Source organism: Mirounga leonina, unplaced genomic scaffold, assembly GCF_011800145.1.
Source record: "Mirounga leonina isolate KUSES-001 unplaced genomic scaffold, KU_Mleo_1.0 Mir_174, whole genome shotgun sequence".
Lineage (NCBI taxonomy): Eukaryota > Metazoa > Chordata > Mammalia > Carnivora > Phocidae > Mirounga > Mirounga leonina.
Genome location: NW_023270451.1, coordinates 13,730,418 through 13,802,506, shown reverse-complemented (window position 1 = coordinate 13,802,506; position 72,089 = coordinate 13,730,418).

The following is a 72,089-nucleotide window of genomic DNA, read 5'->3' as shown; positions in this document are numbered from 1 at the left end:
CTCTCCCACTGCCCCTCCTACCGCTGGTGAGCTCTGAATAAATAAATTAATTAATTAAATTAAAAAAAAAGAATTTTTCTGAAGCTTGGCTTTGAGGGAAATGACCTTCAGGGAAAGTGACTCATAATCAAGTTTACGGCCACTGGTTAAAATTAAATCACATGGCACTGGGTAGATTTTTATAGAAGACCGTAAATAACTATGATCAATTGATTTCCAAGCTTTTTTAAGTATGACAAACTTGAATCGATTCTTGAATTAAATCATTTGGTTATCTCTGTAGGGGAAAGTTTCAACTTAGCCTAGACAGTAATTTGCATTTGTATGAAATCTCCAATTTCTTAGGTATACCTAAGCACACCAGATACTGGTCCCTTCAATTCCCCCTCCACATTCTCACGAACACATTGCTCCAGGGTGGAAATGTTCTTCTTGGAGCTTATACTTAGCTTTTCTCTATTTTTTTAAAGATTTTATTTATTTATTTGACAGAGAGCGACACAACGAGAGAGGGAACACAAGCAGGGGGAGTGGGAGCGGGAGAAGCAGGCTTCCCGTGGGGCAGGGAGCCTGACACAGGGCTTGATCCCAGGACCCTGGGACCATGACCTGAGCTGAAGGCAGACGCTTAACAACTGAGCCACCCAGGTGCCCCAGCTTTCCTCTATTTTATCTAATACTGCAAAAAAATTCTTAGGTATCACTGCTCTGACCTGACAATATCCCCCCGCAAAATTACACAAACTCTATTCTACTATGAGTAAAATTGATATAATCCCAAAGTAATTGAACGTACTTTTAGTTCCCTGTAGTCTTTTTGCTTTGAGTAATACTGACTGCATCTAGCTCCTATATTCAAATTAAAATTGTATTTAATAACTATTATTAAGTGCTTTATCTGTGCTAGGCTACTGAATTAGGGACTAAATATACAGGATTAACAAATTAGACTCAGCCCTGTGTCTATGAGACTTAAGACTAATGACAAAGACACAAAATTAAAAAGCAAAAAAATATATAAATACCATATAATTAAAAACTGTGATAAATGACAAGAGAATCAGAGTGTTGTGCAAGCAAATAACAGAGAGGAAAAGGTGCTACTTAAGACTGGATTGTCAAAAAAAGTCCTCTTTGAGACAATGATTATTTAAACTAAGACTTCGGGGATAAAAATAATCTATACTATCAGATGTGTTTGGTGGGGTAGTTGGGGAGAAGAGGTGGGTGGAGAATCTTTCAGATAGACTTAATGCACAAGCAAAGACCCCAAATAAGGAGTGGGGGGAAGCTTGGTGTTTTTAAGAAATCAAAAGGAGGTGAGCGTGGCTAGAACCTGGCCATCAAAGTGAGATGTGTAGGATACTTGAAAATTATTGGTAGAGTCAGAAGACAACAAGTATCATGAGAGCCCACTAGAAGACTTTAAGTAGGACAGTGACATAACTCCTAATGCTGTTTTCATTTAGAGTGATCAGTTGCACTGAAATAATTCAATATGGCGTCCCTTCTAGGTGGAAGAAAAATATGAAAAATGAAGGGGGCTGGTGGACTGGTGTCTTGGGGACACACAGACCATCCAGACACTCGGTGATTCACTCGAAGGACTCACAGAACTTGTATTCACTACAACACAGCAAGCATACGTGGCAGATTGCAGTGAGGGAAAAGGGAAGAGGCAGAGTCGGGAGATGTTAATGTATATAGGTTTTCTACACTCTCCCTCTGGAAAGAGGCCTTTCCAAGGGAGCCCTACCTTCAGCAGTGAAAAGCACGTGTCTTTTCACTGAGCCATATGTCTGCCTAGGAAACCCGTTTGAGATTCAGGCTGCAGGGTTTTTATTGGAAGATGGTCACATAGGCACAGTGATAAACCCTAACTAATGAAATTCCATACTCCCAGAAGCAAAGCAGGTGTTGAGTGCCCTAGTCAGGTAAAACCAACCTTATCAGTGTATCAGGCATTTCAAAGGGAGAATTTCCAGATGCCAGCCAAGGGCCAAACCCACAAGGAGAGCTCCCAGATAAGTGCCTCAGGCCTGATATGATAAGTCTTTCCTGCACAGCCACAGCCGCTGAGTTAGGAATGGGTCCAAAGCATCAGGGAGAAGGACGTTTCAGAAGTGCACAAGTCAATTCCCGCCACTGCAAGAGCCTTTTGCTGCAAGAGTACAGTAAGAATTTGAGCCCATCTCAAATTCTACCTCCTCTACCTAATCATCATCCATTCTCTGCCTCCACTCCATCACTGAACTTTCTCTTCCCTGAAACCCTATAGCTACTATTTGCTTCATTCTTCATTCATACTTTACACATCATCATGTGTTATACTTCCGAACTGTTATAATTCGTTTTGCATCCTCGATTGTAAACCTTTACATGGAAAACATGAGTTTTGATGGTGGCTTTGCAGTTCCCTCACCCTCTGTAAGAGCAAAGGCCATAGAAGTAATTGCAGGATGAATGAGGAAAAGAAATGAGAAAAGTGTAGAAGGAATGAGCAGAAATTTGCATTCCTTTCGCATTTTTACTTAGGTCTGTTTGTTTAGAATGACATCAATGCTTAAATCTTCAGAAGGAACAAAAAACCAGACTGATAGAAATCATCATTGTGGTCTGTATTACCCAAGATCACGGTGTATGCATAGCATCTGTAGACATTACCATTTTCATTTTCACTATGTCTTTTATTGCTTCATTCAAAAATATATAGCTATTTCAACAACAAAAGAGTTAAATTTACTTCTAAAGGAAAAATAAATAACCATGTGGAGAAACACATTTAATTGTGTATTTGGTTTTGTTATTATTTTATCTCCTAGTAGCAATGTGAGCATATTTATTATTGTTTTAAACTTCACCAGCCACCCTAATGGTTTCCTATGTTTGTTTATTTTGGGTTGTGGTTATGATTCCTACATAAATGTTTACAGATCTCTTCGAGTTTCAAATACTTTTGGAAAGGCTATAGCCTCTAAAGGTAAGAATTTATAGCCCCATGGGCCTATTCACAAAATAGAGAAGCATGTTTAACATGAGAAGTGATGGAAATAGATTTTGTTGCAATAGAATTAATCTGTATCTATCCTGTTTTTGCTGAATGGGTAAATACCAAGCTGGGGGGGGGGGGGGAATGTCTCTTTGTAGCATACCAGACCTTGGAATTACCACTAAGTCTGTAACAATAGCAGTGGGTGGACACATGACAATTAGGAAGTGGATTTCAACCACTAACCCATTCACAAATGCTACACAAAATGCTTTCAGACACAAACCATGTTGGTTTCCACCATGGAAGACTGAATACACAGCTTCAAAGTTAGGCAGCACTTTCCTATTTTATGATGAGCAAAGAGAATTTGAAAACTGAATGACTGTATAATTTGGTCATTTTAGATACCTATATAAATAACTTAAGTACAATGTCTCCTTTTCCTTTAACTGCTGACCACTTTTCTATTTAATTTTATAAAACTAATTTCAAATGCTCTCCTTCCCTGCATCTAGGTTGCTTTCTGTATCTACAGGGCAGATGAAGATATCAATTGTTAAGAACTTGGTAAAATTGGGAAAACTTAGGTTCAAAGCCCTACTCCTCTACTTACTAACTGTACAAATTTGGTAATCTCCCTAAATCTCAGTTTCATCCTTAAGATGGTATAATTGTACCCTTCCCAACAAGTTTTGTGAGAATTAAAAATAACACATATATATAATGCGTAGCACAGTACTTGATATGAGTAAACCCTAGCTAAGCATTTTAGAAAGGAATATTATTTGGAGTAGTTGTACCAGTACAATTGAACTGGCGATGTCTGTGACAAACCGCAATTTAGTTATCTTATTTCAGAAGTAAGAATTTGCCATTTGGGGCTGATATGAGGGCTGAAGAACCAGTTTACTGTCTTGACCTTGCCCTCCTTCAGCTCTAACCAATGTGTCAGCTTTGTAGGTTGATAGAAGAAGGTGGAGAAGGGCAGTATGAATCCCAACTATCCCTTTAATCAGGGAAGCAAGTGATTTCTTGAGGCCCTCTGTAGATCAATGAACACTCCTAAAATCAAGAAAGGCTGAGAATGAATTTTTGTGTTTGCAAGCTCTGTAGTAAACATAGCATGTGGAAAAGGGATTGAGAGTGGCTTCTAGCTACCTAGGCAGTGTCTCTTCAGTTCCAAGTACCATTTTACGAACTTTTCTTACAGTAACGTATTGAATCCCCTCAATAACCCAATGTGATCTCAGTGTGTTAGACGCTTTCATTTTCTAGATGAAGGAACTGCAGCATAGAGAGGTTAAATGAGATGTCCAAAGTCACATGGCTTGTATGTGGTGGGGTTCAAATCCAGTTAGTGTGACTTCAGAGTCTGTATCCTTAATTCCCATGCTCTCCTGACTCTCAGTGAAGACAATGGTGACACTGTTTGCCCAGCAGTGACAACAGCAGGAGGATCACAGCCTCCACAGAGGGTAGCAGGGACCCACACTTAAGCAATGCTAACAGAATAGTTAGTGATTGCTGTGACAAGTAGATTTTAAGAGCAGAGATTCACAGCTTTTTAAATTTCTGGGAACTTAATGCTCACTTTCTGCTGTGGTTCCAGGATGGCTGCTGGAAATACATCTTTAGAATATGACTTGGCCTACAAAATATGTTCTTTGTTTAGGGAGGAAAAAAAAAAAAGAAGAACAAGGATGATGTAAGTCTCAAAGAAGATGTCATAAAGAATTTTGCAATTTATGAGATGAAAATGTTAGATAACTATATAGCACTTAAAACTCTTGAAAAACAAACAAACAAACAAAAGCAACATCCCTCTTCCAGTAATCAACAGATCAGGGAGGCAGAGAATTAGTAGGACACAGTTGTCCTGAACAGAATCATCAACCAAGTGGATCTAATTGACATTTATAGAATACTTCAACACAGCAGAATACTTCTCAAGCTCACATGGAAGATTCACCAAACTAAATCACATACCAGGCCATCAAATACATCTCAAACAACTTGAAATAAGCAATATGACAAACAAGGAATTATACTAGAAATCATTAACAGAAATATAGCTAGAAAAATGTAACATTTAAAGATTAAACAGTATGATTCTAAATAACAGATGGGTCAAAGAAGAGAAATTAACAAATATTTTGAACTAAATGTAAATGAAAACACAACTTATTAAAATGTGTGGAATATCGTGAAATAGTGCTTAGGTGGACACTTATGGATTGAAGGCTACAACTAATAAAATTTAACAATAAAAAAGCAAACAACCCAGTTGAAAAGAGGGTAAAAGATCGGAACAGAGTCTTACTAAAGAAGATAGGCAGATTGCAAAGAAACTTATGAAAAGATACTCAACATCATTTGTCATTAGGGAATTGCAAATTAAAATGAGATACCACTACACATGCATTAGAATGGCTAAAATCTCAAACGCTGACAACACTAAATGCTGATGAAGATGTGGAACCCCAGTAACTCTCATTCATTGCTGGTGGGAATGCAAAATGGTACAGCCACTTTAGAGGAGAATTTGGCCATTTTTTACAAAGCAAAAAATAGTCTTATTATGAGGCAGCCCTTGTGCTCCTAGGTATTTATCCAATTGAGTTGAAAACTTACATTCATGTAAAAACCTGCACAGGGATGTTTACAGCAGTTTTATTGGTAATTATCCCAAACTGGAAGGAACCTACATGCCATTAACAGGTGAAGAGAGAGACTGTGGTACATTGCACAATGGAATATTATTCCAAACAAAAAGAAATGCACTATCGAACCATGAAAAGACATGCAGGAAACTTAAGTACATATTCCTAAGAGAAATAAGCCAGTTTGAAGAGGCCACATACTGTATGATTCCAAGTGTTTGACATTCTACAAAAGACAAAACTACAGACACAGTGAAAGGATCAGCGGTTACAGGTGTTTATGGGAGAGAAAGATAAAAAGGTAAAGCAGAGGAGAGGTTTAGGATTATCAAACTGTGGGGCACTACAATGTAGATACATAGCAGAATGCATTTTCAAATCCAAAGACCTTTGTAAGATAGAGAATAAACCTTAGCATAAGCAAATTAACAACAACAACAACAACAAAATCACTTAGGAAGTCAGGAGATGGCAGAAAAGAATGAAGGCTATGGCAAAAACAAGCAAAAGCAACAAAAAACCTAACTGTATTACAAATGTATACAATGACTTTGCTGAAAGGGGGAATGGGGATAAAAACATAAAATAATATAAAACTAGATGCAGTTTCCTCTGTCAAACTTGGGGCAGACTTGTGGTATAGAGAGCTTTAAAGTAGCCCAAGTACAATGTGGCCATAACTTCTGAAGGAGTGGGGTGAAGTGTTCTTCCCATCAGTCCCCAGACTGAAAATCACTGAACTTTGTCATCTTAAGTCAGTGTGTTTTGGCCTAAAATATGTGAAACTAAGTCAAACTAAATAAACTCTTGTATATTTTTTCATCTAGAAAATGGTGATAACAAGTCCCTGCCTCAAAGGGCCCTATGTGACACGAAGTACCATGTATACAACAAGCCTTGTAGGGGGTTAACAGAATCCTCATGGGTGTTCTGATCATTTTTTGTGTGTGTGAGACAGCTCTTTTTGTTTTTCTCAACCCAAGACTAATTTTTTTCAGTTCTGTTAGGCAAGAGCAGAGTTTCAGGATCTAATGTTTCCAAAGCCTATGGTTCTTTCTTCTCCCTTGGGTCCCATCTCCACTTCCCAACATTAGCCCAAGTGATAGAAGAGAATCCTATCCATTGGTTGGAGGGTAGAATGACATAGCCAAACTTGCATAGTTGTGGGGGTGGGGGTGGGGGGTTGCGGTACAACTAGCTGCAGTTCTCAGGCAGCTGCTCATTGTGCCTGTCTTGGGGAGTCCTGATATAAATAGCAAACATGTACTGAATCAGGCTACGTCCTCTTAGGAAGATCCCACCATCTCCAGCACCACGTGTATGTTTCTATGAAAGTCTCACCAAATTAAAGAAATGATTTTTTTAACCATCAGATAATTACTGGTAAGTAACCAGAATTCTAGAAAGAAGTCTTTTTGCAACTAGGCAAAAAATAATAAAATAAAATAAAAAGATGAGTATGAAGGGCCATTTTTACATTGGTATCTTAATCTTCCTTTCATTAGAAATAGATTGCAAAATATATTGATTGGCTTATACATTTTTTTTTATAACTTACTAAAAGTAATACAGGCTGTTTCACATCATTCTTTTATAAACTGAACTACATTAGAATCACAGCTTTTTCCATTATGAATTAAAATGATTCAAATTATAGGTAGAAGTCCCATAAGGTCATGAGTTCCTATGCCTTCCTAAGATTAATAGATAGCCCCCTTTTTTCTTCAGATTAAAATAAAAATATTGCATGAAAATATTTAGAGGTCCTAGACGTTTAAAAATGGTATTTCTTCTTGATTTTCCAATATTTCTACAATGGATGCTATTATGTCTAAATCAAAACCTGTCACACCCAGAAATGATTCGGTTCATTTAGTCCCTAGAGTTTGAGAAATTCTTAGTGTCATCACGTAAAAACTCCCTGCTTATGGATCCAAATTGTTCTAGGGTTGATTGCTTTTCATCTGGTAACTTCAGGTCAGTTGCTGCCCCACGAATACCTTAGGATACTGACAAAACATGAGCAAGGTTTTGAAAAATGAATATTCTGAATTAAAATTCTTGAAATCAGGGCGCCCAGGCGGCTCAGTCGTTAAGCGTCTGCATTCGGCTCAGGTCATGATCCTGGGGTCCTGGGATCGAGCCCCGCGTTGGGCTCCCCAATCGGTGGGAAGTCTGCTTCTCCCTCCACCTATGCCCCTCCCCCTTCATGTACTCTCTCCCTCTCTCTCTCTCTCTCTGTCAAATAAAATCTAAAATAATAATAAAAATAAAAAATAAATAAAATTGTTGAAATCAAATATAAAACAGGATGAGAAGTTTTTCTCCTCAGGCATCATCAAAGATATTGTAGATGAAGATTTTTCAACTAAAAGAGCAACATACCATCACTTAAAAACGAAAATATACATATAAAAGATCCAGTTTCCTGGGGCTCCTGGGTGGCTCAGTCGGTTAAGCATCCGACTCTTAATTTCAGCTTGGGTCATGATCTCAGGGTCATGCCATCAAGCCCTGTGTCAGGCTCCGTGCTGAGGGTGGAGCCTGCTTGGGATTCTCTCTCTCCCTCTCCCTCTGTGCCTCCTGCTTGCACTCTCTCTAAAATTAATAAAATTAAATTAAAAAATCCAGCGTCCTGAAACCTTTCCTTTACACTGCATCTAGGCAAGTTACAGAAATGTCAAAAAGCTCTTTAGATGGTTGTTTTTAAAGGGTCACCTCTTCTGTCCTATTTTGCAGTTCTCTAGAATATTATTTCTGAAAGCATGCATTACAAGGAAGGCTGTTTTCTTTAGCCCCTTTTAATCCTAAGGCCCCGGTTAAGGCCAGTTTTTTGGTAACCTGGCAAAATGTATTTTAACTCAAATTCTTCTATTCCAAGCCAACTGGAATATGTAAAGCTAAAAATATAAATCTTTCATTCAGAATTGGCATAATAACCACTCTTGGCATAGCAAAGTTTTAATTAAATATGTTTACAGAATTACCCTCCCATATACCTTTATGTTAATTGCCTTCCATTGAGATTTAAAACTAAATATGGAGGAACTGACCTGGTCTATGTTTATCAAGATATATTTTTAGAAAATATCTTGTTTCTCTATGCCTGTGTGGATTTTAGATCTGTTTTCTGTCCAAAAGAAGTTCCATGAACACTTTTACGTATGAAACCATTTTTCCACAGACCACACCAGTCTGGAAGGTATCAACATGGCTCCAATAGAAGTAATAAACTATAGTTTCCTATTTCTTATACATTCAGTGTTAGAGGAATTATAGTTCCCAAAGAAGTTTCACTTAAGATTTTTTTTCTGATAATATGTAAATAATGTCACATCTATTATCAAATGGCCATTATCGTTTTCTTCTTCCTCTAATTCAGTGGTCTTTGGAAAGATTTCCTCTGGAGGCCTATGATCCCTGAAAATCTAGTTTATTCATCCACTTAAGTATGTATTCTACAAATATTTGTTTTATCTCTTCTTGTGTCAGAAACCATCTGTACCTTGTGTGTATAGCACTGAATAAAACAGAAATCCCTGCCCTCATGCCTCACACATTCTAGTAGGAAGAAATTAATGATTAGCAAAGTAAGTTTTATATATTAGATACACACACGCACACACAATCAGTGAGTATAGAGAAAAGCAGAACAGAAAAGAGGAATGAGAGGGAATGGATATGGCAGGGAACTGCATCATTTTCATTTCTTTGAATGTCCAAGATGGTAATATTTCTTTTTCAGCCACTAGATTATAAATTCCGTAACTTGGAAACCTTTTTTCTGTTTCATTAACTATAGTGTTCTCAGCATAAGTACAATTGTGTTGGGCATATCTTAAATATATAATAGGCATGCAGGTTGAATGAGCAAACTAATGCTAAGGACGTTAACTACAAAAGTTGACATTTGTCTTCTACAGGTTCTACCTCTAAGTATTCCTGCTGTATTCATCATCACAGATTTCATTATATAGCACAGCCACCAATATTTGGAATGGATCGTCAAAATACCAAAGTAGAATTACATTTTCTGGAATTACTTATTCAAAATGGTAGAAAAAATTATTGAGGATACTAGAGGGGTAGCCATGAGTTATCCCCAAAACCAAAACGAATAGATTTCTTCAATTAGGGTATTATCAACTAGAACTATTGAATTTTAATCAAAGTGCAACTTAGAACCATATCAAAAAATGTTCCATTTGACCGACTGTTAGGAAACAATTCTGTGTGGGTCTCCTGTATTTCCGTACATTTTACGAGCAGAAGCACTGATAGCTTGTGATCTGGCCTATCTTTTCAAGGATGTTTGTACTATCAACAACCTTGAAAGAGAGAGAGTATGCCTCTCTCTTGAGCAGAGAGTTTGTGTGTTTTGTATTTTCAAGCATAATAGAGATAATATTCCTCCATCCAGGGCCAAGTTCAGGCAGGATTAGAGTATTATAAAAGATTGTTTTCCTTATCTTGGGATTACTCAGCTGTGACGCCAAACTCCGGCATGGGAAGCATCCACCTGAGACCATCTGTGTCGCCCATGTAGGAAATGACAACAAGGGGAACTAAAACAAATAAGAAGCTCATGCTGCCTGCTGTACTCTGAGTAATAAGTATCTTTGTCTCTGATCCAGGAGTCTTGTATCTTCTGCCAGCATCTATTAAATTATGACTGGCCAACTGAAAAGCTTTTCAAGTGGTGTAAATGCTCAGACACTTCACAGTTCTTGACACCAATATTCATTTTTAAAAGAATTTAAGCAAACTGTTTTCTTTATATCTAGTAGTGGTAGAACAAGTTTCAAATGATTAACTCGGGTTGTCGGTAAATGATATTTCAATTTATTCCAAGGTCCAGACAAATTACTTTTAGAAAGAAATTTAAGACACTTTCTTTTCATTAATTGCAACAAAGTTTAGTCCCTGTAACAGATATCCTATGGAAAGCCATGTAGCTCACACAAATACAGTTGTTGATCCTTTAACAACATGGGGGTTAAGAGCATTGATCCCCATGCAGTCAAAAACTCAAACTTTTGTAACTTTTGTCTTCCCCAAAACTTAACTGTTAATAGCCTACTATTGACCAGAAATCTTACTGATCTAAGCAGTCTATAACGCATATTATGTATATGTATTATATACTGTATTTAACAATAAAGCTAGAAAAAATAAAATGTTAAAAAAATTTTAAGGGAAGAGGGGCACCTGGGTGGCTCAGTTGGTTAAGCATCTGCCTTCGGCTCAGGTCATGATCCCAGCTACAAGACATGGTAGAACTGATACCCAGATGCCAGAGGCGATTCCCAGTGCTTTATCTCTATTTCCTACAATATTAGTGTAAGGTAGATCATAGTAGTTATTATGTCTCTGGAGTCAGAATAAACTGTAAGTGCTTATTTAGCAAAGCACTTAAATGAAAATCATGGCAATCCCGACATCATTATCATTCCTATAAAGAGCTTAGTACAGTGCCAGTCCATAGATTCAGTGTTCAATTCATATAATACACTTATCTACATAATTTCCATATCTCTAGTACCAACTCTCCAGAATAAATTCAGCATCAGATTATAAATTATTATTGCTATCCTCATTTTAAAATGAAGAAAATAGCACTCAATTAAGTTGAGTAATTTGGCTAAGTCAAACACCTGTTAAATATCAGGACCAAGAATTGAACCCAGGATTGTGATTCCATTACACCAGAGACAATCCAGCTAGGCATACAGAGCCTAGATTTGGATTGAATAATAACTGCATTATTAGGTAGAAATTCATGCAGGGACAAGTGGTAAGATTTTCAACAGGTGATCAGGAAAACTTGACATAGTACCAGCCAGCTTTGGAGATCCAGACAGGTGGTGAACAGTATCACTGGACCCAACAGCAGCAGGTCACAAGATTTCAGTGATGTCACAGAATTTTGAAGGCACATTTCTAAGGTTCCAAGGAATACTTATATGGATAGGATGAGGTTCACATTTCAGAGGACCAGTGTGCTGAGTAAAGTGCAGTAAAGATGATCAAGGAAGGACTCATGATACAACTCGCATGAAGCCAAGGGAAGGGAGTTTTAAGGCAGGGATTTGATCATAGGAAAAAGGTAGGCTCTAGATATTCAGGCTGATTGACAAATTAAGATTATCCGCAAAGTGACTGATACTGAGAAGCCTCACTACCAAAGTGGAATTATTTCTACCTCACAAGATACAGAAGAAAAGTTAAGATAGAAAAATTGTGAGTGAGTTAAAAAGTCTGTCCATGGTATAATTTAAATATGAGGATTAGGAGTCAGATAAAACACTATGGTTATGGTTATATTTAGTCACCATAATTTTCAAAACCATCTATTGGCAGATTTTGTTTGGGGAGGGTAACATATTCATGGAATATGATTCTGAGATTTATAACCATATATTTTATGTTATCCATTGTTTCAGATTTCTCCTACTTAAGTAAAAGTATGAGAATGAAAATTTTATCTGTACTTTTATTGAAGACAAAGTTGAAAGCAATGCACTATTTATTATAAGTTTTCTACCTTATTGAGCTGTTCAGAAAAATTATGAAAAATTACTTTGAATTTTTATCTTAACATTAATGATTTCATGCTCCCATTTGCTAATACATAAGTCCTCCCAAAAATCTCTTCCAAGAAATATGCTAAAAATAAGGCATTCTAAAATATAATGATGCCCTATCCAATCTTAGCCCTCCTGGCCAAAAGACAGATGAGAAGCTCCAATTCTGCCAAAGATTAATTAAGAAGCATATTCCAAGTCTCATGTCTAGATATTTTTCACTCAGATATTATTCATAATGTCATAGCCAAATAATTAACAAGTTGCCAACCCTCCACACCTCATTCCAGATGAGATAGAAAAAATCATCTAAAATACTCTAATTTCAAAAGAAATCACTAATCCAAAGTGATTAGACTTATCAGTTTTCTGTTTTTTCAAATGTTACTAAATCTCATTACATACATCCTTTTTTTAATGCAACATAAAAGATAGTGTTTCCCATGAATACTTTCATGTTTTTCTTTCATGAAGATGTTCAGTTGTCTTTGATATGGATAGGAATCACCTAAACTTATATCCTAGCTTTTTCACTTACAGGTAATAGGTAATTTTTTGCAAGGACTGTAATTTCTCTGTATCCATTTCCAAATATTTAAGTGAAAATTATACTCAGGATTATAAATATATAAGTTAATCCATGTAAAGTGCTAAACATATAAAAACTCTTAATTTTTATGTATAAATATTGTTACTATCAAGTAGCTCAGCTTTTTTAAGATAATGTTACTCTTCTTCCCAGCTTGATTGGCTAACATATGACCCAAAATTTAACAGTGCCTGCTGATTAATTATATTTTAAGTACCTGTCATTTTTTCCATCTTCAGAAAATTGCCTTCATAAGACATTTAAAAGATGGGTCAAAAGAAAATTATTTATGGTGAGTTTCCTAAAGAGTATGTATCCATCCATTTCTTTAAGACAATGTTTTACAATATTTGTAGATTTCAAATATTTCATATGATTTTATAGGTAATACAAAAAAGGGAAACTATGATTAAATATTTTAGGAAACACTGACTTAACTGAACTTTATAATCTTCATAGAAAACTTTTTTCCACACTCACCACGAGCTACATTAATACAAAGGTCTCCAAAATGTTACTTCATCAGAGACCTCTGCTCTGAATTCTAGATATTCAAAATCTGTGATTAAGCCTGAATTTATAAACTGCCTCTCACCAACTCCTCCAGAAAAGTTGCTCAGTTTAGGAGTTATCCTTGATGATTCTTACTTCCTCTTCCCCCGCATCCAATTCATTAGCATTCCCATTGATATCACTATGCTGAACAAGTGTACATCTTTTCATTTCCACTGTTTCTATTTTATTTCAAGCAACTTCTATGTTTCCCTCTGATTATGTTAATATTCTATTAATTGATTTTCCTTTACCTACTTTAATCGTCCTCTTATTCATTTGCCACACTATAGAAAGAGGAGTCTTGTCAGAAAAAAAATATTCAGTCATGTCATTTTTAAAAATCAATTGCTTTTTATTTCCCTAAGAATGAGAAGGGACATTCCTCATGTAACCTAATTATATTTCAATTTGAAATCTTATTAACTCTCTGTTTAAAAGAACCTTTGCTCTTTTGCTTTCTTCCACTTTCCTCTTCCATCTTTTATTCATTGGTTAAATGTCACTTTCAATTTTTTCTCCTTACTTCCTTTTGTGAGGAGTAGACTTGAGGAGCAAGGACATATTTCATGAAATGTCATCATCATCTATGTGTACACAACTGAGACAGATTTTCCAAAGATGACCTCAACAATGTCTCCAGTCCCACATGCTTTTCTTGACACTCCACCCGCTCAGAGATGGTGTCTCTAACCCCACTTCTTCTATCAGGGTGGGGTTGTGACTTCTTTGACCAATAAAGTGTGGTAGGATTGATACTATATGACTTCTAAGGCTAGGTCATTAAAGACCACGCACCCTCCACTTGGTTCTCTTGGAACACCCATTCACTTGAGGGCACTTTTCGAACATTCCCTCGTAGAACCCAGCCATGAGGCCAGGACAAGCTTTAGCTACCTAGAGAGGCCATCTGTCAGAGGTCTGATGAACAGATCCAGTTGGTCCAGGCTTTAAGTCATCTCACCCTTGATTCCAAACTTTTGAGTGAAGACATCTTGGAAATAAATCATCCAGGCCCAGATGTTTACATCTCTAGCCATTTAAATCTTCTCAGTTGAGTTCTTAGACATAGCGTAGCCCTCCTGGATTCCTAACTCACAGATCTGTGAGTAAATAAATGTTTCTCCAAAATCTTGCTTGAGCTTTATTTGGATTATTTTGAAGTCACAGATAAATTTGAGATTTAACACCTTTACAATAAGACATCTCATTCAAGAGTATTTTATCTCTCTCCATTTGTTTAATTCTTTTTTAAGATTTTATTTATTTATTTGAGAGAGAGAATGAGATAGAGAGAGAGCATGAGAGGGGGGAGGGTCAGAAGGAGAAGCAGACTCCCCGCTGAGCAGGGAGCCCGAGGCGGGACTCGATCCCGGGACTCCAGGATCATGACCTGAGCTGAAGGCAGTCACTTAACCAACTGAGCCACCCAGGCGCCCCTCCATTTGTTTAATTCTTGTGTTAATTCTTTTAACAGTTTTCTAAATTGTTTACAGGTAATTTCCTAGATAGTCTATAGAGGTTTTTTGGGGGGGGCAGGGGGTAGGGAGAAGAGGGTACTGTTTTGATGTTTTGAAGACTATCTTCTCACTCTAAGCTTACTTTCTTGTTTTACATCTCCACATTTGGGAAGGGTTTGTTACATAGCAATTATAGCCAGGACAAATACCCTTTTTTGTTTCATTTTATTTCATTATTCATGATTCTTACTCTCTGAGTCATGATCCCTGTTTCTGTTACCTTCTCTTCTTCCACTGGCAGCCACATTAGTGCTACTACGTGACCTGGGATCAGTACATACCTAATGAGGAGTATTAACAGTTGTTGTTTCTTTAAAGCTCATTTTTTTAAAGATTTTATTTATTTATTTGTCAAAGAGAGAGAGCGAGCGAGCACAAGCAGGGGGCGTGGCAGGCAGAGGGAGAAGCAGGCTCCCACTGAGCAGAGAGCCGGATGTGGGTGGGACTCGATCCCAGGACCCTGCGATCATGACCTGAGCCAAAGGCAGATGCTCAACCAACTGAGCCACCCAGGTGTCCCAAAAGTTGTTTTTTATATCTCTTTATTTCATTGAAATAAATCTTGTATTAAGACTCCCCCCGCCATTTTCACTCTGCATTGTTTCACAATCCATCTGGGTTGTATATGCACATCAAATTCACTGCTCCTACCTGCTTAGCACTACTCCACCACAGTGTGCATCTGTCCCACTTTTTATTATCTAGTTGTCATGAGCTGAATTCCTTGGTTACTTCTAACTCCCCTCTTCATTGTAAAAAACAAAAACAGGAGCCCCTGGGTGGCTCAGTCAGTTAAGTGTCTGCCTTCAGCTGAGGTCACGATCCTGGGGTCCTGCCCTGCATCGGGCTCCCTGCTCAGTGGGGAGTCTGCTTCTCCCTCTCCCCCTGCCGCTCCCTCTGCTTGTGATCTTTTGTGCTCTCTCTGTCAAATAAAATATTTTAAAACAATAATAAAAAAAAATTAAAAATAAATAAAAACCAAAAACAGTCTAGTATGCAGTATGGATTAGTATATCAGTAACAAGTCCTATACAACACAGAGGGAAATTATCTGTTCAGAAGTATATTCATAATAAACCGGCATCATTAATTTCCCTACAGACATCACCTATCTACAGCATCTGTAGCAGGCTGAACCACTACCCCCAGTGCATGGGGGCCCAATGTTCCATTTCATACACATTGTTCTTTAACAACAAAAAAGCCTGAAATTGGATATATTCACATTACCTTTAAAATTAATATTTTTCACTTAGTTCTTCTGCTTCAGTTTTATATTTTACTTTCTGTATTTGGGTTTTTATTCCATCTAAAATTTACCTTTGTACATAATGTAGGTACTCTCACTACTTTTCTTCACAAAAATGAGCCAAGTTTTCCTGGTGCCACCTACTAAATAATTCATCTTTTCTCCCTGAAGCTTGGTGCCTCCTTAATCTTCTGCCCAGTGTCTCTGTGCCCAGGACTCTGTTGGCGTATCTTTTGCTCCTCTGTCAGAAATGCAGTGTTTCTGTGAGGACGGCTCTGTGACCCAGTTTAATATCTAGTCGTGCGAAGCCTCCACTCAGTTTTTCTCTTTCAAAAACTGAGCTGATCATTGATTTCTATTGTCTTATACAAATTTTTAGAATAGTTTTCTCATGTCTCTCTAAAACCTTGCCTGAGTTTTATTAGAATTATTTTGAATATTTTGAACTCAAGCATAAATTTGAGAATGAACACCTTTACAGTAAGAGATCTCATTCAGGAATAAGTTATCTCTCCCTTGTTGAAGTCTGGTATTATGACCTACCTTTTAACCGTCTTCTAAATTGTTTACAGGTAATTCCTAGGGAGTCTGTAGAGGTTTTTTGTTGGAGGGGGGTATTTTGTTTTGTTGTTTTGAATGGTATCAATCTAAGCTTACTTTCTTGTTGATTATTGATGGTGGAGTGGAACACCATTTACTATTATGTGAGATGTTGCTGATTTCCTTTAGTGGAGCCATGAGGTAATTTGTTAATCATATTACCTTGTGATCCAACTCACTGCCTGGTCTATTGTTTCTATTTATAGTAGTAGAATGTCAAAACACACCACCAAGCCAATAACAAAATATTCCAAGGTTTATTATTCACTTGGGTATCAACAAATCACTAATAGGGGGGACCCGTGGCAAGAGAACTCTGACTTCAGGGCAGGGACCAAAACCTAATCCTGGGCGCCTGTATAATTTCTAAATGATTCCATGAATAGCATGGTAGAGCAGGGCAGGATGCCTTGCATGAGAACTTATCCAGTGGATTTAGTATAAGTGAGTGTGGCTGATGCCCTGGCAGGTGTTAGTGTTTTAGCCAAACGTCATTCTGCTTAGAGAGACATTAATTACATGCAACTCTATTTTCCCACATCACACAATCTGCAAATAATGCTAGTTCCATCTCCTAACCCCTTCCCCCACCTTTTTTTTTTCTTTTTTGTTTAATGGTCCTGTAAAACCACATGCTATGATAGAGGGGCAAAAGAGCAGACTCTGAACCTTGACTTGCCTATGCTTAACTTCCAGCACTATTATTTTGTAACTGTGTGACTCTGTTTTCTGTACCTTGGTTTTCTTATCCATAAATTGAGTATCACAGCAGTAACTAGTTCCCAGGGTTATTGGGAAGATTAAGTGAATTAGTAAACATAAAACACTTAGAAGAGTCCTGGGAGATGCCAGTGCCAGGCTATCCTTTTTAAAGCACTTACATCAGCTTTTAATTTTATGTCCTTAAGTGTGATCAGCGACATCAACCTCTTCCGCTAGACTATCAGCTTCAGGAGGACAGCCACTGTATTTGGACTTACCATCACATTCCTAACATTTAGCACATATTCTAGAACAGAGGAGGTATTATATGTTGAATAAGTAAATGAGTCAACGAAATGGGAATGGATAAAATGTTTACTATCATTTTTCTCAAAATATTTAATAAACTAATATGATTTTTAAATTCTAAGATAATATCCAATGTTTCCCCCAAGTTTACATGACCACGGACCTTTCATTTTGTCCTGTTTTAGTGGATGGTCAGTAGGGACCAATGACCATTGCACATACTAGGGAAAAACTACTCTTCATATTTGGCATTTTATTCTTAAGTCAGGCTATTAGAGAACCCCATACCCACATTTTAGTATATTGTCACCCACAGAACTGTTTATTCCATATTACATCTCAGTATAATCCCCTGAGTTTATACTGAAGGGCTTTAGAAGGACCAGTTCTAATCAAGCACTTCAATGTATTTACTATAAAAAGTGGCTGAACTTGTACGTTGTTCATAGTACACAGTTCTCTTGGTGAGATCCAGTGGAGGAATTCCTAGTATTGGCAAGAGAAATATCTTTACTTTTCTAAACAACTGTTTTACTTTCGTGAAACCACAAATTTTCCTCACTAATTGTGTTTGCTTGATCATAGCAACCACTAGAAAGCTTAAAATTAAATTTATATATGCCCACTAATAGGAGTTAGAGTTTCTATTCTAACTCCTGGTTTCATCGTAATTTCCTATTTTATTTTTCTCATATATTTTAATTATTCTAAAATAGTTGATTTTGTTACTTAAAAGAAATTACTCCTTTGTTCTATATAAGACAAGGGAAAGTATAATAAACAAAGAAGCCAATTTACAGTAATGAAACCATTTCCAAAAATATGTACTGCTAAAATAACACAGAGAAAGAGAACAAAAAGAGGAGGAAGATAAAAGAAACAGTACTTACTACATATCTGCTATTATTCTGGAATGGTAAACTGATCTTTCCTTTGCAAACGATACCTCTGTCCCTTCCCTCAGTCACTCCTGGGATCAAAGACTTCCATGCTCTGGCCAGTGACTGATTGAGCCTGTGATATGATGCAAGCCAAGCCAACTGGACACAACCAGGACTTTAGGTAAAATTCTTGGAAAAATGGCATTTTTTTTTTCTAATGAGGTTCTTTTGAGTAGAAGATACGAACCAGGAATTGCTAATGGTAATCTTGCCACAGTGTAGAAATTGTCTATTTGAATCAAAAACTTAGATAAAATCGGAGAAGAGATGTGGAACTAAAATTGTCATGGAATTATCTAAGCCTGTGAATCTAACTATGCCTGATATATCCCGGGGCTTGTCACTAGCAACATTTCAAATAAAAAAATGATTGCCTCTGAAAGTGGAGGTAACCTAGCCTGAGTTATTCTACAGAAAAAAAAAGAGCCTGGGACAAGTATTTGAGGGCAGGTAGCATATTTTGAGAAGTGTTCTCAGAATCAGAATAGGGAACTGGGAGTGGAGAACTGGGAAAGAGGGAGAATCAACAAAAGACTGCTGTCTAAAGTTAGTCATCATGGTGGTCAATGTGGGTTCAATCCTCCCAGAACCTACTGAGAAACACTGAAGTATATGCCCAGCATTGTCTGCCCAAGGAATAAAAGGGCACATTTATCCACCAGCTCTCATCCCCATTGGTCAAGAGATTTCTCTAGAATAGGTTAACTTCCTTACATTTCCAAGTTTCACAAGCGGGATGCAAAATGTTTTTTCCCAGTGAGATCCATGCCAAAAGTTAGAAACAGGAGGTGGGTTGCATTTGAGGTGCTGTCACCTTGCACCTGCACAAAGTGTTTGCTAAAACATAGCTGAGGTAAAAGATGGGCTGAGAGCACAGGAAGCAAGGTAAAAGAGAAATCATGTTAAAGGTCAAACTCAAATGTCAAATTGGATGCAGGGAAATGAGGGTCTTTCTTCCTTAGTGAAGAAGGTGCCTTTTATTTTTTCTTTTATAGATGCAAAGCAGCTTTTTGAAATGTATTCTACTGTCTGGGACTCAAAATATGAATTACAAAGTCTTCAATGTCTTAAAATTAGTATTTTGTAAGCTTATTCCTGTGGTCTTTCTTAAAGTCTTATTTCCACCACAGTTGAAACAAGCCTGTCTAGAAGCATAAAGAAGGAAAACTCTTTCTTCCTAAAAGCAGAAGTCCAAACTGGATGACAGAGAAATAACCAGGACCATGATAGGCTTAGAATAGCTGTGTTTTCTGCTTTGAGGATTTTTTGTTTGGTTTGGTTTTGGTTTTGTTTTTGGCAAAATCATAGAGATGGAAGCAAAGCTTGAAGTAATATGAAGACCTGTGAGATGATGCCCACCCTCAGGTTCCTCCTCCAAGCAATGCCTGCCAAACCTCTCAGCCAGAAAGAGGTAGCCACTGCTCCCACTGTTAGACATTATCCACTGGAATCATAACTTTTGGGCAAGAGCTGATTTGTTCTCCATCTTCTTTCTGGCTATTCAAAATATGTTGAGAAAAAGACCTAAGCCATTAGCAGAGGATAAGGGGGATGCACAGAGCACCAAAAGATTTTCCGTAAGATGTGGGAATTCTCAGGCCAAAGTGTTTATGAATGAGCTTTGATTTCTCAGTGATCTTTGCCTTTGGAAGTTGGCCACAAGGCAAGAAAGTTGGCATTTTCTAATCTTTGGAGGGAGGTATTTTTCCTGAGAAACTAAAGAAGGCCTTCAGACCGGCACAGCTCTACCCATTCCTCAGCCTCTGGACTGACAAACCCATACCCTGAGCACTTGAGCAATAAAGATAGCATTTTCCAGAAAGAGGCCCTTCAGATGTGACCATGCAGTATAAACAATGGGAGAACTTTCTAGAAAGGAGAACAAGATCATCTGGGCATGGAACTCATTCCACTCCCAGAGAAGGGCTGGTACTTACTGCTCTGCAGGATATGTTATGAGATTTGGACAAGTGATCGCTGGGGGCTCTCTCTCAGCTTCTTTTTACCAAAATGGGAGTGTTGATTGCAGGCTTTTCTATTTTATCCTATTTTAAGTATGTTGGCAGTCATTAAAAAGGACATTTGAATTTAAGTTGCTAAATCATGAGTAACTACATCACATGTCCTTAGTTAGCTCAGCCAAAAAATTGTTTTGATTTCAGCTAGTTTAGGTTGTTTGCTGATGATTGCAGTCAAAAGGGTATTGGCTTGTGTACTGTACAACTAACTAATACTAAAGGAATGGTTAAATAAATATAGTACATCTATTTGATGCAATAGCATAATGCTATACCAAAAATAAAAAAGAATTTAAAAAATCCACAGAACAAAACAAAAAACCCAGAAAAAAAACCCGTTACTGATGTGGGATAATGCTTATGGTAGAAGCCATAAAAAAGAAAAAAAAAAAAAAAAAAAAAAGGACAATAACTATAAAATGTGCTGCTCAAGTAATATAAATGAAAAAATATGTGCAATATATCAAAATGAGTAGAAGGAAATATGCAAAAATGCTAACTGCAGGGATTACCAGAGCATTTTCTTTTTTTATACTATGGTGTTGTGCAGATTTCATACAGTATTTTTTAACTGTTTTTAAGTAAAGTTGTATTAAAATCGAAATTATTTGAATAAGATCTCTTCATTTGTCCTATGATAAAACTAAAATTGAATATATCAATGTTGCCCAGTTCAAAAAATTCAAAATTTAAATATGTTAAATATTTATAAAAATACAATATGTATTACATAAAATACAAAATATATAATATATATAAACATATATACACACACACATATATATAATAGTTAATTTTCTTTGCCTCAAGATAAATTTAAGGCCTAGGTGAACCCCTGAAAAAGTGGTATTATCCATATCTGAAGTCTTCTACCAAAATATAGTTGGAAATATTACTTTATGGCAAACAGATTATCAGTTGATGTGATCTTAAGGATAAAGGCGTAGAATTAGTTATCTGATCTGCTTAGACTTGAGGCATAGATGACCCTTTTGACAGTGGCAAAGTAACAATGGGATAGTCTGTAGCATGTATTGACAATTACTTAAATTGTCATCTATAAACACCTGTAATCAAATGCCCAGAGAATCAAGGCTTTGGGTGGCTGAGAAAATTGCTGCCATAGAATATTTAGAGAAAACAGGAATTGAGTTTGGTTGGCTGCTTGCTTCTAACTGTGCCTGAGAACTTAGAAACTGAAAATTATAAACTCACACCTTTAAATTTCCAGTTAAAGATACGAGTGAAGAACTATAAAGATTTCAAGAAAGAGGAAAGAAAAACGCCTTATCTCTTAGAGCCTCAAAGTAGAAATTTCTTAAAACCAAACCCAAGTCTCATTCTGTGGGTAGCAAAATTACTATGTATTTTGAATTCTCAATATTACACTGTCTTTTATTGAGAAGCAGGGGGGCCCTAAAATTTGATATGATAACATGAGTACAGATTTAAGTGAAGCTGGGATTACCTGGCTTCCTAGATATAGCCCTGCAAACTCCAAACTGTCTGTCACACCAGAGCTTCAGGAGGGCTGGTTAGTCATGTCTCCCTGATCACTTAAATTCCCTTTTTGGATCTTACTTCCTTAGCTCCTCCTGCAACTGCGTAATTGATAAATTCCTCATTCTACGATATGCACAGTGGTTCTACTTCTCTGCCTGAACCCTGGTTGATTAATAGATTCATTTAAAACAGTTGATAACTATTGCTGATTTGATGGTTCTTTTCCTCTCTTGGTTTCCAGGTCTCCACTTTCTCTTACTATCTTGTTATTTGAGTCTTCCATGCTGTTCACTTTTTCTTGACCCTTTAATAATAAATATCCATGAACTTAATCTTGGTCCTCTTCTCAATCTACAGTCCTTTGGTGATCCTAAGGAGCCTTACAACTTAACATACTTAAATTTTTTCTTCCATGCCAATATCCAATCTATCGGAGAATGTTCCTGTCTTTGCTTTCACAAAACATCCAGAATTCACCAGAATTCAACCGTGTATACCCACCTCACTTATCTGAGCTATCATTATCATAAATGTCCTTCTTTGCTCAATTAACACTGTAGAGGCTTCTCAAAAAAGAAGTCAGGCACATTGTTCCAGGTCATATGTTGCATCATTTTATTCTATTCTTCAAATTCCTGCAATACCATCACCCCTTTTTATTTAGAATAACAACCAACATTCTCACAAGTGTTTATGAGGCCCTATGAGATCTGGCCCTCTGTTACCATTCTGGTGCCACCTGTTATTCCTTCCCCTAGCTCACTCCACTCCAGCCACACTGACACTACTGATGATTCTTAAATATTCCAAATATGCTCCTACACTCAGGCCTTCATATCACCTGCTCAGTGAAGCCCACCATGACCACACTGATTAAAATTGCCATTTGTGCCCCCATCAGAATTCCTCAAGGCTGCGGTATCTTTTTTCTGTATATTTATTAGCTTCAAACATACCAAATAATTTTATTATGTGTATTTTTTCATACTGATCTTCCCCACCCCAAGTACCTATAGAATATAAACTCCAGGGACGCCTGGGTGGCTCAGTCGTTAAGCGTCTGCCTTCGGCTCAGGTCATGATCCCAGGGTCCTGGGACCGAGTCCCACATCGGGTTCCTTGCTCAGCAGGGAGCCTGCTTCTCCCTCTGCCTGCCTCTCTCCCTGCTTGTGCTCTGTCTCTCTCTGACAAATAAATAAATAAAATCTTAAAAAAAAAAAATTTAGGAATATAAACTCCATCGGGGCCGGATTTGGTCTTTTTGTGGTTGTTTTCTCAGTGATTTAATCCAAGTGCCTTGAATAATGTCTAGCAAATAGTAACATTCATTAAATGATTTATTATTAATAAATTATATAAATAAATTAATAAATGAATGGTGAAATTCATCTTTATCAAGGGTCTGGTACCTAGCCTGACAAATAGATTTTCTATATATTTTTTTCTCTCTCTTTTAGAAATTTTGGCAAAGATAACATTGTTAAAATGTCAATGTTGTAACATTAAACAAAAATACTATTTTTTTTCCTAAAACCTAGCCCTTACAAAGAGCAATGGTAACCAAGTTTTACTCTCGTATACTTTCTAAAGAAGGACAAAAATTTACCATAGCAATGAATGAAGAGAAAATTAACCAAAATATCAAGCATAATCTACCTTGATCTGTATTATAGTTAAGTCAAAATGAGAGAGGATCTTTAAAATGATTTTGGAAACTCTAAAAATATTTGTTTAGTACTTCCTCCTTGATAAATGCCAGCTAGACTTAAATTTAAACAAACCAGGAGCAAAAGAAAAAGAAAAAAAAAGAGGTAAGATTAGCTGAAATTGAACTGCCTGCCAGCAGCCAGCCAGGGTAGGAAAAAAAAAAAACAACTAACTGCAAAAACCACATCTCAGAAAACACTTCCAAATGTGATTGAGGGTGCAGTCTGGTGGTTTGTATAGCAATGTAGAACAGAAAGTCCATCAGAAAATCAGAAAAAGAGACGTGACCATGAGCCAGTGACCAGTGAGAGTATAGCCCAAGGACAACCAGCCTGACTCTAATGTTTTCAAGACATTTGAGGAGATCGGTCTTTCATGGAGCAAAGCTTTAGTGATGTACGGAGTCTCTTTAGTTTTAGAGGTTTTTCTTCCTTATAAGGATGCCATTCATCTCTTCTTTCACATTAGCAGCAGACTATCTCTAATATTCTATCTGCTTTAATATTCTATCTAAAAGCAGATAGAATATTAGAGAGGCCTACCTGTGTTAAGATGCTAATTTTTCCTCCAGGAGTAACATCTTATGTTGGGGGTGTACTGTGCAAAAACACTCCTAATAAGGATTCTAAACTAAGTATAATCCTTATCAGTTCAAACTTTATTCTAATCTTTTCTATTTCATGTTGTAATTCAAAATCATTACATCCATTTATCTGCAAATAATATTTACAGCATCATTAATGTCATTATCCATCTGGGTAGTTTAGAATATATCTATTCTTAGAATTCACAGAGACTAAGAATTTGTTTTAGAGAGAAGAGTTTGATAAACAGCAATTTTTTTTTAAAGATTTTATTTATTTATTTGACAGAGAGAGACACAAGAGAGGGAACACAAGCAGGGGGAGTGGGAGAGGGAGAAGCAGGCTTCCCGCCGAGCAGGGAGCCTGATGCGGGGCTCGATCCCAGGACCCCGGGATCATGACCTGAGCCGAAGGCAGATGCTTAACGACTGAGCCACCCAGGCGCCCTGATAAACAGCAGTTTGAAAGGAATATGTGTGTATGCTTGTGTATATATCTCAGAGATAAGGATGAATGGCCCCAAATCTTGCCAACAAAAGCATGCACCAAAGTAGCAACATGATCAAAGTAGTACACATAACCACTGACTTGGCTTTGTGACATTTTCCAAGTCTAATTACAAAACAAAAAAATTGAATAAAATAATAAAGAAATATTTATTCCCTAATATACATGGAACTACTAATCTAATCATGTAAAAAATGTTCTCTCCTTAAAACCATAAGCTGTTTGACACCGGGGACCCTACAAAAAGTGTTCTGTAATGACAAGTATAGGTCTCATGTAAAGATGAATAAAGACCTAAACGGCAAATGTTATTATTGTGTATTTGGTTATTATTGTACATTAGCCTACCTACAGAATTTTTTTTTTGTTCTGAAATCATACACACCCCAAATATTTCCTTATGTCTAAGAAATCATTGTTTAAGGAACTGGAAGATAGATAAATTTAGATGCACACATATCTTTATCTATATACATTCAATGAGCCCTATCCCTAATTGATTAATAATCAAATAACAAAAATATCCCAATAACAAGTGACCAGATAAAGGCTGTGATACTCAAATATATATATATGAAACCAAATGATCCATTTCTCAAGGAGAAAATGTTTAACCATGCTAGAGTTACCTCTATTTTGTCCAAAATAATGCTCTTTTGGCAGAACATATTCCTACACACACATACACAAAATGAGTTGATAAGGATATTTGTCTTCATTCTTTTTTAGAAATAATTTTTCCACATTTATAAAATATGAGTTTCCAAACGCTAAGTTAAATATCAGGCAAAGAGACCAGCTAATCACAATATACATCTAAATAAACTGAGGCAAATCAAATATAAGTGATTTGTCGGAGTTAATCTATAGCAGGACTATAATTATAACTCCGTCCTTAAAGCAGTGTCTGTGCCTTGGCCCATTGTACATTCCCGTGAGCCTTGCAGATTCAGGAATGGAGAAGATAATTGTTTATTTAGTTAGAAATGTGAGTGTGATTTTGAAGAAAAGGAATTCAAAATTTCAGAATTTTTTTTTTTCTTCTCCAAATATCTTAAATCCTTTGTAAGTCCTCAGTTGTTAGTTTGTGGTTAAATAAAACATAATTATCTGATAAATCTTTGTAGTGTGGTCTGATTTTTCCTGTAGCAAATCCAACAACCCAAATCAAACTAACACATTTTCTGGCTTCCTCCTGCTGAAAGAAATCATAAGAAAGTGAGCCAAACTTTCTGTCCTGGGGCAGATTTTTTAAGAGCTCAAGTTCTGGTTTGTTAGATAAGGAAGAGAATAAAACTCTCTTGGCATCTTTACAGGTTTAAAGCTGCAAGACAGGGTGCCTGGGTGGCTCAGTTGGTTAAGCGACTGCCTTCGGCTCAGGTCATGATCCTGGAGTCCCGGGATCGAGTCCCGCATCGGGCTCCCTGCTCGGCAGGGAGTCTGCTTCTCCCTCTGACCCTCCCCCCTCTCATGTGCTCTCTCTCATTCTCTCTCTCTCAAATAAATAAATAAAATCTTTAAAAAATAAAAAATAAAAATAAAGCTGCAAGACAAGATATTCAATTTCTTAAAGCAGGTAACATGGGACTACTTATCTGTCCTCCCATCTATTTTATCTCACAGCTATCAATTTGATAACAGGTCCATTGCAGGTGCCTAGTTGCTAGGGCAGTGGCTTTTAGGCAGTAAAGATACCTGATGCCTGGCAGGTAGGAGTCGAAATACCCACTAGGTCCCAGGTCTGTAACTTAATCCTACAAAGTGATATTTTACTTCCATGCCATGGTGCCAAGGAGAGTCTTGAAAAAGACAATGTACAGTGAAAGTCATCAACATCTTAAACATTTAAATAGGAACTGGACTGACAAGTGGGGAGTCTCCTACTCAAGAAACACGCCAGGTTCCTTAAAAATGGAAAATCAAAGCTGGAGATTCACTTTGAAAATATGAATGCAGTGGGGAAAACAGTTGGACCGTGACCAATACTCTTCTAAAAGTCCAAACGCTTAAGAACAATATAAGTTATAGATAAGTACTCCCTGTTTTCAAGACGGGTCAGAATTTCCAGCTGAGAGGTTAGCAATCTCCTTCTCCAGCAGTCACTCAAAATGCAGACATCAGTCGGACAGGCATAGTGAAGTGCCAGTTTATGGAGTTGGGGAATAGAGTTAAGTGACCTAGGTGGTTACTTTCAGTCTTCAGATTCTAAAAGTAAAAGCACCCCAAAGTCAGCTCAAAGGAAACTTAGTTATAAATAAATAACAGCATTTGGAAATGGAAGACTGCCTCCTCCCCAAGCCCATACTGATTTTATTATTTTCTTTGGTTTCTGATAGTTTTTAATTGCTTATCCTAATGTTTATAAATTTTCAGAGACTGGGCGGCCTAATCTGGGTTAAAAGAAAAAATTAAGATTTTGTGGGTTCTTTGTTCATCCATAGATTAGCCTCATGGCCTTGGGCAAGGTGCTACATTTCTTTAACACTGAATGACGGAATTAATAACTGGAGGTGTTAAAAACTAAGAGTCAATGATGAAAATTACTTGTTCTGAATACCTCAAATTCCTTGAACCTGTGTTTGTCGACAGACCTCCCCTTCCTTCTGAGTTCAAATAAGAATCTTTCAGTATATAAGATAAGTCAACAAAATTCACTGCCTAAAATTGTAAAGGAATGTTTAGGTTGAAGTTAAAATTCTCACTGAGAAATATAAAAACTATTTAAGACCCCTTCCCTCCTAATTTATACCAAAACTCATAGTAACTTCTGATTTTATAACTGAACAGTAATTAAATATGAGTTTGTGGAGACTGCTGTTTTCTTGCATTTGTTCCTTTTTTTTTTTTTTTCTTTAAGAGTCAAAACCACTGTTAATAGTTTCATTGAAATAATTCTCTGGGTATATTTGCTAAAAAAATATTTTTGTTGTTTAGTTTTTACACCAAGGGTCAAGTGATCATAATCTCAAAAATTCAGAGGGATTAATACAATCATAGGACTTATTTCCTATTATCAAGAACCTGCATATAAACCTCTGAAAACTGAAATGATGTATGGCGGGCATGGAAATGGGCAGGCGGAGAGAGGTGGGAATGTGATCCCTACAGCACTGATCTAGAACAACTTTGTCAAAACAATCTGTGGTTCAACTTTTCCATCTTTATTTCATGCTCTCCACTTACATCTTTTGTATAATATCATCTATGTATTACGCATATTCTCCCTAATTATAATAAACATAATTTACTTTTTCTCATTCTCAGGAATTGAAAAAAAAAGAAAGAAAATCTCTACTTGTAGTTATTAGAAATTTAAAACCATAGAACTATAGATATAGTTCTTTTTGTAAAGAAAAACAAAATTCCCTAATCATCAAGCATCTCACTGATTTTCACTAGTCACTATTTAAAAAAAAAAAACATTAAAGATAGCTCATACCATTTGGTGTATTTCCGACATAAAAACTTTTTTTTAAATTGTTTTGTTTAGTATATGCCTGAAGAATAAGAAGTACAGTAGGATTAAGGAAAAACTCCTTTCCTTGAAAGTGTATTTAGGTTTAAAATATCAGAGTTTGAAAGTTGACCTTTGTGAGCTCTTCTGTCTTCCTATCTGGCCCTGGTGTGCAAACTAACCTTGCCTTCTCTAAAGCAGGTGCACAAATTGTCCTTCTGTACATCCAGCAGGAAGGGTACTAGTTTTCCCATATCCCCATGTCATTTGTGCCATTCTTCCATTCATCTATTGGTAGAACTGTACTTGCATCCTCCATACAACCTTTCTGCTTTAATAAGGAAGTCCTTTGGTAATTTAAGAGTCTGTTTTACATTATATGTAAAAAAAAAAAAGATAGTAGGAAGGGAAAAATGAAGGGGGGGATCGGAGGGGAGATGAACCATGAGAGACTATGGACTCTGAGAAACAAAATGAGGGGTCTAGAGGGGAGAGGGATGGGGGGATGGGTTAGCCCAGTGATGGATATTAAAGAGGGCACGTTCTGCATGGACCACTGGGTGTTATATGCAAACAATGAATCATGGAACACTACATCAAAAACTAATGATGTAATGTATGGTGATTATCATAACATAACAAAATTAAATTAAAAAAAAAAGAGAGTTCTGTTTTTCCTATCATGTCCAATGCTTATCCCAGAACATAGATCCCACCCTTTGCTGACCTATACTTGAAATACTGCTTCACTTAAGAGTTAACAGCAATGAAGTCTACTCTTCCAGAATATGAATGTTGCATATGGCAGTAATTTGCTTTGTGTGGCCATGTGGTGGGGAGAAAATTCACTCCTCCACTGCCATGTCATTTTGCCTACTATGTATTAGACTCTTCCATAATTTTCCATCTAGTAAGTATGCACCTGAAATGATAGATGGTAAGAACAGAATCAAGGATCTGTGTAGTCTTGATCAAATTGCTTAAATCTCTGGTCCTGTCTTGACATTTTTTTAAATATTTATTTATTTATTTATTTATTTTAGAGAGAGAGAAAGAGAGCAAGAAAGAGCATGTGAGCAGGGAGAGGGACAAAGGGAGAGGGAGAATCCTCAAGCAGACTCACCATTGAGTGTGGAGCCTGATGCAGGGCTTAATCCCAGGACCCTGAGATCATGACCTGAGCTGAAACCAAGAGCTGGAGGCTTAACCTGAACCACCAGGTCCCCACCCCCCCGTCTTCCAAATTTTTTTTTTTTTAAAGATTTTATTTATTTATTTGAGACAGAGAGAATGAGAGACAGAGAGCATGAGAGGGAGGAGGGTCAGAGGGAGAAGCAGACTCCCTGCCGAGCAGGGAGCCCGATGCGGGACTCGATCCCGGGACTCCAGGATCATGACCTGAGCCGAAGGCAGTCGCTTAACCAACTGAGCCACCCAGGCGCCCCCCGTCTTCTAATTTTTAAGATGAGCAGTTTGTATTAGGTAATTCCTAAGGTCTCTTTCAGTTATATAATGTCATGGGTTTCATAGCATTTTGGTGGCATTTGTATCAGTGTTGATCATGGGGGTGTTTTCTCCTCTTCTTCTTCCTCCTTTATTTCCAACTTTTTTCCTCTTCTTGTTCCTTTAATGCTCATAACCATGTATAATGTTTATGCACATTTGTACTACTTAGCAGCACTGACAGTTACATGTATTATTATCTTTGCATTCAAAACTGCTCATGGATAACAAGTCTTTATAACAAGAATGTATTATGTCCCCAATGTTACTTCAACAATCCTTACTATAGTTGACCATGATCTATATGTTGTTTCCACTTTCCTTTAATAAAGACTCAAACTTTTCAAAGAGGCCCTGGCTCACATCCTCCAACCACAGAAAGCTTAAGACTGCAGCTGCAGTGCTCTGAACTTGGCCTTTGAGGCCATGCTTCCCACCAGCCAACAATGGTCCCAAAGCAGGACTGTCCCTCAAAGACACAGACTCCCCTGAGGACTTTGGCTGAAGGGCTCCCAGATGGCCTCACTGAACCTTCCTTACACTACATTGTTGGTTTCCACCCAACATCTCTCTCCTTCTCTTTCACTCAGAGTTAGACCAACAGTGTGGTCTTAAAACTATCCCAGACATGCCCTACTCCCTCTCCATTTTCTCCCACACAGGGGCTCCTCTAATAATATCCTTGCACATTTAATCCCATTTTGACATCTACTTTTCAACAGTGCCAGACCAGAGATGCACAAATATGCCAATATTTACAAGCTAAAATAAAGAATTCAAAGAACCATAATCTTCAGATGTGTTGAAATCAAATAAAAAGATGAAGTGATTAACAAATAGCAAAAAAGGGCTTATCATGTTCACAGTTCCAAATGTCCTCATTGTCTTTCTTCACAAAGGAGGCATTCAACATTTCATTCAATCCTACTCCAAGTCCCAAGCTGTCCTTGGCACAATCAATGCACCATCTCATCTAATGCTCCTATCTGCATCGTTTTTACAGATAAGGAACACTGAAACTCAGAAAGACTGATGCTGAACATAAGACAGAATGGTCATGTGGAATGTGGATCTAAGTTGGAAATCTATTCTTAGTCCTTCCTTCCATACTCCATTTGATATGGTGCTAGATTGCAAGATCAAGGCAATGTAATAGCTGCCAAATTTTTCTTATTGTTCTTGTTTTTACGTAGATTGCCCTAATTCATAGCTGCTTATCAAAAACACATCACACTAATTGTAATGAGTGCATTCATGTCTAACCAGTTGATTATAGTATGCCACAGGGACTCACCCTAACCTCCATGACTGAGTATTTTTGTTTAGATATGAAAAAGACATGTTTGTCAGATCTGCAGAAGGCAATAGAGGGTTGCTAATATGGAGGATTACACATTTTGAATGCAAACTGTACTTGACAGAATGAACTGAACTGCAAACAGTAAGATAAAGTGTTACAGACAAAACCATGTGGCCCTGATTTTCAGTTCAAAAGATAATTTTCTAAGTACAGGATATAACTGCTCAAAGATGAGACCATTTTTCTTTTGAACGTAATATAAGGCTGGAATTGTGGAATGACAGGAGTTCATGTAAAGGTTCAAGATTTTATATGACCACAAACTTGATATGAGCCAAGAGTGTTACTCTGTTGCTAAAAAAGAACATCTAATTTTGCACTCTACTAGTTTACATACTGCATTGTCAAAGAACATTAAACACATGGATCTGGAAGACAGTCCCTGGGTCTGGCCATCAACTTTAGGGGGAGTCTCCATGAACTCCAACATTATGGAAATCATGCAGAAACAATGTCCTGGATTAGGGTTTACTTATCTATGCGTTTAATAAATGTTGAAGTGTATACTATGAAACAGACATGTGCTTGATAAATGGGATGAAAAAGGGATTCTTGCACTCAAGGAATTCCAAGCCAAAAGCTGATGATCTGAATAACCTAAAGGAAAATTTAAAGGAAAAATGCAAGTTGCCTTAAAATACCTGAAGATATTTTGATAGGCAAGGTTTACTTGTTCAGGCCTGATTCCACTTAGGTCATTGTCAGAAACAAGAAGTTGGCCTGCAAAGCTATGTGGGAAATAGTTATGTTCCTGGTACTGAAGATAATCATCCTTCTTAGTCAAGGATTCCCAGCCCCCTGATGAAGAACAGTGATGTGACAAAGCTACCTGCAATCTTGGGCCTGAAACACAACAACCATTGCCCCAGGGAATGAGTAGTACCTACTGTCCCCTAGGATCCAGCAGGAAAGGACTAGTTGTTATTATATCCCAGTCCCTGAACACACCTGGGAAGGAATGAAGACTTGTCAAAGTCATCCTCCTAGAATTTGACATTCAACCCTGCTGGATGCTTATGCTGCCCCAGAGTTGGACAGGCAGTGTAGAACTCATACACTTCTTAACCCATCTATATTGCTTCTTTCCTAAGAATTCTGCTTCAACAGGTCTGCTGGGCTATTTGACTTTCTTTGACTAATACACACATTAGAATACATTGTATAGTATGTTAGGTACACAAATGTTTGAGTACAATAACTAGGAACTACACTCTAACCAGTGGGCGGAAGGTGCATCCAACAAAATTTCAATGGAGTAAGAAAGAATGTTATAAAATTAGAGATAATAGAACATGAAATGGAAGTTTTCGTTTTTTGGTTTTGGGGGGCTTTTTCTGAGGTTAGAATATTTCAGTCATCAGAGTCTTCAAAGAGAGCTGAGGATGGCATCAATTAAGTATATTATTGAGTTTATTTTCTCGTCAGGTGATTCCTGTGTTGAGCGGAAAATGTTTTGGTTTTTTTTTTTTTTGGTTTTTCAGTTTTGGGGTTTGCTTTTTTTTGTTTTTTGTTTTTTCATTTTTGTTTTGTTTTGTTTTTTGGGGTTTGGGGTCAGTCTCTAAACCCCCTTTTAATTTGAAAATTCTGTTGTTTTCTGGCTTTGAATGGGCAATACAAACCTGCACCCAAGCAGTTGTCTCATGGGACTGATTAAATGCAGGTAGTTGGTCTATATTCTCAATGGCAGTATTCTTACTATATTTGCACATTTCCATTACCCTCTCCACCCCTTATTTCTTAATGTTACAAGAGTAATTTCGTGCTTCAATTATACTCCCTTTACTACTTCTACATTATTTTTAAAAGGATGTTTTAAATGTTTATTTTGTTTGTTTGTTGTTTTTTTGTTTTCTTTTTTTGGTTTATTTTTTATTTACCTGAATTTTGTCTTTTTTAATTTTATTTTTATTTATTTATTTATCTTTTTAAATTTTAGAATACATATCAAGTTTAGTAAAGGGCTAAATTTTATACAAATGTGTGAGGGAGTTTCCTTGAAAGTATGACTGAAACCTATCACTTTTTGTTCACAGTATACTTACTAATACCATAAAATGAGAAGACTGTCTATTGTGGAAATGTTGTAAAAGGTGTTATTTGAGGTCTTGAAAAATTCCCCCCCCCAAAAAAAGGATCTTATTTTTATACTCCCTTGAAAGATAATATATGCTGGCAGCCTTGAACATTATAACTAACCTTGGCATTCACAACATATAGCTTACTCTGATGCCAGAATTTCACTCTACATAAAGGCTCTACTTAATCAGCTTCATTAGTTATTTCCTTTCTCATAACGCACCAAATAATGTAGTTAAATCACTAAAGCCAAAACCCAAATGTTCAAACTATCTTGAGCAGGGATTGTAAAAATACTGTGCCCAAATGATGAAGAGTTATAAATGGCTAATTCCTAAAGAGAGAAAGTTATTGTTCCTATGAGACAAATAACTAATCAAATTTATGTGAAAAATGAGGAGAATTAAAACATACCATCATATCTGATCCCAGAGATTTTCCATTTATTTGACCTTTCCATGTTGGAGGTGTCTCCACTTTGATTTGCATCTCATGAAGGTTTTAAGGAAGTTATGTAACATGCAAGATAATTTTTACATCTATTTTTCCTCAGTTGTTTTACAAGTAATTCAACTTCTTGAAGCTCTAGAATGGAAATTTAACTTTTTTTCTTCAAATAAGCCAATATAAACATTTTTGGATATTTACTCCTCTATTATTATTATTATTATTTAAGATTTTATTTATTTATTTGACCCAGAGAGAGACAGCAAAAGAGGGAACACAAGCAGGGGGAGTGGGAGAGGGAGAAGCAGGCTTCCCGCCGAGCAGGGAGCCCGATGCGGGGCTCAATCCCAGGACCCTGGGATCATGACCTGAGCCGAAGGCAGACGCTTAATGACTGAGCCACCCAGGTGCCCCACCTCTATTATTTTTAATTTGTAACAGGGATATTTGTATGTGCCAAGCGCTATTCTTAAAATACTGCAGAGAACTGGAAATGCTATATTTGGAATCACAATTTAATTTTACATAACATCTAAACATATGATGCAAATAGAAGTGCTCTAAACAAGCACTTTGAGAAATTTGAAACAGAATGAGCTTATGTAGAGAGAACAAGAGAGGAGAAGAGAAAGGAAAACAAAGAAAAATATAAGGAACAGTAAAAAAAGGAAGGGAAGAGAGAACTATAGATTAAAGAATGAAAGACAGGCTGGCTAAATTATGTTATATCAGTCTATTTTGAGTTCCTTTATGTATTATAAAACATCAGTTTGAGTCTCTTATAATGTTATCTCATTTCTTTGATAAAAAAAGAATTCAATATACTTATAGATACTTCTTTTTATCTAGTAAGATCAAAACCAATTATCAAAAATTTGTGTGTGTGTTCATTGAAGTAACATGCAGTCTCTCACTCATAAACCACTGTTACGGATAGCTTACAATGTCCAGTTTTAGTTGAAGTTGTTCACAAAGTAATATGGATAAACTATCCTAGACTTTTTTATATTAATCTTATCTTTTACATGTGTCTTATGCACACTTCTTTGCCTGCAGATAATTGACAGATTTTTCCAAAGCATTTAAATTGGTTTTTATAAAAGCAACAGTTTTCTTTCCCAGGTATGTAATATTTGACTAGTTATAATAACTTGTTATAAAAAGTATAAATGGCCTAATCAAGTTTTTAAAAAAGCACAATACTTTCAATAATACAATAATAGGCAGTCTAACTGTTCAGAAAAAAGGTAAGTGATACGCTCTAGAGTACAGCTAACTAACCCTGAATATACATAAAAGATACCCATCAGTATGAACCATACTGGTTAATCTTAGAAGTCAGTTAAATGAAGGTGTAATAAGAGAGAGCTCTTCTGTATTTAGGCAATGATAAAATGTTGAAGACCTAAAATGTTGACAGCAGCCTTTCCATTTAAGAAAATATTTATATGTGGATGTAAGCTTTTCCTGGTAAGTAGGTAGGCAAGTACCTACCTACCTACCTACCTACCTACAGACAGACAGACAGACAGACATAGATAACTATTAGTTATCATATATATTTCACCAAAGAAATGCTAGTTCAATTAGTTTTGAATCAATAGATCAAAGAGATTTTTTTAAAAAGACTAATTTTCTGTCTACATTCAGATCTGTCATTCCTGTGTCTGCTAAAAATTGATGCTTTTCTTTGCTTTGGTCCCAAGTTTTTCAGGAAAATATCAAATAAGTAAGGATGTGCCCTCATCAGCAACAGTGGCAAGGAGTCTTTCAGAACTGCTTGGGCTCAAACTTCTCTTAAGAACTGCAGTTGATAGGGGTGCCTGGGTGACTCAGTTGGTTAAGCGCTTGCCTTTGGCTCAGGTTATGATCCCAGGGTCCTGGGATAGAGTCCCACATCGGGCTCCCTTCTCCTCTGGGAGCTTGCTTCTTTCTCCCTCTCTCTCTGCTTGATGCTCCCCCTGCTTGTGTTCGTGCTCTGTGTCAAATAAATAAATAAAATCTTAAAAAAAAAAAAAAAACTGCAGTTGGTGGAGTCAGATCTATGATATATACGATATACTTGTAAAAACCTAAGAACTTCATACATGCTGAATTCCTATATTTCTTGATTAGATCATCTGATATGGGAGTATTCAGACAAAAAGATTGTCCAGAAAGGCCTACGGTGTCTTAATGAAGATGGGCAAGTTTTGAAGAGTTGGCCAGATTGTGATACAGTTTCAGAAGATTTTTCATGAATACAGTATGTCAGAAACAGGTTAGAGATCATATTCATATTTGCTGGTTTATCTGTTTTTCCTTGGATAACATTCACCTATACTTTAAAAATGTTGGTGTGCTTTAAAAAAAATATGCTAGAGTTTTAAACTATCTATTTACTTCTTATTGATGGAGATGTTGAAGACTTTATAACCTAAGTGCTTATAACAAAAAAAAATGTCATTTTATTTTTTTTCCAAATTTTGCATAAACATGTTTTTTGAAAGTATTAGGTACATCTGACATGTCATTATCCACAAAAGCAGTATAAATCCCCTCTAGTCTTCTTCTTCTTTTTTTTTTTAAGGATTTTATTTATTTGACAGAGAGAGACACAGCGAGAGAGAGAAACAAGCAGGGAGAATGGGAGAGGGAGAAGCAGGCTTCCCACTGAGCAGGGAGCCCGATGTGGGGCTCGATCCCAGGACCCTGAGATCATGACCTGAGCCGAAGGCAGACGCTTAACGACTGAGCCACCCAGGTGCCCCGCCCTTAGTCTTTCTTAACAATAAAGAAAAATATCTAGAATAGACTTTAAGAGTAAAGAGATCAAATAGCATACATTTTCTCCTCAATTTTTAGCATCTACAGGTGAAGTGTCAAGTCTAGTACTAAATCTTGAAAAGAAATCAGACTTGCTGGATAGAAAGCAGCACTTTATTTAATCTAAGCCATATGAATTTAGTTGGTTTTAATATATATAAATATATGTATATTTAACTACTTACTGATCTTCTCCCTTTAGAAGAAAAATTAGAAAATATTTCAAAATGAGATTTTACTTAAGTCTAGCTGTATATATTGGGCAACATACCAAGTCAAGAAGGCCCGTAAATATCCTCAACATGTAAATTATAGATACAACTTATTATAGCTACTGATGAAGAACTCTCAAAGATGACTAGGAATTATTTACATTGAGGTTTATTTAGTGATGGATTACTTTGAAGAAAACATTTTATTTGTGGCTTAGCAGCACATTCGAACATGATGATCTTTAAATTGTATAACACAGTCCTATAAGTCTCTCTGTTCTAAGTCCTTAAGGAGTTTTAAAAAATGATGATTTCACACAGAAATAAACATGTATGGCAAGCGTCATACAAACATAGTATTTCAGCATTGTGAGAGGTAATGCAAAAACTCACAAAGATTTATTATGACAACAAAAGCATATATACCATTTATTTTTACTTCTAAATTGATCTCAGCCTTGGCTCTTCCTCCCTTCTCCAAGTCTTTGCTCAGCCTTTCTCTTTTTAAGAAATCATTGAACACTACATCAAAAACTAAGAATGTACTCTATGTTGGCTAACTGAACACAATAATAAAAAAGAAAAAAAAAGAAAAAAAATCAGTACAGGCTAATACACATGCAAGTCTTAATTTCATCATACATGCTATACTTTTTCCATAGAAGGAACTATCACCTAGACCCATCTCTTTGGCATTAAAACACAGGTCAAGATTCAACTCTTCAAAGAAGCTTTAACAGAAAAACCACAGGAATTTAATTTGCTCCAGAAAAATCTTGCCAAAACCTCACCTAATTTTATATATCTATTGATCCCAATAACAATATTTTTACTGATATCTTTAAGCAAAAATCACCCATTCAATAAGCCTTTTCTTAGAAAGTCTTATTACTTTTAACACATTAAAGCACCTTTTATTAATCCTTGTTTTTAAAGCCCTAAATCCAGCTTCACTGTACACCTATGAATTGTATAGGGCTTCATATAAAATCTGAATCTCTTCCACCCTCCCTATGGGGATTTAAGTACTAGTCCAGTAGAAATTCCTCAATAGCAAATTGTCAGTGATGCATATTCTAACCACCATACATGAAACCTTGATTCAAAGATCAAGTCAAGCCAGGATCTTCTAGACAAAGCCAAGCTTCAAATACTATGGATACCAAACACATAGACTAAGTACAATGGGTAAAAGGCAGGGCCAAGATCAGAGTCACAGAACATGAGATTAACATTAGTTGGGAACAGGATCAAGTACATCTATAATTATGACAAGAAAAATCTGATTGTTGGGACTACTATATGTTTACACTTTGGTCTTAACAGATTTTGGATGTGAAATTACAGAATTGATTACTGAATTAAAGCCATGATAGACTGTCTTTTTGAAAAACACTCAAACATTACTACCATGTTATGATCTTATAGTTTCTGCAGTGAACATTAACCTACTTGGCTAATTAACACTTCAGCATTTTGACCTTTCTTAAGCCAGTAAAAGCACCAAACATAGAGTTCAATATAAAACAACCATTAAAAAGATATCAATTTATGGGGCGCCTGGGTAGCTCAGTCGGTTAAGCGTCCAACTCTTGGTTTCAGTTTAGGTCATGATCTCAGGGTCATGAGATCATGCCCGACATCAGGCTTTGTACTCAGTGTGGAGTCTGCTTGTGTTTGTCTCCTTCTCTATTTGCCCCTCTCCTACACAAACGCATGCACTCTCTCTCTCAAATAAATAAAATCTTTAAGAAAAAAAGATATCAATTTATGTATACTCAGAGATATCTCTGAGATACCCTAAGGTTAAAAAAAAAACCCAACTCACTATGTTAAATGTAAAATTAGTGCCATGTTTATGAAACACTGTATATAGAGAGGGAATAAATTCTAAAAGTTTATTAACAACTGATAATTTTAGAACCATTATCTGAATTAGTAAGAACATAAGTTTTTTTTCTTCTTTTATAAGTATTTTAATTTTTATTGCATATTCTTAGTAATAAACTATAATACTTATATAAGCAAAATATTCCTTAACAAATCCTTAAGTATTAATAAAAATAAGGGGAAACTTCCATGTGTAATCACTATCAATATCTCTCACAAGTCCACCTTCAATATAAAAGATATTTTTTCAATTATACAAATAATTATTATTCAGAAATTCCATCTTGTTTCCTCTTCTCTCAGTTTTTGAACTTGAATTTACGTATGTCCCCTGAAGGTAGAAAAATTCTACAGCTACGATTGGTTATATGCCAAATTCCCCATGCTCCTAGAGCTATAGTTTTGTGAAGTAATTGTCTATCTTTTCCTATGACATTCACAGATACACATATACTCCCAGTTATATACCAGTTCTTCCTCCAAGGGCATGCATACCATGCCAAATGGCTAATGGACAAAGAATTCCACTGTCATCCCCTTGTCTAGCACCAGCCTGTCCCTAAAATATCTTGTCTTAACACTGATCCTGGATCACTAGTCAAATATCTCACTTCTTTTTGATGAATTACTTCTCTGAACACCTGGGTATTTTTATTGCCATTGAAGTTAGGGACTCCCAAATTCATCTCAACTGTCTAACGATGTACATCAAAAAGGTAACAGCCTAGTTTCTTGATGAGCTTTCCCAAGGAAAACCTCCTCACCTGCAATGCACATTTTCTAACCAACAACCTTTTCAATTCTAAATTTACAGAGAACTGCCTTTATCCACCTGCAAAGCATCATGTTAAAGACTCCCCTAAGATTAACAGAAACCTCCTTACCTTATTTGTTGTTTCAATTAAGATTTGTCTAAAGGTGACAGAGACTACTCTTGCTTATTTACACATACACACACATACACAAGAATTTAATAATAGCTATATTTAAACTTAAGTAATGGGCATTATCTATATTAAGGCAACTTTCAAATGCTAATGAAAGCCAGAAAAGAAAACCTGCCTATTTTTGGATAGAAAGAGCCAATAATATGTCCTTTCTCCCAAATTCCACCAAAATTCCAATGCAATCCTTATGGTTTATCAGTAAGACTTCTCTTTTAACTAGGTAAGCTCATGATTAAGTTCATATTTTTATAATAGCAAACAACAATAATTTTTAGGAATGAGCATGTGAACAAAAGAAACAAAATACAAAGAAATTATGTTGCATGACTGCATTTACGTTAAGTCCTAGAAAACCAAAAAGTAATCCATAGTGATATAAATCAGCTTAGCGGTGGTGGGAGGCAGGGGATTTATTCAAAAGGGGCATGAAGAAAACTTATGGTATGATGGAAATATCTCATTTCTTCATTTGGGTGGTTGTTACATGGGTCTGTAAATTGTCAAAACTGATCTCCCCATAACCTTAATCTATGAGTTTTATTGCATATAAAATATACCTCAGCAAAAAATATATATAATACATCATTTCAAAGGAAGAGAAAAATGGAGGGGGGTAATCAGAGGGAGAGATGAACCATGAGAGACTATGGATTCCAGGAAACAAACTGAGGGTTTTAGAGGGGAAGGGTTAGGGGGATGGGTTAGCCCGGTGTTGGGTATTAATGAGGGCACGCCCTGCATGGAGCACTGGGTATTATATGCAAATAATGAATCATGGAACACTACATCAAAAACAAATGTTGTACTGTATAGTGACTAACATAACATAATAAAAAAAATAAGGAAGGAAGGAAGGAAAAAGCAAAGCTGAACATAAAACAAAATAGATGTCTAATCAATGCATCACTTGAAGAGCTAATAAAACACATTCCTCTTTCCATTGATGTCATTCCAGTTTTACTTCTTCCTGTTCTTATTTTGTGACACCATACATCATCTTATCCATCACTCCAACCAATACTGTAACCTCTCCTTTTTATTTATTTTATTATTTTCTCCTTAGCATGAGAAGCTCATAATCATTAGATGGCATTCTCAGGTTCCAGTTCAATGAACCCATTCCATTATGCATAGTGAAACCTTCAAATTAGTAGAAAGCAGAAATAAGAAGATGAAAAGTGAACATTGTAAGACTTTAGGTATGACCATGAAAGCTGCGATATCCACTCCTCCTCTTACCTACCACACACACACACACACACACACACACACACACACACACACACCAGTCTCCACTTTCGGCTTCTGGACAGACCGGTGAATTATGGCTAGGAGGTTTAAATGAAATGGCACCATATATCACTTCGTTTTTCCTCCAGAGTCAACTGCTTCTGGGTTTAAAAGCAGTAAATCTTATGATAATCTTTACTTTTTAATCGGTGAACTGAGTTTCTTAGTAATTATGATGTGAGATACACGAAAGCTATATAAAAGAGAGGACTACTAACATATGGTACCAGCAGAGGCATGAAGGACAGGGAAATCAAACCCCATTTCAGAATAGGTTCTTGTTCCATACATTTTTCTCAATAATGTAAGGAATTCAGTGTAATGACACCGCAAAACTTGCTGAACCCATTGACTTACAGAACCATCCTGGAGGTCACTGATTGGCTTTTGCAAATGCACCCAGACTTGGTGAAAGCCATGTCTATCTTTATGAGGGAGAGTTCAATTTGTTGACGGTATGTATATATTACCTCCATCACTACCACTAGGATCACTTTCCTCAAGAACACATTACAAAATAAGGTACCTGGCTGGCTCAGTCAGTAGACCTGATGACTCTTGATCTCAGGGTTCTAAGTTCAAGCCCCATGTTGGGTGCAAAGATTACTTAAAAATAAAAAATAAGGTACCTAAAGACAGAGGTTGATCATTATCCATGAAGCAAGTTATCATATCCGATACGTGAAGAACCTTTTCTACCTCAGCAGCTTTTTAAAATATATGCATTCAAATGAAGCACATCTATTTTCTTGACTTTGACCCTTTTAAAGAAGTATATACCTAGCTTTCTAAACTGTATTATCCTATTTCATTCTTGCTCCTTCAAAGTCTCCACCCATGCCATCAAATTATTAATTAGCATTTTGCCCGGGAACTGGTATAGATACTGATCTTAGGCTACCCTTTTTCTAGGCAGTTGTTCATCTAGAAAGGAAGAGAGATGATATTAAGTTGTTATGTACTATGATCTATATCTAAGCAGTGTACTATGGGAGTAGAAAAAAGAATATTGTTTAACAGGTTATCTGAGAGTACTAATTGGAAATGGCAAGGATTTAATATGGCTCTCAAAAAAAGTGGTTAAAATTTGGTAAGAAAACAATGGAGGGATGGTGAAGGAAGAGTATAAGAATATGGAACACTGTTTGAGAGTTGGGTTGTAATATGTAAATAGAGACATTTTTATGGGATGTTTAGGTTTCCATATTGAAGGACTTGCCTTTGTTTTTTTCTGTAGTGGGTAGTCATGAGACAAGTTTAACCAGGTAAATGATTCGGTTAGATCAAAGTTTCAGGAAGATAATTCTGTTAACACCATGCACAATGGATTAGAATGAATAATATTAGAGGAATAGAGCTCAGTTTGGAAGAAAAGAGGAGAAATTCCAAAGTGGAAATGGAAGTAAGATTTAGATGGGGAAAAAAAACAGTGTGGATATAGAATCAATAGAATTTGACAAGCAATTAGACTAAGAGTTGAGAAATAACTAATAGAGGCAATTCTAAAAAGCCTTCCCTTATCCAGCCTCTCCTGGGAAGGATAATGGACCAGAAGTATAATAGAGCAGTAGCTGTCTCCCAGAAAACCAGCAGGGTTTCAAAAGAATATTCAGGTCTCCTAAGCCCCAGAGGAGAAGAAACTCACATAATGGAGGGGCAATCACTATGAATAATTCTGGGAAAAGGCTAGATCTCCTACTGGGTCACCTTTTGTCTGTGGCTTTGCGCTCCTGGAGCGTTACCCTTTCCCATAGAATAACTAAACACCGCTACCACCTCTTAGCCTCTTTTTTTCCTGTTGTTTCCGTCTCCTAAAGGCTACTTTCCCTATCACCTCCTCCCAGCACTGTTTTTGTTTGTTTGCTTATTCTTCTGTTTTTACAGGTTTTATCTAGTAAGTCCTGATCTACCTTTTACCATCATAAGCCTTGAAGTCATTTCTAAATATTCTCAAGTCAAGGATACCTTGGTTCTTCATACTAACTACTGAGCTTCCCAGGACTGAACTGAGTTCCCTACCACCTTCTTTGGATTTTATCCACCCCATCACTCCTTCCTTGAGTGGGTCCTTTGACCCTGACAGGGCATCTATAATCCTGCTGTTTCCCTGCCACTTCCATGTCCTTAACTCTGCCCTGGCCCCTTCCACACCCAGTCTATCTGCCTTGCAGTCAGGACACGAGGTGCTGGATTATTATTGTCATCTTCTAATACTAGTGCTGATGCCAACAGCCTTCAGAGTGCAACTGGGAGCAGGTTACTGGGAAGGTTATAAGTGTTCTGGAGTTTGGTAAGTTAAAAGTCAATGGTTCCAGAGGTTTCAGAAATAGGCAATATGATTGATTATATGCAACCTGTCTTTATATCTTTCCTTTCTTGCTGGGAAAAGGTATTTGTTCCGGAGCAATACTACTCTAAGCACTAGTGCAGGTCTATCAATGCTAAATCGAAACCACATCCTCTATTATGCAAAATTCAAGGTAGTTTCCTATTTCTTTTGTAATACTGACACATTTTTATTTCATTAAGCTTTCTATACAAATTTTTCTAAAAAGTTAAAATTGACTCTTCTTGAATACTGTGTTCTAAAGCTCAAAATATGATTATCTAAGGAGGTTAAAATGTAGTCTAATCATTTTGACTATCTGCATCTCAGTTTCCTATGTGTAGAATGAGGGATAGGACAAGACAGACTTTATAGACCCAAATTTAGAACACAATTAACATATAATTCACAGGGGCGCCTGGGTGGCTCAGTCATTAAGCATCTGCCTTCTGCTTGGGTCATGATCCCAGGGTCCTGGGATCGAGCCCCACATCAGGCTCCCTGCTCTGCGGGAAGCCTGCTTCTCCCTCTCCCGCTCCCCCTGCTTGTGTTTCCTCTCTCGCTGTGTCTCTCTCTGTCAAATAAATAAAATCTTTAAAAAAAAACCCATATAATTCACATATCTAATCAAAGATTATATTACTCCCCTGGCCCTGGCCCCACCTCCATGCCTTCCCCTGCCTTCCTCCAATGAAGAAAAAAAAAAAATTCATGAAGATTGTGTTTTGGTTCAGGAGGGTTTTTTTTTTTTTTTCCCCAATTTAAAATGTTTTTTCTTAATTTTTAAAGGCATAACATCTAATGATTAAGTTAATCCTCAAGACTAATACAAAAGAGTAAATTTGTACCATTATCAACTTAAAAATCCAGTGTAATTTCCTCAGCCTCTATATCAATAGTACTTTACAATGGTGATTAATATTCTTTATTAAATGGCTCCCATTCCATGCCACAAATCTGATCATGGCCCTTTTTAAATCTACAGAACCGATTTAGAAGAAATGAGATATGTTTTGTGTAAAACTCAAAAAAGTAAGAATAATATCCTATCATGTCTAATTATTTCAAGAATGTGTACCTCCTGCTGGGCAAAACCTAATAATAATTAAATTTTGCTTTGGGCAGTATGGGGAGTCTTTATTTGTTTAAGCTTAATTTAAAATATACCCCACAGTACAAAATGCCCTATCACGGATGTTGTGGTTCATTAACTCAAGGCCATATCATACTCAAAAAGGAACATAGTTTTTCAATTAATCTATAGATTTTAGATAACTGTCCAAAACTCATTTACTATTCAAGATAATGACATACTTTTAGCATTTTTATTTTCAGTTTAGTGAAAGTTCATTTCCCAATGGCTTTTAACCTTTCCTCAAACTGCTACAGACATAAGCTATTTTGCTTTAACAACACCTCCCATATTCATTCTCCCACGTATGCTTATTGGAAGCTTTAGCAGTATCTAAATTGGACTTGGCAGAAATAAAGAGAGACTTTCCGCTTTGGGACAGCATATCCTATGGGGCACAAGTTTGAAAGAGGCAAATTGAAAATGAAAAGAGATCTGATGCTACAAGGACAAAGCTAGAAAAATGTTTGAGAGTGGCATAATTTAAAAATACAATACCCTATGTTTATTTGTAATGTCTGGAGAATGCCATGGTTTGCTTAATTGAAAATTATGGGCAATTCAAGGATACATATGCCATACAAGGATTACTGATTTTCAAAGTGCAATGCGATAAAATGCATTCAGCTCTAAAACTTGAATTTTCCCAAACCCGAACTTTGATGATTCAGATGGTCCCTCATTGTTTGTATGTTCTTTACCGGCCAAAACATGCTCCCTCTCTAGCAAAAAAGAATGAATTTTTGTTTTTATTCATCCCCAAGAAAAGCAATGTGCTTTGCAACAAAGGGGGAGGTTGGTTTGTGGGAAACCATTGCATGTTTTAAAAAGTATTTGTTCTATATTCCTGTTACTTGTCAAATGAGTCTATACATGGGAGCTCAAGAGCAATGCAAGATATGGGCAAGAGGCATCAGAGACCACTCATGTAAAAAACTTGCCAGCCCACTGCTTCATTCTACTTATTCTACAAAATGGAGATACACTAGAAGCCAGAGGTTGTTCTAAGTAGATACAAACCTTGGAGTCATTCACTTTACTAGTCACTGTTTAATAAGTTGGAAAGAAATGAGAAGTCAAGGAGAAGGAAAAAAGGGAAAAATATTAAACCACATCTTCATTCATTCCTTCATTCAAACATAATTAAACACTGCAACACTGCAGACATTACATAAAATTCAGATGAAAGAAAATGTCAAGAAACTCAAGTTTAAAACAAGAGATAGGCATTTAAGCAAATAACCATAATATATTGTCATTAGTACTCAGATGTATGCACAAAGTTCTAAGGGAAGAAGAAAGAAGTGAAAGAGGATGGGCTAGATTTCTCTAGAAGCAGAAAGTTGTTAAGAGTGGCCATTTATGGGGCACCTGAGTGGCTCAGTTGTTAAATATCTGCCTTCGGCTCAGGTCATGATCCCAGGGTCCTGGGATCGAGCCCTGCATCAGGCTCCCTGCTCAGCGGGAAGCCTGCTTCTCCCTCTCCCACTCCCCCTGCTTGTGTTCCCTCTCTCGCTGTGTCTCTCTGTGTGAAGTAAATAAATAAAAATCTTAAAAAAAAAAAAAATAATGGCCATTTATAAGGGATGAAATTCAAAATATCTTGAAAAATGGGTTAAGTGTCAACAATAACCAAAAGAGACCATACACACGAGACAGAGAAGTGATTATGTACAGCCAGTGGGACAGGCCACAAAGATGCATTTAAGTCCATGTGAGCCCAGGGAAACTTGTTTTTATGTTTTCTATGCCTCTTTAAGAATACATGGTAAACTTCACCCTTAAAATTTGAAAGTCCAATTTATAGTCTTTAATCTCTTTAAGATTTTATGTGTGGAATAGAGACCTCTGTATATTAACTTTGAACAATTTCCTAATTTTGTAATGAAATAGGTATAAAATTTTAAAAATACTCATCTGGATTATTCATTGTTTAGTAAGTCATACCTCCCTCCCAATCCTAGAAGCCCTGGCAAGGAGATTAGGAAAGTAAATTTATTGCCCAAGGAGTCAAATACTATCAAGTACCTAGAACAAAGCAGTCTCTAAACATATTTACAGATGGCTGTTGTGAAAATCAGGTACTATCAAGTGTTTTATACATTCCTGAATCTCTTCTTTACATTAATAACAAGTCTGGCTAACACAAAGTCTTAATGTAAACTTGGGTAAGGAGTATTTAGGATATCTGTGACTTGAGGAAGTAATCAAGTAATAGGAAATGTAAAAAGAAAGCACTTCCCAATGGCAAAGAGGGGACTGAGGAGAAAAGAAAAAGAAATACATGCTAGAATTGGGTACAGTTGCTGCAGTTTATTTTTTCCATTTACTCATTTATTCATTTAACATTTATTCAGTGCCTGTATCAGTTATTTTTCTAGGTTCTATAGGTAGAGCATTAAATGTCAAGCCTCTGTACTCATAGGCAAAGCTCCTGGAGGAAAGGTGTTTAAGAAAAACCCAGATATGTTTGATATGTTTGAAAGAATCTTGGAGAAGTGAAGTTTCTTACTCATTTCTCAGGTTGCAAGCTGAAACCTGCAATTACCCTGAGTGAAGAACTGCATCTAACTTCACCAGTTAGAATTTTAGAAATGGTTGAGATAAGGTTTGCAAAGAGGAGACCAAGATGTCATCTTGGTTAGGAAGAAATTCTAAGAGATGGAAAATTTGGCAGTAATAAAGACAAAATACAAGGAATCTGCTTTCAAATCACACCAAACAACAATGCTAGACCAAAAAAAAAAAAAAAAAAAAAAACCCACCATATATACATATATATGTTTTTTTGGTTTGCTTTGCTTCTGGTACTTTTGTTTTTCTTTACATGGCTAAGTTTGAAAGCATGAAAGACCAAAAAAGAAAAAAAAAAAGTGGTAGAAGTTAGAGAAAGAAATAAGCTATGGCATGAATGGGAAGTAAGCAGATGGACCATAGAATACAATAATGGAATGTGCCCAAGGTACTAGGGTGTAAAAACCCATATAGGGACTGAAGTTGAAGCTACAGGTCCTAGTAATGTGTGAATCTGGAACTAATCTCTCAATATAAAACTGGGAAACTTCTATAAAATCAGGACTAACAAAATTCCTCCCCCTAGCCCAAGTGGAACAAAAGTGGGCATTTGCCATAAGTAAAGATAATCACATGTGAAACTTTAAAGTCCATACCTGGAAACATAGGGGATAGAAATCCTAAGCTGAGAAATTACCATGAAAATTGACCCCAAACTAGAAAACTCACAGGTCAAATGTAAAGCAGCCACATTAAGGACATCCATAACTCAGAGTATACATGCAATTCCTGTGGAAAACAACTCATTCTAATAAGGTCACTGTCCAACATTAGAAAACAAAGATTGTAACAAGAGAGAAAGAAGGGCACTATATCATAATAAAGGGGACAATCCAACAAGAAGATACAATAATTGTAAATATTTATGCACCCAACATGGGAGCACTCAACTACATAAAACAATAACAAACAAAAGGAACTAATTGATATTAATACAATAATAGTAGGGAACTTTTAACACTCCCTTACAGCAATGGACAGATCATCTAAGCAGAAAATCAAGAAGGAAACAATGACTTTGAATGACACACTGGACCAGATGGACTTTCCATCCTAAAACAGCAGAATATACAATCTTTTCAAGTGTACATGGGACATTCTCTAGAATAGATCACATATTAGGTCATAAACCAGGCCTCAACAAATAGAAAAAGATTAAAATCATACCTCACACCTTTTCTGACCACAACACTAGGAGACTAGAAATCAACCATAAGAAAAAATCTGGAAAGACCACAAATACATGGAGGTTAAACAACATTCTACTAAGCAATGAATGTGTCAATCCAGAAATGAAAGAAGAAATTTTAAAAATACATGAAAATGAAAACACCACGGTCTAAACCTTTGGGATGCAGCAAAAGTGGAAGAAGGAAATATATAGCAATAAGGGCCTACCTCCAGAATCAAGAAAAATCTCAAAAAAACAACCTAACCTTACACTTAAAGGAGCTAGAAAAAGAACAACAAATGAAGCCTAAAGCCAGCAGATGGAAGGAAATAATAATGATTAGAGCAGAAATAAATGATATAGAAACTAAAAAACAAAAAAGGAAAAGAAATAGTGTTTCAAATTTAGCAAGGAAGAAGTCAAACTTTCACTATTGGCAGTTGACATGATACTTTATATAAAAAACCTGAAAGTCTCCACCAAAAAACTGCTAGAACTGATAAATGAATTCAGTGAAGTTGCAGGATACAAAATCAACATCCAGAAATGCAACAGCATTTCTCTACACCAATAATGAAGCAGCAGAAAGAGAAATTAAGGAGTCAATCCCATTTATAATTACACCAAAAACCCTAAAATACCTAGGAATAAAACTAACCAAAGTGGTAAAGGATCTGTTCTCTGAAAACTATAAAACACTGATGAAAGAAACTGAAGAAGACACAAAGAAATGTAAAGATGTTCCTGGCTCACGGGTTGGAAGAACAGATATTGTTAAAATGTCAACACTACCCAAAGCAATATACGCATTTAATGCAATCCCTATCAAAATACCACCAGCGGGGCGCCTGGGTGGCTCAGTCGTTAAGCGTCTGCCTTCGGCTCAGGTCATGATCCCAGAGTCCTGGGATCGAGACCCGCATCAGGCTCCCTGCTCTGCGGGAAGCCTGCTTCTCCCTCTCCCACTCCCCCTGCTTGTGTTCCCTCTCTTGCTGTGTCTCTCTCTGTCCAATAAATAAATAAAATCTTAAAAAAAAAAAAATACCACCAGCATTTTTCACAGAGCTAGCACAAACAGTCCTAAAATTTGTATGGAAGCACAATAGACACTGAATATCCAAAGCAACCTTGAAAAAAAAAAAAAAGCAACCTTGAAGAAGAAAAAAAAAGCAAAGCTGTAGGCATCATAATTCTGGACTTCAAGCTATATTACAAAGCTTTGGTGATCAAAATAGTACGGTTCTGGCACCAAAAAAAAGACACACAGAGCAATGCAACAGAATAGAAAACCCAGAAATGAACCCACAATTATATTGTCAATTAATCTTCAACAAAGCAGGAAAGAATATCCAAAGGGAAAAAGACAGTCTCCTCAACAAATGGTGCTGGGAAAACTGGACAGCCACATACAAAAGAATGAAACTAGACCACTTTCGCACACCATACACAAAAATAAACTCAAAATGGATTAAAGACCTAAATGTGAGACCTGAATCCATAAAAGTCCTAGAAGAGAACACAGACAGTAACTTCTTTGACATAGGCCATAGCAACTTCTTTCTACTTATATCTGCTGAGGCAAGGGAAACAAAAGCAAAAATAAAGTATTGGGACTACATCAAAACAAAGGAGCTTCTGCAAAAAGGAAACAACCAACAAAACTAAAAGACAACCTACTAAATGGAAGATTTGCAAATCAGATAGCTGATAAATGGCTAGCACTCAAAATATATAAAGAACTTACAAAATTCAACACTCAAAAATTAAATAATCCAATTAAAAATGGACAGAAGACATGAACTGACATATATATAGTCAGTTCTTTTTTTTTTTAAAGATTTTATTTATTTATTCATGAGAGAGAGAGAGAGGCAGAGGCAGAGGGAGAAGCAGGCTCCCTCGATGCGGGACTCGATCCCAGGACACTGGGATCATGACCTGAGCTGAAGGCAGACGCTTAACCGACTGAGCCATCCAGGCGTCCCAAGTCAGTTCTTTACCTTATCCATTCATCAGTTGATGGACACTGGACTGTTTCCATAATCGGCTATTGTAGATAATACTATTATAAACATCAGGGTGAATGTATACTTTTGAATTAGTATTCTTATATTCTTTGAGTAAATACCTAGTAGTGCAATTGCTGGGTCATAGGGTAGTTGTATTTTAACTTTTTGAGGAACTCCCATACTGTTTTCCAGAGTGGATGCACCAGTTTGCACTCCCACTCAGAGTGCATGAAGGTTCCCCTTTCTGTACATCCTCACCAACACCTGTTGTTTCTTACTGATTTTAGCCATTCCAATAGGGATGAGGTAATATTACATTGTAGTTTTGATTTGCATTTCCCTGATGATAAGTGATGATGAGCCTCTTTTCATGTGTTTGTTGGCCATCTGGATATCTTCTTTGGAGAAATGTCTGTCTTTGTCTGTCAGGGCTTCCATAACAAAACACCACACACTAGATGGCTTATAAACAACAAAAATCTATTTCTCACAGGTCTGGAAGCTAGAGGTATAGGATCAGGGTGCCAGTAGAGTCAGATGAAGGCCCTCTTCCAGGTGGCTGATTTCTCACTGTATCCTTACATTGGGGCTAGCAAGCTCCAAGACTTCTTTTATTAAGGCACTATTGTCATTTATAAGGGCTCCATCTTCATGACCTAAGCGCATCCCAAAGGTCCTGCTTCTTAATATGATCACACTGGGCATTAGGGTTTCAACATATGAATTTTCGGGGAACACAAAATTCAGACCATGGCAAAATCTTAACAAATTTCATAGAATTGAATTTATATAGAATATGATTTAGCAAAAAATAAAATAAAACTGGAGAATCCTCATTTATTTAGAAATTAAGATCATGAATTCAGGATAACCCATGCATAAAGTAGAAATCATAATAAAAACTGGACTATTTTGAACTGAATAAAAATGAGAATACAAGTAACAGATCTTCTAGGATGTACCTAAAATCAAGCTTAGTGGATTTATAATATAAAAGTATACTTTTTGACAAAAGAAATGCTGGAAATCATTGGCTTACGCATCTCTATTGAGTTACTGAAAGAATTAAAATATTGAGAGAAAAAACATAGAAGGAAACAATATAAGAATTTACAAAATAGAAAAAAAGATTTACAATAAAGTAGATCAACAAAACCAAAATTTGGTTCTACAATAAGACTAATAAAATTTATATACCCATTATCAAAAAAAAAAAAAAGGAGAGAGAGAGAGCTTAGATAACCAACATCACAAATGAAAAAGAGGGCTTTGTGACATATTCTACAAACTTTAAAAGGAAGTAAGAAGATCTCATGAATTGGGGCACCTGGGTGGCTCAGTCATTAAACGTCTGCCTTTGGCTCAGGTCATGATCCCAGAGTCCTGGGATCAAGCCCCACGTCAGGCTTCCTGCTCAGCAGGAAGACCTCTTCTCCCTCTCTTACTCCCCCTGCTTGTGTTCCCTCTCTCACTGTATCTTTCTCTGTCAAACAAATAAATAAAATCTTTTAAAAAAAAGAAAAAGAAAAAAGAGAAGATCGCATGAACTTAATTATCAAGAACCAAAACAAAACCTGATGAAATAGACCAATATCTAGAAAAGATAACAAATCTGATTTAAGAAAAAAAATAGAAAGCCTGAACAGACCTTTTCACCAATAATTAATTCCACCTATAATCAGGAAACGTTCAAGAATTCTTCTGGTCCTGATGACATAAGCAGAGAATTATACCAAACACTTGAAGAAGAAATAATTTTAATAATAATTTCCAAAACTTTCCAGACAGTTGAAAGGGAAGAAACATTATACATCTTATTTTATATGATCAGAGTAATTTTGATTCTAAAACCTGACAAGCTCATTACTCGTAAAAACCTCACTTACGATCATATATATAAACATTCTAAAATGAAATATTCCCAAACCAAATTCAGAAATGTAGTAAAGGGGTAAAATCACACCCAAGTTATATGTATACTGGGAACTCAATATGGTTTCAAATGAACCCATGTAACTCACCACACTAATAGGTCTGTTCTCGATATTCCCATTAGCCCCTCCAGGACAATTCTCTGCTCACCTCTGCCTTCACCTGTGCCTTGGCATGTCAGTAAGCTTCACCTGCTACCTGGTTTGCCTAGTCAATGGGAGATATTGGCAAAAGAAGGTAATAGAAAAGTGGTACAGATACTTATTCTTGCAGTTCTCTCCCCATTGTGTTGTCCATTTGCACCAGTACATAATTTCAACCCAAAATCAGAGCTCCAATTGGAGAAGTCCTCTGTTACAGCTATGTATCTCGCTGAAGTTAGGTATTCGCTGCTCTATCTTTTCTCCTTTTGGTATGTAAAGCTTCCCCATTATAACTAGTTCTGAGATTCTCTGCCAGGTCTCTTTGGATAGTCTCACCTCTATCTACATCTTTTTGGTCTTTCTTTCTTGCTGGGCACAGAGAGATAAAAGACAGATAAGAAAATCTTTTAATTATCTCAGCAGATGCAGGAAAAATATTTGAAGCAATTCTATAAATTCCTGCTATAAATTCTTAGTAAACTAGGATTAGAAAGAAATGATAATCTGATAACTACAAAAAGTCCTTACCAAACATCATGCATGATGGTGAAGTGTTGAAAGCTTTCCATTTAAGATTAGGAAGAGACAAAAATGTCCACTCACATCATTTTAATTCAATTCAGTACTAATGGTTCTAACTTGTACGTTAGTGAAAGAGAATGAACTAAATACAAAAGATTTTTTAGAGATGACAGTTTGAATCTATAATTTCCTCACAGATAATAGGAATGTGCTGATAGAATACCTAAAATAATAGCAGGTATAGAATTAGAATCAGTAATAATTTAGCAAAGTGGTTAACATTCAAGAATCACATGTATTTTTCACACCAACAGAAAACAGAAAATTAAATTTGAAAACTATATCATTATACATTACAAACATCAAAATCTAGAATCATCTAACAAGATCACTAGCAGAAAAATAATAAATATTGAGAGAAATTAAAGAAAACTTAAATGAATAGATTATGTTCATGGAATGGAAACATGAAACTATTAAGATCTCATTTCTCTTGAAACTGATAAAAATATCATTAAGAGTGTTTGTTTGCATGCCAATTTAAAAATGATTCTAAAATTTACATTGAAAAGCAAAGAGCCAAGAATAATTAACACTCATGAAGAAGCAAAAGGTGGAGCCTATCATAATGTTATCACAATAAAATAATAATTCGTAATATCTTTTTTTTTATAAAGATTTTATTTATTTATTTGAGACAGAGAGCATGAGAGGGAGGAGGGTCAGAGGGAGAAGCAGACTCCCCGCCGAGCAGGGAGCCCGATGCGGGACTCGATCCCAGGACTCCAGGATCATGACCTGAGCCGAAGGCAGTCGCCTAACCAACTGAGCCACCCAGGCGCCCCTAATTTGTAATATCTTAATGTTGTATTAACTTCTCATAATGTTAAAATAATTAAGACAATGTAGTACTGGCACAAAGACAAATAAAATCAATAAAATAGAAAAGATAGCACAGAAAAAACTCAGAACTCAGACATGTATGAAAACTTTATGAAAAGGTATCACTATAAAGTTATAAGAAAGGGATAGTAGTTTCAATAAATAATGATGGGACAATAGGATAGTCACATGGGAAATATATTCAAACCATTCCTCAAAACATGTACAAACTTCATTTTTAAGTGATCCACAGACTTAAATGTCAAAACTAAAACCATACATATTATAGAAGTTAAGACATTGTTTTCACAACATTGGGATAAACAAGTTTAGGTAAATGACAAGCTACCTAAGACAGTACTGAAAATTGGACTGTATTAAAATTGCACAATATTATTTACCAAAAATTTATTAAGAGAATGAAAAGATAAGCCACAAAGTGGTAGAGGATATTTGTTTTATATATATCTGACAGAAGACAATATACAAATAAATTCTTGATAAAAAAAAAAGGGGGGGAATACATCTTAAAAAATTAAGAAGAAGGAGCCTGGGTGGCTCAGTCAGTTAAGGATCCAACTCTTGATTTTCGCTCAGGTGAGACACCGCAGCATGGAGCCTGCTTAAGAGTCTCTCTCTCTCTCCCTCGCCCTCTACCTCTCCCCACCCACTGCTCTCTTTTTCTCTAAAATTTTTTTTAAAAATCAAGTATTTTGGGAAATCCAAATCAAAACCTAAATGAGATACCACCTCACACCAGTCAGAATGGCTAAAATTAACAAGTCAGGAAACGACAGATATTGGCGGGGATGCAGAGAAAGGGGAACCCTCCTACACTGTTGGTGGGAAAGCAAGCGGGTGCAACCACTCTGGAAAACAGTATGGAGGTTCCTCAAAAACTTGAAAATAGAGCTACCATACAATCCAGCAATTGCACTACTGAGTATTTACCACAAAGATACAAATGGAGGGATCTGAAGGGGTACGTGCACCCCGATGTTTATAGCGGCAATGTTCACAATAGCCAAACTACGGAAAGAGCCAAGATGTCCATCAACAGATGAATGGATAAAGAAGATGTGGTATATATATACAATGGAATATTGTGCAGCCATCAAAAGGAATGAAATCTTGCCATTGGCAATGACATGGATGGAACTGGAGGGTATTATGCTGAGCGAAATAAGTCAATCAGAGAAAGACATGTATCATATGACCTCACTGATATGAGGAATTCTTAATCTCAGGAAACAAACTGAGGGTTGCTGGAGTGGTGGGGGTTGGGAGGCATGGGGTGGCTGGATGATAGACATTGGGGAGGGTATATGCTATGGTGAGCACTGTGAATTGTGTAAGACTGTTGAATCATAGACCTGTGCCTCTGAAACAAATAATACATTTTATGTTAAAAAAAAAAAAAAGAAGGAAGAAGATAGCAGGAGGGGCAGAATGAAGGGGGGGAATCGGAGGGGGAGACAACCATGAGAGACTATGGACTCTGAGAAACAAACTGAGGGTTCTAGAGGGGAGGGGGGCGGGGAGATGGGTTAGCCTGGTGATGGGTATTAAAGAGGGCATGTACTGAATGGAACACTGGGTGTTATGCACAAACAATGAATCATGGAACACTACATCAAAAACTAATGATGTAATGTATGGTGACTAACATAATAAAAAAAAGGAAAAGAAAAAAATAATTTGTGGGCAAATTTTCTTTAAAAAAATCAAATATTTTAAAATTTGCTTCAAAAAACAGAATACCTAAATGGCTAATAAAATAAGGATGTCCAAATACATTAGTAATCAATGAAATAAAATGTCTAACCATAGTGAATTATTAATTACCATCAATTAGACAGTAATAATAAAGCAAAGTTTTAACATCAATTATTGGTGTAGATGTGGAGCGAAAGCAAAACTCCAACACTGCAATTGGGAATGTCAATTGAAATACCTTCTCTGAAAAGAAGTTTAAAACTATCTACTAATAATGAAGATAGAAAACTCCTATGATAAAGCAATGTCATTGCTAAGTCTATACCCAACAGTCACCCAGAGCCATGGGCATTAAGAGGCATGTGCAAAAATCTTCACATAGCATTATTTTTAACTGGTAAAAATTTCAAACAATCTAAGTATCACAGCAGAATAGAGAAATTGGTAATATTTATACAATGGAATACTCTAGATTATAGGGCAAGGAAGCATCTACGGATGCATGGATGAATCTCACAAACTCAACATTAAGTGAAGGAAGCCAGTTGAAATATAGTATTTACTACATGGTTCCATTTAGATAATTTCAAAAACAAGACAAAACTAAACTTTTTAGGGACCCATGCTTTGGTGGTATAATTAAAGAAAAGCAGTGATACCATCACAACCAAATTCAGAAAGTTTGTTCCTTTGGTGAGGATAATTGGATGCAGCAGACGTGGGGTTTCTGGAATTGCAACCGGATGGATGGTGGTTATTTGGGGTTTTGATTTGTGGTGAGTTCACTAAGCTGTTTAAGTTTTGCCTCTTTTCTTAATGAACGTTATATTTCACAATAAATTAAAGATTTAAAATCAAATCTATAAAAAGCTACCAAACAGGTAGCTATTAATTAAACTGACAGTAGGCTTCTTGTCAGCAACAATAAAAGCCAGAAAAAAATGAAAAACTTTTATCAACAGTAGACAAGCAAGCTATAATTGGCTATTTTAAGTTTTATACTCACTAACATCAGATTGGGATATTTAAGATATAATAAAATCAATAATAGAATACAAAAGAAAACTTTTAACAAATATAGTATGAAATGTGTCCTTGATTTTTGTCCCCGTTTTTATTTTTCACCCTGTCTACTATCCACCTTTAAAATGAAGAGGTTCTAGGTGATTGTCCTGGAAGTAGGCATAGAGACAACTTCACAGCCCGCCTTTCCAGGAAAATTCCAAAAAATTTAAAAAGTAAAATATTCTGTGCTTTTACAATATTACAAAAATTTAATATCAAAAAGTAACTGAGGGACTCTAACTGGAAGTTCATCTTATTCGGAATACGAGGAGGGATTCTTCATAGGAGAGCCCAACATTGATCGAGGCATCGCGGTATCAAAAGCATGGCGAGCGTGGGAAACCAGGAGTGGGTGCGTGTGGCTATGGTCACAGGTTGTAGGTGGGTGAATTCGAGCAGTTAAAGCAAAAAACTAAAACTAGTTCTTCTCCTAAGAAGCATTTAAGTGACCTAAGAGTAACGAAAAGATTCAGAGAAGAAAACAATTTCATTAGATATTCAGGATTTTAGAAAAATCCTCCTCATAGGCAAATAGATGAATATTGGAAAGAGGAGAGATTGAAATCTCTGGGACCAATGACGACATTTTCAAGTCCAGGAAAAAAAAAATGAAGAGTATCTTAACTCAGCTTCAACCATATAACTAGACTTTGAAGTTCCAATTAAAAGAAAATAATGGTAAAATTGGTAATACTGATAAGACCTTATGAGGAATGAGGTGCCAGAAAGTTTACTAGTATTTCTAAAGTTTTCAGACTAGATGGAGGATTTCACAAAAGATAGTATACACGGGAAGATCTTCAGGCCATTTGCCCAGGACAGTCCCTCTACAACCTCTTGGCCTTGTAATTATTAAATTCTCAAAAGTGTCCCATTTTGAATGATAAATCATGTGCTCACCTTGGTATATAGGAAGACAGGGAAATTTGTCACTTGGAAAAGCGACTGCACCTTCAGACATGCTAACTTTATGATAATCTATTGACTCATTGATTCCTGTACTACAAAGTTGAGTTCTAAAGATATGAAAACCTGTTTAGGAAGTTTTTGGAGTTTGTGAGTTTTGAGTCTGGAGAAATGATTAACACACGTATGCAGTGAAATCCATGGGTGCAGATTACATCTTTCAGGGACAGGTGTTGCATTAAACAAAAGCAGCCATGGAAGGCTCCATTCCAACCATACCTAGTAATTCAGACTCATAGAATACTCCTTTCAATCCATCTTTCTTCATTAAAGAAGTTATCTTTAGATAGGTATTTTATCACACCTTGAAAGTTTTTCTCTCCTCCTCTTTTTCTCTTTTTCCCACTACTTTTTTTCTATCACTGTATAGTGAATGGAAGATACCTTTGTAAAGAAAGGTGCCTTATAAATCCAAAGGAAAAGGGAGATCTTGCTATTTGAGTGGAATATTTATAATATAAAAGCAGACCATTTGCATTGTTTTGTTTTCTCAGAGGACTGACGGAAAAATATTTAAGCCCTTGATATTATGTGACCCTTCCCTTACTCGCATTCACTCTTGCCAAGTAATCCACGGACACTTAAGCACTGAACTAGCAAGAGTTTTGCAACATGGTTCAGCAGGCTTAATGTGGGATGACACACTCCCCAAAATAATATTTAGTCTGGAGGGAGCTTGTGAAGCAGTAGCTAATTCTACAGGGAGGAAAGTTGGGGACATGCACTCTAATTCCCTCTTCCCAGAATCACTTTATCAATTTATAACAAAAACCTTGGCTTAGATGTATAAAATCATTCTTCATATTTTGAAGACATTACAATTTGTGCTTACTATTGCATTGGACAACAAAATTAAACATATGTATCAGAACCATTTTGTCCTGTATTTATTTTACAACTTCACGATTAATTTCTTGTATTCTTTATCATTTGTTGCTCACATAGATTATCCCCTTATCACAAATGGGAAATAGTAAAAAAGGAACATCTTAGTATAATGCTTCAATATTAGACTGATGAACTGTGGGTGGGTGGAATACACAAGAGAAACAGCTGTATAACTTCCTTGACTTTCTGATGTGCAATTTGTCATGTTCTAAGCAAAGAATCCAGACAAGCCTAATATCATGCACAAGGTCACTAAAAGTTTCAGGCCTGTTTTTTTCTAAACAAAATGAGAATGCCAGGAATGGAGCTCAATGGACTAGACTTCATATTTGAAATTGGAAAGTTGTCTTCAGATACTTGAGACACTTTATTCTAAGCTATCAAAAAAATAAAATGGCAGGTAACATCTAAGGCTAATTATACTTTCTTTTCACGAGGTAGATTGGTGTGTGTGAAGGGTTGGGGCTTGAAGAAATTGCAGACAACAAAGAAAGAGAATAAATACATAAGCTGAAAACTTCAAATAAAAGATTTTTACATACGTAGTTATGTCAGCTCTCAGACAGAAACTCTGTGAAGCAAGGGATGATCTCACACTCAGTTGGATGGACAACTACCACTTCTTCACACTGTTTCCTCATTTTATAAATATGGAATTAGAATTTTATCTATTAATGAAGATACTGTATAATCACCATCTATAGGACTTTGGAAGTCATTAACTTTGGGTCTTAATTTCCACATCCGTAAAACAAACATGCTAAGCATGTTTGATTGTAGTGAGAGGGTGGAGCCCAGAGCAGCTCTGGGAAGCTGGTTAAGGACTGACATGGCAAACTGACATAATTATCACAAAACTGAGTTTTGTTTTGTTTTTTATAGAGACAACACTCATTAAGACTTGAGCAGAGATTTAAGAATGTAAAACCAACTACTCAATCAATATAATAAAATTCAAAAACTTACCCTATGTGCCATAATTTTTCAATATCCTCTACCTCTTTGACCTAATTCCAGAATTCCTAAGCTCATTAATTATGAAAAAAAGGTATGGAATATAAGCCCTTGAATCAACCACACGCTATCATGCTGTCTGAACAAAATCATTTTTCTATAGAAGTTATTTATATGTGGAAAACTCTAGAAAATTCAGTCACTACAGATGAGATCACAGATCCCTTTAAACTAATAAAAATGGCTGTTTTCACACAGCCCTAACTAAATTCAGACTACCCCAGTTGAACAAGTGATGCAGTCTGGCTGTGTTTACCCTACCACTTTACATCATTTTCTATTTGGTTGTCATTTTATATATTAAAATTTGTTTACATTTTAGTCTGACCCACTCAGTGGTTAACTTCTTTAGAATTATGTTTTTCTTTTCCATTGTCTGGTTGCCATCAAACTACTCTATCCAAGCACAGTTTCAAAGGACTGAAAAAGAAATTTTTTTCTTTGTTTGTTTTGCAAACTTTGTAAACTTTGCTTTTAATTTTGGAACAGTGTGAAATAAAAACCCTAAAAGTCTATTTGGGAAATATTCTCCTTGTGAAGTTACTCTGTAAAGCAAATGCTACAAATAAAACAGCTGATATTGGTTCCGGCAGTCACCATCATCATGAAAAGGAGATCAGCTCAAAATCAGAGTCCTACAGCTTTCTTTTGTGAGAGCCCTGCAGAAATGTACTACTTAGTCCAAATATCATATATCTTATTGGGGAAATTATCTGTTAGTATGCTGTTCCTTGGGGAAAGCATTGGGAATAACACTGATTTATCTTCAAAACTAAAAGTAACTCCTGATCTTCTTTAGAAATCAATTTTTCATAAACCTAATAAGAAATGTTACGATAATATTACTCACAGATTAATACAATAGGTGTCCTCATGTAGAGCAAATGTAAGAAGTAAAATGTTATAAAGCCTATTTTTTTTAAAGATTTTATTTATTTACTTGAGAAAGAGAGAGCACAAGCAGGGAGAAGCAGGCTCCCCACTGAGCAGGGAACCTGATGCAGGACTCGATGCCAGGACTCTGGGATCATGACCTGAGCCAAAGGCAGACACTTAACCAAATAAGCTACCTAGGCAACCCCACAAAGCCTACTCTATTGACTTTTAGTAATCTGATTTTGACAGAAATTGTTTGAAAAACACTAGCCATTAAAATATATTGATTTTTTTTTTTACATTGGTTAAATTTGCCAGTCAAGCCCTAAGTTTTGTCAACTACTAAAAGATTAAGGAGCCTGAAAAGACAGAGAGACAGACCAAGAAACAGACTCTTAACTATAGAAAACAAACCAGTGGTTACCAGAGGGAAGGTGGGTAGAGGGATGGATGAAATAGGTGATGGGGATTAAGGAGCGCAGTTGTGATGAGCACCAGGTGTTGTATGAAAGTGTTGAATCAGCATATTATACACTTGAAACTAATATTACACTCTATGTTAACCAACTGAAATTTAAACGAAAACTTAAAAAAAAACTAAAAAAGTAAATAAAAGATTAAAGAGAATGGAAGTAATAATAATAAAATAATAAAATAATGATAAATGAGGAGTCCTTAATGAATTTTAGTTCAATTAAACTCTATTATGACAGTAACTTACAACATTCTCCAGCTTCCAGATTTTCTAGTCCTGTGAATTAGAGAAGTGAAATGGAAGCAGAATCTGAGAAAAGCAAATATACAGCTATTCTGCAAATCTCTACACTAAGTTATCAATAGGATAAAGAACTCGAATGGAACAAAACCTGAAAATAACCATATTTGATTCATGAATGAATTGACCAAAATATCTACAGGTAACTCAATTCAATAAAATGTTACATTTTTATTAGAGTTCTGTATTGTTTCTTTTTTTGCTTTATAAATCATCACTAAATGATTTCATGCGTTCCAATGATTTAAACTACTACACACATGTGTGAATGACTCCAAATCTCCAACCCAATTACTCCCTGGTGTTCAGTATCTATGAATCACTTCATCTTCTGGAACGTGTTCTAATTACTTTTACTCAGCAGTTCTTGAACTGAACTCAAAATTCCCCCTCTTGAAATCTATTTTTCAGTATTCACCAATTGCCTGTTTATGTCTTTCTCTCTGTTTTGCAAGTTTGTTAAATGCAAAACATCCATGCTTGTATTTGCTTTATCTCTATGTGTACTCGGCACCACAACACTGAGAAAATAAATGAACGTTTGAATCATGGTCTAGAAAGAATCTAATCCTGAAACTTCAGGTTCATCATGGCTATTCTTTTAGCACATTGCTTGTGATACATCAGTTCTTTTGAGTTTGTTTTCATATCTTAATCATGGTTTTACTAAGCCCAGGTCAGGATATATACTAAGGTGGGGTGAAAAGCAATAGTGGTGTTGTGCATATTATAGGTGAAGTAGACTAATTTCGGCAGGATCTTTGCCAAACTGGAGACCTGTGGCCTGGAAATCTAAGATTAAGGGGATAATTGACACAAGGAGATCAAGACAGGGACAATACTGGGCCTCTTCTGGAGCTAGCTGCCCAAATGGTAAAAACTAGAGACGAATTCAGAATAACATGATATAAATTCAGCATTTCAGAATTGAGAGCTAAATAAAAGGGGGTTAATTGTCAAAGTCCCAAAGAGAAGGGTTTTCTTGGACAGAAACTCCTTGGAGACATACCACTCCTGTGGTATCATAGAATGAAGGGGACTACATCTGGATGGAAGGCACATCTGTTCATGTCTTAATTATCACTACTTTTATTAAGAAACCTTTTAAAATCATTTATCCCCTTTGAAACTATTATACTTTATATAAAATATATTTTCCTTAGTATGCCCCATGATTGAGCACAGATGACAGGCAATAAGCTTCTGTCCTAAGAAATGTTTATAATTGCGGTTCCTGGATGGCTGAGTTGGTTAAGCCTCCGACTCTTGGTTTCTGCTCCGGGTCCAAGGATTGAGCTCTGAGCTCAGTGGGAAGACTGCTTGAGATTCAGTCCCTCCTTCTCCCTCTGCCTGTCCCCCGACTCATGTGTACACACTCTCTAAAATAAATCTTTGAAAAGAAATGTGTATCATTTAGAAGCATCTCGGTTGATTGGGCAATAGACTCATGGTTTGGCTCAGGTCATGATCTGACAGGTCAGGAGATGGAGCTCCACATGCTGCTTCATGCTCCAGGTGACGGTGGTGGGGAGTCTACTTGAAGATTCTCTCCCTCTGCCTGTCCCCCCACTCAGGTGCATGTATGTGTGCCTTCTCTCACTCTCTCAAATAAATAAACCTTAAAACAAAAAAAAGAAATGTGTACCATTTAAAGGGTGGTGTCACAGAAGTTGACCATTGAAAACTTTCTAGAGACAAAATTCTATAATATTATATTTGCATTTATACATAAACTTTGTTTTCGCCTAGAGGAAAACCATTTTTTAAATTCCCCTGAGTGTCGGAGATTGTAGATGCAATAAAATCATACTATTTAGCAGTTAACATCTTTAATATTCAATAGCTATTGTTGTTATACTTTTCTAAGATGCTATATTTTCATGCAAATAGAAGAACCTTGAATGAAACCAAAACATTTCTTTTCAAAGAATATGTAGCCAATTTCCCATTTCCATTGTGCAAATATTATACAAGTATTCCCGGAGAATTTGAAATACTATTTTATTTAAAGTTTCCCTTTCCAAGATTTGTATTCAATTTAGGATTTAATCATCTTTGGAAATGTTCTCACTTAATTTTGCTCAGGGCATATTTCGGAGTAAACAGATCCTTGTTTATATACTTTTAAAAACGAATGTACTTCATCAACTGGTACTTTTATCACACACAAATAATTGTAGCAAACAAAACAAGGTGGTGGGGGCAGGGAAACTATCTTGCATTTGAATCTCAAAGGGTACAAAAAGTCCTGGGAAGCATTCCATGTATTTGCCCTGGGAAAAGGCATTGTAATTTGAAATGCTACTTCATAACTTTCATATTGCATGGGCCATACATTTTTATTTTTTTTAAGTGTAAAAAAAAAAGAGCAAGTTTTTTTTTCCTTTTAAAGAATACATTGAAATATGTATTTTAGTAGAACAACTTAATTTATAAGTGCCATTCATGGGAGCAACTGGGGCTCTAAAAACCACACACTGAAAATCCAGTTAAATAAACCAAAGCTGCACTTGTAAAAGAGTTTAACTGTCCCAAGTAAGAGATACCATGTTTACTATGCTGTGTATCTTCGAAGGGAAAAGACAACTCAGTTTGGGTATTAGCAAAACAATTTTTCCGCGGTATTTAGCCTTCATCTATTTATATGGAAAAGATGAACAAAAACCCAAACAATATTTTTCCTCTACTCAAATAACATTTTTTTAAAGGTTTTATTTATTTATTTGACAGAGAGAGACACAGTGAGAGAGGAAACACAAGCAGGGAGAGTGGGAGAAGGAGAAGCAGGCTTCTTATGGAGCAGGGAGCCCGATGTGGGGCTCGATCCCAGGACCCCGAGATTATGACCCGAGCCGAAGGCAGAAGCTTAAGGACTAAGCCACCCAGGCGCCTTCAAATAACATTTTTTAAGTTAAATTTTATTCTGCTAGTTTTTTTCTTTTTAAAACCCTTCATATATTTTACTATTTAAAAAAGGAAATGAACTATGATTTAACAAAATTCTAATGTAATATAAAAATTACTTTCTAAAGTCGTGAGATAATTTACCTAGAAAATTGTCATTTTATTATACCCTGCAGATATTATAAAACCAATTTATAGGACCCTTCCCCCAAGATAAAAATCCTAGGAAAAGAATTCCCTATCCACTTGCTTCTAGTCTTCCCAGGTACCATGTAACACCAGTAAAGTTTCTCAATGTATAATGACAAAGGAGAAAAGAAGCAAACCTAAAGATCCATAGAGCAGCATCATAAATGAGGACCATACTAAAATTTATCTAATAGTAACTAAATAACAGTAGCTGATTCAGCTCCAAACTGACTTCCCCATCCTACCACTGGTGTTACTGAAAATCTTTCCAATAGAATTTTGTTGGGATAAACCTTGGTAAAATGCTTTAACAGGTACTATAGTAAACCATTAAAACTAAGCTGAGTAAGAGAAATCTCCTAGAAAGAAAGGAAGGGACCAGATCCTTATAGGAGATTTGTGTCCCATGCCAGAGACCAGTTGGCTCCAGTGGCTAAAGAGGGCTCCTTTGGAATGGTGGTCAGAGGGACACGCGAAAGGAAGGTGCACATTACTGGCAGTCCAGTTAGGTGGGTGGGGTACAGGAGAGGAAGAACTCTAGAGCAATTGATACTCAGGCATGTGTAGTCTGGTATGTAATTGTCATTAGCTAGCAATAGGCAACAGGACCTCACTCACCCACCTACGCTGCAAGTTAAGGCTTGATTACTGGGATAGAGGTTTTAGAGAGGACTGTCAGGATCAAAACTAGGATATAAGCTGCCCGGTTACTGAGTTTGGGCTTCAGTTTTAAAGCTGAACTTGAAAAAGCAGAGTAGCCAAAATTTTAATTTTAAACTCTTCAGAGTTTAAATTTAATTAATTAATTAATTTAATTAATCAATTTAGAGCAGAAGCTCAATTTTCTGACTTGGGCAAACACAGTGGTCAGGCGCAGTGTAAGGGAGAGACAGAATTTGGGACAGCGTGGACACTTGCTCATCAGTTCTAAAGTGTCATAAGGCAACTCATTTACTTCAGCTGAGACACCAGAGTTCATGTTTTTTGGTGGATTATTTCTGAGCCAACAGATATAAATCATATTTATACCAGCTACTAGTGCTTCATGGCAAGTTAAATAATCCAAGTCTCATATCTCCATCTGTAAATAGAAAATAGTAAAACCTATCTTTTAAGCCTCAGGGAGTTTTTGATGGCACTCAATAAATGTCAGCTTTCAGTTGGCTGGACCCAATTGAAAATAATTCCTGACTTTCAGCAGAACCGTCTGGGAGCTGGAGCATAAGTGAGCTACAACTGATTGAGATGGGACATATCAATGGGTCCATCTAGTTGGGAGAAGCTGAGGAAAGCAGAAGCAAGAGACTCAGAACTGGCTGGTCATTATTTGTCAGTAGTTTCTGTCAATGAGGCAATGTATTACTTCCCCTCAAGTAAGAGATAGGATCTGATGGTAGAGTACACACAGTGTGGTATTAAAGAGTGTAAGATACATGACTCCAGAGAATTGCAGAGGAGTAAATCAAAAAGGGTTAAAAATCTCTGAAAAGTGGGCTTTGAAGAAAGAGGTATCAGTGATGACTAGGACACCTAATAAAAAAACGTAAAAAGAGAGCCTTAATTTCTACTTACAGTCATGAAGGTCAGGGTAAGAAAGATATTGTCTGATAGAGAGATTTAAAAAAATTCAATTCCATTAATATTCAGGAAAATTTGTTTAGCATTTACCACATGAAAACGATGGTAGTTTAAGTATGTGGAGAGTGGGTAAAGTAGATAGGATACCAAGGATGCACTTTACCTTTGTCAAAATTGCCAAGGGCAAAAAAGAGATGTCAGACTGGGTGGGAAATGGAACTGGGTTAATGGGAAACTGCCTTGCCACTCTAAGTCATAGGACATACACAGGGCCAAAAATCTAGAGTCCCATAAGCTGCAATGGCTGAGAGCAAAGAAAGTAAAGATACATATTTTTGGGAAACAGATGGTAGGAGTGGGATAGTACAAAGAAGGGCCTATTTGCAGAGTATGGAAGAAAGGAGAGACTCTAAAGAAGAGCAAGTGGAATGGAGGATTAAACACACACACACACACACAAATATATATATATACACAAATTTATATACACATACATATATACTCAATATATATAAAATTAAATATATATAAAAATTCAATTTAATGTATATTTTTTAAAAAACTATGATCTTAAACCATCTGTTTTAAAGATATTGCTTGAATGTATGAAATTTAATAGTAAAAATTATAGAAATCTACATCATAAGAAATGTATGCAGCTATTTTATTAACACATCCTCCCTCTGGGATCAGTAAATTTATTTTTAAAAGGAAGTGTTAAGGAACCATGGCTGGTTCTTTGTATCAAGCCCATCTCCATTTGATTCAAAAGATTTAAAATCTGGTATTCATCTCTTTATTAAGTATACATACTTTGATTAATGAACAATCAAAGTTGTCTTATAAACTGGGAAAGGTATGTATCATAGTCTTTCTCAAGCCACTCTCATAAAGGATAAAAATCAGAATTTCATGTTTTCTCAGCCAACATATTTGACACCTACCGACATTACTATCCTTCAAAATCAACATTTTACAAGCTTCATAATTTTCTTAGATGCATTACTCATTATCTGTCTTGCTTTCTCCTGATAAATGGCTTTAGGTCACAATCAGGCATCAAATCAATTTGGAGATGAGTCAAGGCCCCAATCAACACGATTTTACAACTTTTCCAGTGACTCTGCCTGGGCTTGCTGAGAGTCCTAAAGCTTTGCTTTTCCTCCTATATGCTCTCTACAGTGACTTTTATATGTTATCACAACACTATCAGCATCATGAATTCAAGATATGTTTGTTTTAGTGAAGTCCATACTTTGCAATGCTCTGAAGTATCTTGGATATATTGTTGAAGAGACTTCAGCTCCTTCATGCTCTAAGAATGACACGTACCTTGGCTGAACTTTGAAATAAATTCTACGTTTATCACTGTTTTACTGCATCCTTTTATTTTTGTTGGTTTCTCTTACAAGCATGAATTCTCTTTGATCTTCCCATACTTTGTAGCCACACTGAAATTTATAGAGTATAAGCCCCATTTTTTTTTTCCTATAAAACAGCCCTGACAATTTAGTGCCACAGTATTTCTCTTCTAAATGAAGAAAAGATAACTTAGTCCAGGTATCTGACCCTGGTTTGTTTTTTTCCAAACTTCCAAAAAGTTTCTCTAACACTTCCCAAGTCAAAATACCCTCTGATTTCACTCATGTATGTGAAATCTAAAAAAGAAAACAAATGAATAACAAACAAAAAGCAGTATCAGACCCAGAAATATAGAGAACCGATGGTCGCCAAAGGGAAGGGGGAGAGAGGGATGAGCAAAATGGCTGACGGGCAGTGGGAAATACAGACCTCCAGTTTTGGAATGAGTAAATCACAGGAATAAAAGGTACAGCAGAGAGAATATATTGTCAATGATACTGTGATAGCATTGTGCAGTGACAGGTGGTAGTTCCATTGTACTGAGTATATCATAACATACAGAGAACTTGAATCACTGTGTTGTACACTGAAACTTATTTAACACTATGTCAACTATGCTCAAAAATAAAGAAATAAAAATAAATTAAAACTTCCCAAGTTAAGCCACCTACCTAGTGTATGAGAAGAAATACAATTTAAATTTTATGTATCCCAGAATTTCTGGACTTCCAACAACATGAGATTTACTAGTGAATATGATTTTTTTCTTCACATGAAGATTTTTATTTGAAAAGCCAATGTGTACTGTTTTTTTCTCCATCCCAACCAATCATCTTCAACAAACTCTACTCCAGTCCACATTCCACACACAATACCAGGAAGGGTAATTCACAGTAAGAAGAAAAGGATTCTTCGACCTTCAGATGCCCTCGCCTCTCCCCACCCCAAAACCTGGCAATCTGCTTGCTAATCTCAAGGATGGCTTCCATATACTAATTTAGCTCTTGCTTTCAGTTCCTTTCTTCCTTCTTTTACTAATTAAATGTTTATTTACCTTCTACTATATTTTGGACTCTAGGCTAAGGGCTGGTGATATAGAAGTGAAGCTGAGGAAGTCAGATCTGAGAAGTTCTGTGGGGATCACGAGGCTATGGGGTAAGAGCTGATAGGGGCTGTCATGGGAGAGGCCAGTTCGCAGTACTGCTTGCCAGTTTCACTTAGCGTTAGCAGCTTTCTGATAGGTGCATCGTCCGTCAGTGGTGGTAGCTCCGTGGATGGTGATGGTTATTTGTGGGATACTCGTGGTCACTCTTCTCGGTAGTAAGAGCTTACAAATTGTTTTAGTGCTCATTTAAGGTCTCCCATCACTTGCTAAATTTCCTCACTGGACTGATCGCAGATAATCTTCAATAGGATAGACTAGGGCAACATTCCTGCTGACCCTTTAATTGGCAACCAGGATCTTAATCAGCTCTACTAAAGAAGAGTCCCGGGCGCCTGGGTGGCTCAGTTGGTTAAGCGACTGCCTTCGGCTCAGGTCATGATCCTGGAGTCCCGGGATCGAGTCCCGCATCGGGCTCCCTGCTCAGCAGGGAGTCTGCTTCTCCCTCTGGCCCTCCCCCCTCTCATGTGCTCTCTCTCATTCTCTGTCAAATAATAAATAAAATCTTTATAAAAAAAATAATAAATAAACAAGGTTTCATTGGGCGCCTGGTTGGCTCAGTCGGTTAAGCGACTGCCTTCGGCTCAGCTCATGGTCCTGGAGTCCCGGGATCGAGTCCCGCATCGGGCTCCCTGCTCGGCGGGGAGTCTCCTTCTCCCTCTGACCCTCCCCCCTCTCATGTGCTCTCTCTCTCTCATTCTCTCTCTCAAATAAATAAATAAAATCTTAAAAAAAAAAAAAGAAGAGTCCCCTGAAGCATTGACTCAACACCCTTTAGCATAGCATTACACAAGCATATCACTATGGGAACGTACAGTCATATCTAAACAACTGACCTTAAATGCTTCTCCTTATGCCCTTGATTTAGAGTAAAATCTCATAGTTCCAAAGGATTTCTAGTAACTGTGTTGCCGCACACATCTGGTTGAAAAAGTAGATCAAAGAGAATGTCCCCCATCTTTGTGTTCTGGAAAGAATGCTGCTAAATCTGATACCCACAGCTGAGTCATTCAAAAAGCTAAGCCCAAAAGAATTCAAGATCCTTTAGCAGTTGTGTGTGGTGGACAGAGATTTGGATTGCATGAGAATTTGGGATTCTCTGTGCAAGTAAAAACGGACATTTGTTAAAATGCTGTGTTTCAAATGAACACAGGGCAAGTGTAATGCTTACCGTCTAATATCCTCTCAAGTTGAGAAAGAAATTGAGAATGAGGTAGGCAGGCATAGAACCATGGGCAATGTACGACAAGAGCTATGCCAGCTACTATTTACTACCACCGCACTAAACTCTGCATGGATTACTTCATTCAATCCTGATAAAACCTTTATGGGCCCAGTAAAATCATTATGGCCATTTAACAATGGAAAACGAAGGCTTAGAATGGAATAATAGTACTAACTATCTGATATATCTGCATTGAAATATCCTGGCAATGGTATTAGGCCTGCACAGTTAAGGCATTTGACAAAAGCCTCAAATTTTTTCATGTGTCATTGCTTCGGGAGAAAATATCAAAATTCTTTTCTGAGACATCCCTTGATATTCCATTTTCTTAACGCGGTGGTGTTCCAGTTATAGTATGTGATCCACAAACTTCATTTATCTCTGGCCAAGTCAAATTAAGAAGATTTTAGAAATGTTTTAATATAACATTGCCCCCAAATCTATATAATTGATCATTTATCAAGTCATTAATTTTTATTGTGTTTTACCAAAGTACCAGTTCATAATAATTTGAAATTAAAAAAAAAAAATTACCTGCTCCACAGACCATTTGAAAAGTACAATCTTACTTAAATCACCCACAAAATCTAAACTTTAATTGAGACACTCATAACTCAAGTGTCAACTTATATCTGTAAAACTCATATAAAGGAGACACTTTCTTTGATATTTTCAAGGGGAAATTAAAATCTACCTTAAACATATTATAAACTATATTGCTTTTGTAGTTTCTAAATATGCAATATGAAAAATAAGATCACATATTTTCTAAGGTTTTTTTTTTTTAATTCTCTAATGTAATGATTCTAACACTTATATAGAAGATAAGACAGAAGAAAAATGATTCCTAAAATCTGGTTCACTGAAACCCACTTAAACTCTTGAAAAGCTCCTAGGAATTCCTGAGAGTGCCATGTGTTTGCCACATTTATATTATTAATCTATTTATTTTACATATGGGATGGATTTGCTTTCATATAAAACATTTCCATGGTATCTTCAGTGTCAAGTGGCATCACATTTCCCATTCACTGTGGTATTTCATTGACTTAGGGAAAATCTAAGTTAGTAGGCGATACACAGTGGAACTGTGTTTTCATAAACAAGGCTTAAGACTCCTCGTCTTTCTCATTATGCACGTTCTTTAAACTTCAAGTTACATAAAACAATATCAGATACATGATCCTTACCACAAAAACTTAGGGAATATAGTATGTTTCTGTATTTCATTTACTCTTGGAATATAAATTACTAGAGGTGAGGTGCAAGAATAATCAAACAAATACTTCCCCAATTGCAGAAGGTTCCTGCAAAATTCGGAAGAAAAAAAAAATCACTCTCTAGGAGACTAAGACTTTGATAACTCCTGCATCTTAATAATCTTGATAAAATGTGGCAGGATGATAGTTAGCAGGCATCACTATACCCACTACTATAACAACTACAAAATTATTTATTCAAGACAAAACAAAAATACTAGCATACGAAATTAAGATCAAGGTCAGTAATATTTTACTCATCTTAAGTATATTGAATCCTAACTTGTTATATTTTACCATATTTTACTCAAAATGTTAGGATTCCCCTTCCCTGCAACTTTAACTATATATAGTTATGTACTTTTTAAATCAATAATACAAATTTTTTCCATGACTGTTGTCTACCAAGAAGTTCAATGGCTTACTGACTTTATCATTCAAATTCACAGATTCTTATTTTTCCCACTTTGCACCTTCTACCAACTCCATCTACATGTTTCCCTCCCAAAATATCACTAAATTACAATTCTAAGCCAGATTTACTTCCTGTCTTCCTTCTGCCTTTGTCTAAACCTCTGTTATGTAAACCTCTGGTTTTTCAGATCCTACCTTTTTGTTGACCTAATTTCCTCTGTTTAAAATTATATCCATTTGTAGTGATTTACAATTCATACAATATGGAAATACAAGAATGAGAATTCTTCCATTTGCCAGAAAGCTACAAAGAAGAAAACTCTCATGCATAGTGACTCACAAAAGAGGAACCACATTTGTAGAAAGATGATCTTACCTTCATTAGTGATACCAGCACTTATAGAAGATTAACTTTTTTATTTATGTATTTTCCTGATAGTCTCTCAGATAAAATCGGTCAATAGCAAATATCATTAGGAGCCAAATTATGCATAGCACTGCTTTTTCCCTGACAAAACACAATAGACTCTGCAAAAAATTGTCTGCAAGGGTTTCTATCAATGTTTCTCATGATCTGTGGGTGATTGAAATGACTGACAAACTTTATTCCAATCACAAAACTTTGCCAAGAAAGTCTAACACATTTATGTACACGTGACCTGGTCTACATTGCTATCTATAAATACATAGCTAAGTCCCCAAACTAAAAGTGAAGTAATTGACATTAAATTATTTTGCAATTTACATTCACATACTTACTCCCATGTTAGGAGCTACTAAAAGATTGAGAGATAGTATAATGTCAGATCAAAGTCCTAAGGCACATCAGTCTTACTCCTTCAGAGTAGTCTTAAACTTCTACCCCCAAAACTGTCCATTAGTATTATTTAATAACCATTGGGAAATTTAATTATAACCTAAGCCTTTTATGATGGAAAATATCTAGTATCAATAAGTGCTTATAAAAACAAATGGTACCATATCAGTGGCAAAACATTTACTTA